The 72,089-nt window shown below is 26.1% G+C and overlaps 1 protein-coding gene and 1 long non-coding RNA gene across 2 annotated transcripts; both read right to left on the minus strand.

The window, feature by feature from the left end:
* Positions 1 to 47,477: 47,477 nt before the first annotated feature.
* On the minus strand, positions 47,478 to 48,069 carry LOC124918898. The gene is made up of 3 exons (XR_007097537.1): positions 48,007 to 48,069; positions 47,819 to 47,935; positions 47,478 to 47,738 (listed from the first exon to the last, which is right to left on the minus strand). It is a non-coding gene; the product is annotated as an uncharacterized LOC124918898 (long non-coding RNA).
* A 232-nt stretch (positions 48,070 to 48,301) lies between these two features.
* On the minus strand, positions 48,302 to 53,286 carry LOC124929035. The gene is made up of 5 exons (XM_047469298.1): positions 53,215 to 53,286; positions 50,487 to 50,548; positions 49,245 to 49,393; positions 49,061 to 49,169; positions 48,302 to 48,405 (listed from the first exon to the last, which is right to left on the minus strand). Exons 1-5 carry the CDS (start codon positions 53,284 to 53,286, stop codon positions 48,327 to 48,329), a joined length of 471 nt encoding a protein of 156 aa, XP_047325254.1. The 3' UTR covers positions 48,302 to 48,326.
* Positions 53,287 to 72,089: the final 18,803 nt, after the last annotated feature.

Here is a 72,089-nt window from a genome sequence, read left to right on the forward strand (position 1 = left end):
ATATTTTATATAAATTGAGATGAAATAAAAAAAAAAATTCTTTTTTAGCTATATTGTAAATGTAAATTTTATATTGATAATGTAAAATTTTATAAAAAAAATTATTTATTTAATCCTATGTTTAAAATATTTATGAAAATATTTTTTTTCATTATATTGAGTAAAAATTGTTTTGATTGGACATGGTTATAAGAGTTGTTTAAAAACTTAAAAAATTAATAATAAATTTGTGACAAAATTTAATTTGATGAAAATACTGTTTTTAAAAAATTATATATATAAATGCTAATGAAAAATTGTTTATTTAGTTTATAGATTAAACTTGGGTAGGTTAGATTCAATTTATACTTATAGCTTATTTATTTTTTATATTTATAATATTATTTAATAATTAATATTATATATATAATATTATATATTTATTTATTTAATTTTAAATATTAATAAATGATTTAAATTAAAAAATAATATATTTGAAAATTTTTATATTAATATATTAATTTTTATAATTTTTTATTAATATATAATTTTAAATAATAATAAATGACTTAAATTAAATAATAATATAATTTAAAATAAATAATATGAATATATTAATTTTTATAAACATATAATTTTAAATATATTTAATATAAATATGATTACTCCCTCTTATTTTAAATTCTCCTTTATCTCTATTTTATTTTTATTTTTAATTTTTTCAAAAAATATTTAAATGATTCATTCGTGTATATACATATTATATTATTTGATGGTCATATCTAGGTGGATCATAATCAATAAAAAAAATACTTTATTATTATTAGTTATCTTTTCACATTTTCACACTCTCGTAATTTAATTTTTCAATTGTTAATTATTTTTTTTTATGAATTTAAAAAAATAATTGACAATTACAAAATTAAATATTCCTTATAAACAAGTTAGCAAAAAACCGAATATTCCTTATAAACACTCGAATATTCTTTTCTATTACGAATTAATTTCTCTCGCTCTACATCTATAAATCAATTAATTTATCTATCTTTTTCTCGCTACTTAATTTATTTCTCTTTACCAATTAATTTGTTTTTTTATTAATTAATTTCTCTATTTCTCAATATAACTAATTAGTTTATCTTCTCTAACTAATTAATTAATTTATCTTTCATATTATTTAATTATTTCTTTTCTTTATTATTAATTAATTTAGCTCTCTGATTAATAAATTAAATTTTGTATCTTTTTTCTTTTCTATTACTCATCTCTAGAGCCGTCAATTTAGGTTAAGCCTGTTGGGTTGGCGTCAAACAATTTAGATGGGTTGGGTTGAAATATTAGCAACCCATTTGAAAGTGGGCCTACATGGGTCAGCCCGCTTGGGTAACGGGCCTAGGCGGGTTGGAGTAGGGTTGGCCCGCGAGTTGGCAAAAAGAAATCTAATTTGATTTATAGCCTTATAGGCATATGCCGCATAGCCTTAATATTTTTCTCTTCCAAACAGCACTTCAATAGTCAATACTCAATACTTCGTCCATCGGTCGCCGGCTACTTATTTGTTCTGTATTTCATCTCCTCATTATCGCTTTCAAGGGTTCGTGGACTCTTGAACTCTTGTTTTCTAAAACTATTAATGATTTTTATTTATTTTTATTTGTAGTGAGATAACCCGCTGGCTGGCCTACCTAACCCGTAACCCACCTTGGGTTGGATTGGGTTGAGGATTTTCAATCCGCCGGAATGATGGGCCGACCCGCCGTCTACCCGTTAAACGATGGGTTTTGATGGATAGGCCCGCCACGCCATGAGTTGGCCCGTCCCTCCATGGGTTGGCCCGTATGACCGCTCTAGTCATCTCTCTTTCCAATAAAATCAACTCAAAAATTAAAAATAATATTAAAATAATATTTTTTTAAATAAAAAATAATGTGATGTAATAAAATTACTAGTAATCTAATATAAGAATAACAAAAGTATGATGGATGAATGTTATCCTTTCACACTATTTGACCACCAATAAGTGTTCATACCTACAATCATCAATTAAAAAAAATACATAAATAAGTTAATTGTGAAATAAATTATTTCAAGCAAATATAATATATTAGGTAAAATAAAATAAATCAAACATTTTTTCGAGCCTACCACAATTCTTCTTACAATTTTTTCAATCACAGATTGTTTTCTCTTTGTGGGTAGACGTCTTCGAGCTTGTACCTTTAATGGAGAGTGTATTGTTTTTATACCGAATGTAGACACATCTTTCAACTCTTCATCATTTTGAGGTATTAGCGGTAAATTGCAATTATTTCCAGCCATTGAATACTCAAGATTAATAGCAATTACTTTGTCCCTCATGTTTTCAAAACTTCAACCAATAAAGAACAACATTCGTCAAATTTTTCTGCAAGTTGTTGAGCCTTATTCATTAATGGAGTGAGAGTTTTGTGCCGATGTCTTCCCTCAAAAAACTATGATCATCATAATTGTTAGTGATGCTTTGATACCCAATATGTTTCACATTTTTCTGTCATTGATCAATAATATAATTTTGAGAAACCTCAGTCACCCTATTCATTATCAACACAAATATCGCATGTCAAAATAAAATATCCTGAAACTCAAACATTCGGCAAAGACAACTAACTTGGCAATCTAACATAGTATAACACGTACACTACAAAACAAACTTTTTGTAGTGGTTCTTTATTCGTTGCCAAAATAGTCTCGACTATTTCAAATATCACAGTTTTCTCTTCTTCCTTCACTAATGAGGCATTGCAAAACATCAAATCTCTTAATTCATATTGGAACAATTTAAATATTTTTTTTAGTATACGCATTTTAAAATTGTCTCTTAATAGGATAACCAATTATTACGGGGATCACAAAATTGAAAGAAGTAAAATATAAAACTTTTTCATTTTCAATCTCTCTTTATAAAATGATCATACTGCTCACCAAATTGTTTCGATGAAGTTTTAGAATGCACATACTCATCAAAAAAACATTCATACTTTCACTTCTTTGAGATGTAGACATACCTGCCCAAAATTTATTTTTGACATATACAGGCATCCATTTATTACGTTATTCATTCAAAGACTTTAACCATACATTATTCTCTAAGTTAAACTCTTCAATCATACTCTGTCAATTATCATCACACTCATCAACCGTAAGTGAGTTATATACAATGTTCTTCATTTGTTTCTTTATCACTTTATATTGCGCAAGAACACCTAATTTAGCTGGATATTTTTCATTATATGCCAAAGACATAAACGATGATGAGAATTTAGAAATACCTCTGCAATTGCAATTGTCATTTAATGACATTGATATGTGACTAATCCTTTGGAGCACGTCCAAACATACATACCAACAAAGTTTTGAACAATCATTTGAATGATTACATATCTTCATTGGATAATAGTCCACATCCAAGTAAAATAGATTAACCATGATTATTCACTCCAACAAATAGAGTGAAAGACATGTCATAACTATTAGTCAAATAGGTTGTGTCAAAAGTAATAGCATCGGAAAAATAATCATATGCAACTCTTGATCTTGCATCTGCCCAAAAAATATTTCTAATCCGAGATTCACTATCTAAATCAAGCGCGTAGAAAAAAATTGATTTCTTACTTTGCATGCGACAATAATAGGCACTCAAACCTCCAGCATCTCCATTCCCTTATCTCAACCTTCTAACATCTGAAGTATAATTTTACAGCTTATTTCATCGTATGACAAATTACATAGTCTTCCGCATCTACTACAAATTATTGAAATTTTTTATTTAATATTATTTCAATTTTATTATTTAGTTTCAATCTTCTCTTTGTAGTTAAATCAAATACTTTATTAGATCTAAAATATCGTGATTTTTCTATGCTCAATATATGGTTATGTTCAAGGTGCACACCATTTATTACAAAGTTTGTATTATCTTGAATAACTACATTAATCTCAGTTTTAAAATTTATCTTAATCCAAGGTCTATGATTTAATACATTTTTTGACCTACATACTTTGTTATGACACTTAGCGCATCCAATAGAAAAATATTTTTGTTTTCCATCGACTCTATTTTTACCACTTAATTTAGGAATACCGAAACCAATATTTTCCGAATAAGATTTATAAAAATCACGCACTTCATCTTTGGATGAAAATGTCATTAATTCTGATTTCATGAGAATTTACCTCTTTTAAAATTGTCGACCCTTATAAATTTGGTGATGAGTCTTGACGTGCATTGTTGTTATTCTGAATCACCTCATTTGAATCATTTTTTCTCTTTTACATAATAGCTATTTTTTAAAATAGAATGCAATTATTAAAAAAAAAATACATGCAATTATTAACCATATTATTGACCAAAAAAAACAACACACTACCAATATGGAATAGAAATATTAGATAAACATTTATAAATAGTTAAAACTAAAATAAATATTAATAAGTAAAAAAATAAAAAAAAAGAGGAAAAACATAAATGAAAAATGTTTAATAAATAAAGTAATTGAAAAGTCATAAAAATATAAAAAATAAAATAGTTTAATTCATAATTCAACTAAACTAAGTGTAAGAGAGATATTAATTAGTTGAAGTGAAAAACAAAAATTAATTTTTTATTTAAACATATTATTAAAATATTTAATGTGAGAAATTGTTTGTAAAATTTTGAATTATTTTACAAGTTAGATAAGAGATAATAAATATTAAATAAAAAAAGAAAAATGAATGAAAAAAATTCATTTATTAATAATTAGTTATAAGGGAGAGAAATTAATTAATCGTGGTAAAGAGAATAGTGATAAATTAATTAGTTAGAAGGAGAAATTAATTAGTGGGAGGAAGAATAATCGGTGTTTAAAGAAATGTTCTAGATTTTTCGCGGATTTTCAAAGCCCAGCATTCCCTATCCTTATTCATAAAAATATTAGAAATAGATAAAATAAATAAAATAATTAGAGAAACATTAAATAAATGAGAGAATGAATAAAATGATTAGAAATGAATAAAATATATGAGAAAAAATGTATAAAAAAATATTTAGAAGTAAGAAATAAAAAACATTTAGATTATAAACTTAAATACTAAGCATGGAGGTAAATGAAAAAATTAGTTTAAATGTAAAAATGTGGTTGATTATAATTTTTTTGAATTTATTACGCAAAATTATTGTACCAGCTACGCAAACGCCCAAACGCAGCATTTATACTCTGAATAAAATGATACCTACATATAACACTATTAATTTAGAAAAAATGAATGCATATAAATATCACCTACAAAGTTTAAATTAAAATATTTTAATATTATATTTATCTGGAATATTAAATATAAATTACATGAAAACGATACAGAACTTATGAGAAATGATTTGAGTATTAAATTTGAAAGAGTGAATAGGAGAAAGAACGAAAGAAAATATACTTTGTTATGTTTAAAGATGATGTATAAATATAAAACCTATCTTAAACACATTTTTTTTTATTAAAGATGATGTCATACTTTGTTATGTTTAATCATTTTTTTTATTGATATATGGGACATTTTTTTAAATAAAAATAAATAAAACTTGGCTAAATTTTATATTTTGGGTATATCTACTTTAAATTATAATTTAAAAATATATATATTATTAGTTTATTATATATATTATTTATATGTATATATATATTGTGACAAAGTTTAATTATGTTTTTAAAAAAATAATTATTTTTAAATATTAATATAAGAATTTATACAATTATATTAAATTATACTTCTCATCCTCAAAATAAAACTAAATTTGAGAATACAAATATTTTGAATTTTCAAAACTTATTATTATATATATTTTGTTCGTTCTTATTTTAATAAATGTTTATCATAAAAAAAATATCTTATTAAACAACTCATCCATCCATTATTAAGGTCTTCAAGTTGTATATTGAATAAGATAATATTTTGCACAAATATCTGATTTTAAATAAAAAAATAAGTTATAATTATAAAGCAAATAATAATAATAATATTTTATACAAATAATATTTAAAATACATTTATAACTTAGACATAGAAAGCATTTTAATTTTTAAACATTATAGAAAACCACAAGATAAATGAATATTCATTAAATAATAACCTCCTTTAATGAATATTTTTTTTTTTTAATAATATTGCTTAATGCATTAACATAAATACAAATGAAATCTTTATAAATCATATGTAAATATAAATGAATAATCACTATATTTTAAATAATATATTTATTATTTATATAATATATCTTGAATACACGTTACTCTCCTTGTCTATTAAAGTAACTAGCATGATTTCCGTGCGATGCAAACGAACAAATTTATAAAAAAATCAAAATTTCTATATTAAAATAATTTAATCACACAATATACTATATTAACGGTTTTCATATTGTGTATATATATTCTTTCACATTTCAATTTTTATTAATATTTTGTGAAGTTATCTAATCTCAAATTTATTATAATTTTTCTTTATAGATTTTTTTTTAAAAAAATACAACTAAAATAAAATAATACAAATATGATCATTTATTCAAAAATTTAGTTTTTTAGTTTTATTAATTTAATTAAAAAAAATTTAACGTGAATTATCACACTATCTTAAATTGGCGAAAATAATATTTGAGGAAAATATGTTTGTATTTTTTTTTCTCTTGTACATAATTATTTCAGCTTCATTATATTCTCTCAAAAATTTCGAAAACGGTTTATTATACATTAAAAGTCAAAATATTAAATAAATATATGTGAAATGTCTATTAAAAAATAATATATTAAAAAATAATATTGAACCATCTTTTTTATATGTCAAAACCATAAAACTCTTGTTTCAAAACTATATATATATATATATATATATATATATATATATATATATATATATATATATATATATATATATTATTATATATATAATTTTATTTTGGTTAAACAATATCATTAATTATTATTTTTTTTTTAAAAATAATTCAATTTTATATTATTTTGTATAAAATATATATATTTATAATAATATTATAAATTAAATTAAATAATATTTATCAATTATTTAAAACATATCAAAATATAGAGTTAAATATATTTTGTATTATTTATATATATATATATATAATATATTTATTATATTTTTTTATTATATATATATAAATAATTAAAATATTAATATTATTCATTAAAATACAATTTTATTTATAATTTTCTTATAAAATATCTTATTAGGTTTGGTTATAGAAAAAAACTAATAATAAAAAAAAATCTAAATCTTTGGAGAAAGAGAATTATCAGGTTCCTTTTGATTTCAAATTATCGTCTTCTTTTGCTTCCCATTTTTCTTCAAATCAAGATCGAATTTTTTCTTCTAGGTCTCTCTTACGTCGTCGTCGCCCTCCTTCGTCGCGTCGTCGTTGCCCACCTCCACTTCTCGTGCTACTTATACTTAAGGAGAAATGAGAGTCAATTTAAGAAATACATAGACCTAAGAAGAAATGAGAGACGAATTTGATGAGAAATTCATATAAAATGTGTAAAAATAAAAAAAATAATTATTTTCTTTTCTAAATCTACGGAGACAAAGAATACTCGTCTTCTTCTTGATTTCGAATCTTCGTCTTCATTCGCTTCTCATTTTTTCAAATCAAGATCGAATATTTTCCTCTATGTCTCTCTTGCGTCATCGTCGCCCTCCTCCGTTGCATCATCGTTGCTATTCTCCATCACGTCGGCGTCGCCCTCCTCCTCTTCTCATGCTACATATACCCAAAGAGAAAGGAGTGTCGATTTAAGAAAGACTTAAACCTAAGGAGAAAGGAAAGACAAATGTAACGCGAAAATTTGATAAACCGTGAGAATTTGATTAGAAAATCATATAAAATGTGTAAAAATAAAAATTTAATTAATTTTAATTTTTTTTTTAAAAAAAATTCAGAATCCACGGAGGTAGAGAAATTCTCGATTTCCTTTTAATTTTGAATCCTCGTATTCATTCGCTTCCCATTTTTTTTTTCAAATCAAGATCGAATATTTTTCTTTGGTCTTTCTTCCGTTGTCGACACCCACCTCCTAAGGAGAAAAGAGAGATAATTGTACTGCGAGAATTTGATGAGAAATTCATATAAAATGTGTAAAATTTTGGTAAATATCACCCTAAATTTCTCAAACATGCCATCTTACCCTTACTTTTGGTCTTCTTCATCAATCACAAATTCACATACGCATTTACATAGGGACTCACACATGCCATCTTACCCTTACTTATGGCCTTCCTCATTAATCACAAATTCACATACGCATTTACGTAGGGACTCACACATGCCATCCACATCGACCACAAATTCACCCACTCATACCCACTACGTAGGAACTCACATATGCCATCCACATCGACCACAAATTCACCCACTCATACCCACTACGTAGGAACTCACACATGCCATCCACATCGACCACAAATTCACCCACTCATACCCACTACGTAGGGACTCACACATGCCATCCACATCGACCACAAATTCACCCACCCATACCCACATGCACAATCATTTATAAATTCGTGTAAATTGAGACTCGAACTCTGGTCTCTAATATAAAATGTGAACACTTTAACCATTAGACCATTTGTGTTTTTTGAATTTAATTTAAAATTTTATGTATGTATAAATATTTAATCTTAGTTAATTAATAATAGATAAAATATATAATGAATAAAGGAAAATTAATTAATTAATTATATAAATAATAAATATGTGAACACTTTAACCATTACCACTTGTATTATTTAAATTGAATTTTAAATTTTATGTATGTATAAATATTTAATCCTTATTAATTAATAATCGATAAAATATATAATGAATAAAAGAAAATTAATTAATTAAGTATATAAATAATAAATATGCATAGAAGGATAATAGGAAGAAAAAAAAATATTTATATAAAATTAATGATAAAATATACTATATATAGATTTTAGGAGAGAGAAACGCTTAATATTAATTTTTTAATAAATTAAAATTTTTATTTTATGAAAACAATTATAAAAATGATGTGTAAGAAAATATGAAATATATATATATATATATATATATATATATATATATATATATATATATATATAAATGAGGGAAAAAATAAAAAATAAATTAATTATTAGTGTTACAAAACAGAAATTAATTAGGAAGGTATATTATGAATATGAGAGTGAAATAAATATAAAAGTAAAATTTATAATTTTATTTTAAGTTTAATAAATTAATTAAACGTTATTATATATTATATAGTATTATTATGTATATTATAAATATATATATATATAATATTAAATATAAGTTTATATAAAATTAATGAAGAAAAATAATATGTATAATTAGGAAAGAAAAATTAATAAAATAAAATAAAAATTAATTAGAAAAGATAAATTAATAATTATGGTATTAAAGATAAATTAGTAATTATGAATATGTAATTATGATGAGAGAGAAACCGTTATAAAATATAATAAGCCTATTTGATATGTGGTGAGAGCGTGAATATCACCCTACATTTTATTTCTTAAGCATCATTATATATATATAGATTTTTGCTATTGATTTTGTCTGCTCATTAGAATCACAATGTGAGAATTTAGAATTACATGAGATATTGAGTAAACATCTTAACTCTAACTATTATGCATGTACACGTTACAATATTCTCAATTAGGGGCAGAGCCAGGATGAAAAATTACTTGGGGCGGACTCATTTGCCCGGTTTATTCACTTAATTTGTCTCATTTTTTTTTTAAATTTAGGTGGGGCGGAACCCATCCTAACCAAAGGGCGAATCTAGGTTTTTCACTGGACAATAAGATTTTTGGTATTATACTATTACGTGTATTAATACATGAACATATTAATCGAATTTTTCTACAAATACCCCTACTAAATAGATTTTCGGCCAACCTTTCCTAAAATAAAATAAATAAAGGAAATTTTAAGAGTGATTAGAATACTCGATTTAAAAAACAAAATTATACATGTTAAAGAAAAATTCAGTTAAGAAAACGTAAAAAATTAATTTAATGGATTTTCGCATATTTCGTAAGAATATAAAAAAAATGAAAAAAATGATTATAAAATATTAATGTAAACTGTTTTGAAAAAATAAATAATATATAAATTTATTTATTTATGTATTATTATATAATAAAGAAACTAACAAAATTAATTAAGTGGGAGGCAGGATTTGATCACCTGATCGTCCTTAGTAAGATTAAATTCAAAGGCATCAAGACAAATGAATACATGTTTAAACTTAATATACATATATTTTAAATTTTACCTTCGGCTACAACCCAAACAATTTTTAATTTAGGTGGGGCTGGAACCCACCCAACCCCAGGCGTGGCTCCCCTGTTCTCAATACATGGTACTGTATACTTCATCTACTTTATGAATATATGAATACATGTACACCTAATCTAGAACTCTATTAAATATATATATATATATAATGATATAATTTTTTTTAAAAAAAATCTTAAAATATCATCTAAATTAATTATTATTCATTTATCGATAAATAAATATTATATTCATTAATCGATAAATAAATAATCTCGCTAAATAAATATATTTTTTTATTCCAAAGGTATTTATTTAGAAATGTTTTAATGTAATATTATCACTAATGAAAAAATACCAACTTAATTAATAAAATATCAAAATAAAAATCTAAAAATGGACTATAATAAACTGTTCGCCACAACAATCGAGATTCAAGCTAAGATCTTCATATTATTCAAATATAAATAATCCCTATAATTTCTTCAAATTTATTTACATTATTTAAAATTCAAAAATTCAGTTTTAATCGTAAATTGTTTAATTACATTTCAAATTTAGGTACGATTATATTAATAATTACAAAATTATGTTATTGAAACTTTATTTTGCATACTTTTCTAACATCAAGTAAGACATCTAAAACAAGAAAAAAATTAAAAAGTATTTGGGCAACTCATTTTAAGTCCCATTTTAAGTTATTGATGGTGTATTTAAGTGGATATTAAATTTCATTTTTAGTTATCAAAAACATTCAAATTCTAATTAAAAATGATAAAATGTGAGATGAAACATATTTATAATGTGATCATAAAAAATGTAGGATTAGTTTCCTTTAGTTTATTTGATTGATGAGTATTCTTATTTAAGTTGTTTATTTTATATTTGTAATGACATTTAATAATAATAATATATATATATATATATATATATATTATGCTATAAGTATTTAGATATATTGTTTATTTTCAAATATTAATCAATTTAATTTATGTAATAATTTTTTATTTATAAATTATGAATAATAAATAATAAATAACTCACTATTCAATTCTATATTTATAATTTTAATTTTTTACTCAAAATAATTTAAATTTATTATTAACTTAATTTTTAATATTAATAAATTTTTAAAATAAAAATAATAATTTATTTTAAAATAAATTATATTAATAGATCAGTTTCTATAAATTTTATTAATATTTAATTTTAAAATATATATATATATATATAATTAGATAATTAATCAAAAATATAATTAAAGAAACATCATTTATTAGTAAAAGAATTTGATATATAGATGTTCATATTTTATTATTTTCTTAAAAAAGTTACATTTATATATTTATTATCAGCTTGTAGATACATATATTTATATTAAAATATAAATCTATATTATTGTAATAATTTTATATAATTTACTAATATATATAATTGATAATTTAAATAAATTATATGAATGAGAAAAGATATAGAGAAATGAAAAAAATTATAAGGAAAGTTAACAGAGACACATACTGAAAATTATAAATTTAGAAGTTGAAGGTTCTCTTATATAATATTGATATGTGACTTTTAATTAATAATTTGTCATGTATTTTATTTATTCAGTTTGATATTTTTATTTAAAAACTTATCATGTTTAGTTGGAATATATATATTTTTTAATTTAATATAATGCACATCAATAATGAATAATGCATATCATCCGTAACAATTTGATTATGATGCCTTTTTAAGATTTTTTTAAGATATATATTGAAGTTAGAGGAGGAACTAATAGTATTTCTTGAATATTTATATAAATAATATATTTTAATATTTTTATTGATAATTTAAATATATTATTAATGAAATAATATATAATTGAATATAGAGTTATTATTAATAATAATTTGTAAAAAGTTATAATAATTCATATATAATATATATATATATTAATAAAAAAAATTAATTTAAATAATTTGTATGAAAATAAGCTGGTTTAATTGTCATGAAAACAATGGTTTTTTTTCTACTAGCAGCTTTAATTGTCATGAAACCGTTTTTTAGATTGTTTGTTATACATAATTTTTTTCGAATTTGTTTTTAATTTATCTATTAAATCATTATGATTATAATTATTAAATCACTTATTTATTAATTAAAATATTTTAATTTATTTATATTAAATTTTAATAATTAAATTTTTTAATTTGTTTATATTAAATTTTAATAATTTATCTATATAAAATTCGGAATAGTTTATTGTTCGGCTCTTGCCTTGGGTTTGTTTGATGTGGGTTATTTTGTATTAATAGTATTTTTTTAATGTTTTTATTGTTAATATTTTTTAAATGTTAAGTTATAAACTTTATATTTTAATTTAATTTGAAATTTTGATTAGAGAATAATTTAGGAAAATATGAGATATTAATTTATTTGCATTACATACTAATCAAGTACATCAAACAAAACTTGCTTAAATATATTTTTTGATCAATCTTTATCAATCTTTGAGTTTTTTTATTCCATATGATGTTTAGATATTTTCAGGCTAAGATGTTTGAAATTATTCAAAACATTTGGTTTAAAAATTATTTAATTGTATATAAATATATTATTAACATTTTTATAACCCATTTAAAAAAAAAAAAAGTGTTTAAGAGAAATGAAGTCAGGACAGACCATATAGGTCCCTTTTGTGAAGACCTGGTTAGTGGTCGTAGGCCTATTAATTTTCTTTGATTTAGTTTATCAAATTTTACACATTTATTTTTATTTAGTAGATATATGTTTCTTTCTTTGTGGGTAAATATTCAACTCTTATCTATATATATATAATGATGCTTAATAAATAAAATTTAAATAAAATTTAGGGTGATATTCATACTCTCACTACATCTCACATAGGCTTATTATATTTTACTAGGAAGATCCTCGTGCAATGCGCGCATACGGATAACAATATATTGTTACAACGTCCCGCGTTCATCAAATTTGGTATTGAATTTTAATTATAAAATGTTATTAGCCCAGTTAGTTAAAGAGTTGTACTTATTTTGTTAGGTTGCGAGTTCGAAACATACCTATAACATTTTTAATTTTATTTTTAACCGTTTTAAGTTTATGAGCGGGTCAACCCATAATCCAACCCAAGTATCCATTTACTCTTACATATATATCCAAATTAACCACAGCTCTCGACCCGGCAATCCAAACACTTTCAAAATTAAGCATCATTATATATATATGGATAACAGCTTTTCTCTCTTGTCATAATTACTAATTTATCTCTTATACCATAATTATTAAATTTATATTTTCTAATTAATTTATATTTTATTTTAATAATTTTTCTTTCTTAATTATATATATTATTTTCTTCATTAATTTTATATAAACATATATTTAATATTATATATATATATATATATATATTTATAATATACATAATAATACTATATATAATATATAATAACGTTTAAATAATTTATTAAACTTAAAATAAAATTACAAATTTCTCTTTTATATTCCTTCCTCTCTCATATTTATAATATATCTTTCCTAATTAATTTTTGTTTTGTAACACTAATAATTAATTTATTTTTTATTTTCTTTTTCCTCATTTATATATATATATATATATATATATATATATATTTCAAATTTTCTTACACATAATTTTTATATTTTTTTTAATAAAATAAAAATTATAAATATTTTAATTTATTTAAAAATTAATATTAAGCGTTTTTCTCTCCTAAAATCTATATATAGTATATTTTATCATTAATTTTATATAAATATATATTTTTCTTCATATTATCCTTCTATGCATATTTATTATTTATATTATTAATTAATTAATTTTCTTTTATTCATTATATATTTTTATCTATTATTAATTAACAATGATTAAATATTTATACATACATAAAATTTTTAATTAAATTCAAAAAACACAAGTGATCTAATGGTTAAAGTGTTCACATTAGATATTAGAGACCAGAGTTCGAATCTCAATTTATGCGAATTTGTGATTGATGGGGAAGGCCAAAAAGTAAAAGTAAGGGTAATATTATATGTACAAATTACTCGAACGGAAATAATATATATAATGATGTTTAAAATTAAAAATTTAGGGTGGTATCTACCAAATTTTTACTCTCATTTCTCCTTAGGTATAGTTAACACGAGAATAGGAGGTGGGCGTCGACAACAGAAGAGAGACCAGAGGAAAATATTCGATCTTGATTTGAAGAAAAACGGGAAGCAAATGAATACGAGGATTCAAAATTAAAAGGAAGCCAAGGATTTTCTATATCCGTGGATTCTGAAAAGTTTTTTTTTAAATTTAAAATTAATTTTTTTTGTATTTTTACAAATTTTATATGAATTTCTAATCAAATTCTCACGGTTTATCAAATTTTTGCGTTACATTTGTCTTTCATTTCTCCTTAGATTTAGGTCTTTCTTAAATCGACACTCCTTTCTCTTTAGGTATAGGTAGCACGAGAAGAGAAGAAGGGCGACGCCGATGTGATGGAGAAGGACGACGATGACGCAACGGAGGAGGGCGACGATGACGCAATAGAGACATAAAGTAAAATATTTGATCTTGATTTGGAAAAAAAATTGGAAGCGAATGAAGACGGGGATTCGAAATCAAGAGGAAGACGAGTATTCTCTGTCTCCGTAGATTTAGAAAAGAAAATAATTATTTTTTTATTTTTACACATTTTATATGAATTTCTCAACAAATTCGTCTCTCCTTTCTTCTTAGGTCTATGTCTTTCTTAAATTGACTTTCATTTCTCCTTAGGTATAATTAGCACGAGAAGAGGAGGTGGGCAACGACGACGCGACAAAGGAGGGCGACGACGACGTAAGAGAGACATAGAGGAAAAAAATTGATCTTGATTTGAAGAAAAATGTGAAACAAAAGAAGACGGGGGATTTGAAATTAAGAGAAACCCGATAATTCTCTATCTCCAAGGATTTAAAAAAAAAAATTATTATTTTTTTTCTATAACAAAACCTTATAAGATATTTTTATAATAAAATTATAAATAAAATTATATTTTAATGAATAATATTAATATTTTAATTATATATATATATATATATAATACAAAATATAATAAATAGATTATATATATAAATAATACAAAATATATTTAACTCTATATTTTGATATGTTTTAAATAATTGATAAATATTTATTAATTTAATTTATAATATTATTATATATATATTTATTTATTTATTTATACAAAATATTATAAAATTGAATTATTTTTTTAATAAAAATAATAATTAATGTTATTGTTTAACCAAAATAAAATTATTTATATAATAACATTTAAGTATAAATATATATTTCAAAATTTTTATGATGTCCACATAAAAAAGATGGTTCGATATTATTTTTTAATAGATATTTCATATATATTTTAATTAATATTTTGACTTTTAATTTATAATAAACTGTTTTTAAAATTTTTGAAAGGATATAATAAAAGCTGAAATAATTATGTACAAAAGAGAAAAAAAAACAAACATATTTTTCTCAAATATTATTTTCGTCAATTTAAAATAGTGTGATAATTCATGTTAAAAAAAAGAAAATTTAAATTAAATTAATAGAACGAAAACTAAAATTTTGAATAAAGGACTATATTTGTATTATTTTAGTTGTATTTTAAAAAAATTTCTATAAAGAAAAATTATAATAAATTTGAGATTGAATAATTTCACAAAATATTAATAAAAATAAAAATATGAAAGAATATATACACAATATGAAACCGTTATTTTTTTTTATTAATTTGTTGATCGGAAATCATGGTAGTAGATAATAAAATCAAAACAGAATTGTAAGTTGACTAATTATTTTTAGTGTACTATTTCTAAAATTAGTTGTTTTAGTCCATAGGTTTGCTTGCTTACTTATGGTTGATACGAAAATAAATGTGGTCCACATAAAAATCATTTTCTTAAGGATATTATTTGTGTAAATAAATTAATTTTAATAAAGAAAGTTAAAAAATCGGATTTTTAAAATGTAAATATTTAAATAATATTATATATATAAAAATAAATATTTTAAAATATATTAAATATTTTAATTGATATATTAAATGATATGATTAATAAATCAATGAGTCTTTTTATAATTTAATTAAATAAACCCTATCAAACAAGGCTATGTCTAGTTTTTCTATTCTCTTAAGTCACTTTTCTATCCTTTAAAAGGCGTGCCTTAATTAAGTTCGGCAAACTCTCGGACTAAGACAACTCATTTTCGGGACAACAAATTTAATAAAATATATAAAATATTTGGACTAAGACAACTCATTTTCGGGACAACAAATTTAATAAAATATATAAAATATTTAAACAAATTTATAAATTTATGAGTATTTTGAATATAATAGGTTATAGTTTAGTTATTAAAGATAAGAATTTAAAATTTTCATTTAATTATGAGTTAAATCTTAAAAAAAAATAAAATATTTTTGTAAGAATATATTTGAGTAAACAATCTTAAAGAAAGTAATATATAATTATAAAGTAAAAAATATAAAATATTTTAATATTTTAGTTAATAAATTTAATAATATAATGAGAGAATAGAAGGGAATTATGTTTTTTTAGATTTGAGATATAAAATCTAATCAAACCTAACTAAAAAAAGATAAAAAAGTATTATCAATGAATAATTTTAAAATTCTTAGAATTAGGTCTAAGGTAAGGATGTTGGAATTATTTAAATAATTTAAACCTAAATAAACATTATCTTACTCTCTTTTATTTTTAATTTATTAATTAAAATATAAAAATATTTTTTATTTTAATTTATTAATTTTATTTTATTACTATATATTTACACCCTTAAATTTTTTAACAAAAAAATTCATCTACTCGAAATCACCTGATCATAACTTTATAACTAACTCACTATGACAAGACAATGATTTTGATTTTTATTAGTTTTGTTGGGATTTTGTTTAAAATAATATTGTTTGATAAAAAAAATATATTACTTGGAATTTTATAGATTTAATTACTAAAATATATATTTTTATTTAAAATTTAAATTTAATAAAATAAAATAAGAATATTTTAATGTTTTAATTGATAAAATAATTATATTAATGGTTAAAATGACAATAATATAATAAATGAAAGAGTTTATAAAAAAAATAAATGATAAAATCTACAAACAACTAAAAAAACCTAGATCAAACAAGCTCCACATGGTGTATCAAGCAGCTTAAAATACATATAATATAATAAATTTTAAAACAAGGATATGTTAAATTAATTAAATTATTTTGATAATAAATAATATAAAATATTTTAACATGTAATCATAAATAAAATAACAAGTATTATATGTTACTAACATAATTAAATTCAAATAATAAATTAAACATTTTTATAATATTATAATAAAAGTAATTAATCATAAAATATTTTACTATGATTGTTAGCATGCATATATCTTTAAAAAAAATATATATATAACATGCAATCATATAATTATAGATATTCAAATATTTAAATATTTAAAACTGTCACCGCCCTACATTTTGAATTCATAAAATTCCACTCACTAATAGAAATCCAATTCATCAAATCCCATCCTCCAATTTCACTTCAATTTTAGGATGATCTGTTTTTTTATGATATATATGGAATTTTGTCAAAAAAAAAAAAAATCTTCTTTAATAAAAAAATTGATTATTTGAAATTTGCTTAAAAACAATTATTAAAATATTCTTTCATATTTAAAATTTAAATTAATTTAATAAAATATAAAGAAAAATATTTTGATATTTTATTTGATAAATAAGTAATTTAATATTTAAAATGATATTGATTTAATAAAGATATTTTTTTTTAAAAACTCAAACAAAAAAATATTAAAAAACCAAACAAATCCTAATAGCTCTGATTCATCAAATTACACGTCTTTGCTACCAATTATTTCTCAATTGACCTTATTTTTTAAAATATTATAAATAACCCTATATCATTATTTGATATGATCGCCACATTTTGGTGATATTAGTATTTTATATTATATTATTTACGTATTTTAATATTGTAATGTATTTTAATAATTTATAATTATTATAAACAACCCTCGACAATTATTTGAGGTTTGATCACGATAACTTTTGAAAGGTTAGTTTTTATCATCACATTATTAACTTATTTTAACATTATAATACACATGTATCATTAAAATTATATTATTTTCTAACTTAAATTTGTAATCATATACATTTCAACTAGATGTTTATTTTAAAATATTTTACACACCTCTAGAACCTGTTTAATATATGATTGCCACATATTTCTTTTTGTCATTATTGTTGGTTATTCAAAATAGTCTAATATTTATTAAAATATTAGTTAATATAAAACAATTAAAATCTTGAATAAACTCTTAATAATCTCTCCCGATTGTACATTATACCATTTTAAAATGATGTAATTTTAAATGTTTATAGATTATTTTGATTTCATAATTTTAAATAAAATTTATTTTATTTTAAAATTAGTTATGATTTATTAAAACATATTAAGGTTACTTATCAAATATTACTTTTAAAATCAAGTTACTTGAATAATTAACCATGATTATTCAAACTAGCATTTAGCCCGTGTATTTGCACGAGTAATAATATAAAAAAACGTAAAACAATTACGGATAACATTTTTAATTTTATTTTAACCGTTTTAAGTTTATGGGTGGGTCAATCCACAATCCGACCCAAGTATCCATTTACTCAATATCATTATATATTAGTTAGTTAAAAAATTGAATTTATATTAATGTTAAAACGTCCCGCGTTCATCAAATTTGGTGTCGAATTTAAAATATAAAGTCTTAGTAGCCTAGTTGGTAAAAAGTTGTACTTATTTTTGTTAGATTGCAAGTTCGAAACATACCTCTAACATTTTTAATTTTATTTTTAACCGTTTTAAATTTAAAAATGGGTCAACCCACAATCCGACCCAAGTATCCAAATTAACCACAACTCTCGACCCGGCAATCCGGACACTTTAAAAATTAAGCATCATTATATATATATATATATATATATATATATATATATTAGTTAGTTAAAAAGTTGAACTTATATTAATATTAAAACGTTCCGCGTTTATCAAATTTGGTGTTGAATTTAAAATATAAAGTCTTAGTAGCCTAGTTAGTTAAAGAGTTGTACTTGTTTTGTTAGGTTGCAGGTTCGAAACATACCTCTCGCATTTTTAATTTTATTTTTAATCGTTTTAAATTTAAAGGCGGGTCAACCCACAATCCGACCTAAGTATCCAAATTAACCACAGCTCTCGACCCGGCAATCCGGACACTTTAAAAATTAAGCATCATTATATATATAGATTAGTTAGTTAAAAAATTGAATTTATATTAATGTTAAAACGTCCCGCGTTCATCAAATTTGGTGTCGAATTTAAAATATAAAGTCTTAGTAGCCTAATTGGTAAAATGTTGTACTTGTTTTTGTTAGGTTGCAAGTTCGAAACATACCTCTAATATTTTTGATTTTTTTTAATCGTTTTAAATTAAAAAACGGGTCAACCCACAATCCGACCCAAGTATCCAAATTAACCACAGTTCTCGACCCGACAATCGGACACTTTAAAAATTAAGCATCGTTATATATATATATATATATAGATTAGAGAAATATGATATTTTATTTTATAATTTTAAAATACATATTTTTAATTTTAAATTAATGATCAAGATTACATCTTTAAAATTATTTAATAAATATCTAATTAAATTGATAAATATTATATGGTAAAACAAAAAAAAAATCACAAAATTTGAGGGAAATAATCTAATCCACATGAAATGATACTAAAACAGAGATACATTAATACATATACATAAAAAAAAAAAAAAATTATTAGTCAGTTGAACAAATTAAGCCACAATCAAAGTTTAAATTTTTTTAGAAAAATATTTTATCTCGTGTTAATCATGTTTCTAGTTGTCATCTTTAAATTATCTGATTGAATATTTGTAAAAAAATAATAGAGAAATATTGGTAAGTTTTGACCAGTCAAATTAATCTGAATATTGATCAAATGTGAGTATTTAATTTCTATCACAAAAACACACTAATTATAGTTGAATTTAATCGATGTTAAATAATTTATTATTTACTTCATATAAAACATATTATGTCTTACAAAATGACATCATCTATCACTATAAAAATTATATCTAGGTTATATTTAACATACATTTTTAGTTTATTGGTTAGATTATTATGTTAATAATTTAAATATCCTTAATTTGAGACTTTTATTGTAGTTTTTTTTAAAATTTTAAATTTAAATGACCCGCTTCAAATTTGGTGGACGAAAAATTCCCAAATTAACAACCGTTTATACTTGCCTAACGAATTGTACGTTGTGCAGCTGGAATGCGGTGATTTGTAGTAAATTGTTATATATATATAACTTTGTTTAATTTTTATTTGAGAAACAAATTAAATTGTTTAAATAAAAATATTTAAAGAAAATAAATATAAAAAAATATATTTTTTTGTAAAATAAAAATTATTTTGATTGATTATTTTAATGATATAATAATAACTGAAACATGAAATTGTGGGTTTTATTCTTTATTTTTTTAGTTGTTACTAAACAATTAATTGATTGAATTGCCAACTTAGAAAAAGACAAAGAGAAAAAGTAGAAGAAGACAAAAGAGGACAGTTTCCTGGGAAGCTTCCTAAACAATAATAATGCATACACAAAATCTATTAAAATAAATATAAAAAAAATGCCGAGACAAATTAAAATATCGTACTTCGCTGGGGACCCATTTTATTTTTATTTTCATTTTGCAATAAAGCAGTCAAAGAAGTATTGAGCCTTATTTTTTTACATGGTTAAAAAATCAATATAAAATTTATTTGTCAAAAATTTCTATAGAAATATCAGTGATTTAAAATTTTCTAAAAAATAAAATTATATTTTTGTTCACTTTTCATGCAAGTTACATTTTGTATACCAAGAATAAAAACTTTTATAAAACAGTTTTACTCATTAAATGATTAGTGTTTTTATCTCATTTTTTATTCTTAATTATTTAAATAAATTGATTAAAATATTTTAAATATATGAAAATTACATTTTTACTCATTAAATGGCTAGGGTAAAAACTAACTAGTGTGCCCCCCTTCAATTTTTGTTTATTTGAGGATGTCATCAAAATGGAAAATGAGTATTTATTTATTTATTTATTTATTTTTGGTTTGAAACCTAACCTGCAATCATAATTCGTTATATTTAATCTCTTAACAAAATATTATTAGATGATTTTTTTAGTTGTTTCTAAATTCATTAATATTTCCCATGAGCTTTAATTCCTATATACAAAATCATTCAATTTGATCTAAAAAACCATTAACCAAGAAAGACAAGGGTGGTTTTAAACGTTGACATATCATAACCCAACCCAATACATATATAATAAGATAATTAAAAAAATGTGCTAATGCAATATGATATAATTGAAAATATTTAATAAAAAATGTTAAATATAAAGAAATATTTTCATGAGTAAATACTTTTGGATTTGGGTTTGATTCAGATTTAAATTAAAAAAATTATCTATACATTTTAATTTATGGTTAACTAAATTTTGTTATTAAATATTTATTTATTTGGATCCATGTACAAATGAATTTAATTTTGAATAAATGTTTTTAGAGAAATTTATTAACAACTTTTTATTTAGATTCAAATTTTAATTTTCTAGACTAATCTATCACCCAAAATGTATTTTCAAATGACACAATATTAAATATACAAAGGAACCACAAGATTTTGTCAAAAAGGGCCATGAGTTTTTTATTTTATTTTGTTTTAGTAGTGCGTTCTAATCATGTATGTATTTATCTTCCACACATAGTTTGAGTTTAGTGGTATTTCAAATTATTCATCAAATTACAATGGAATAGTGATTTCCAATCAGTCTTCTTGAAATTAAATCATACATGAAGGGTTTGAAATATAGAACTATCCCTAAAAATCAAATGATCACATTAACAATACTCAAAATCAAAAAAATCAAAAAAATTAAAAAACATAAAAAATTAAAATAAAAAAGCATAAAAAATTTATCCCCTTTTATAGCATTGCGACAATAAGAGTTGGATATCCTCCGTCTCCTTGTGAGGTTCTAAGTTCGAGCCCGTCAGACGGTAAATTCTGCGCCTAGTTAAATGATTTAGTGTGTTTACGGGTTATGTGCTTAACCCTTGTAACCACATTTTTTTCAAAAAAAAAAAAAAAAATTGACATCATTAAACTTTATTATCTACAATATATATTTTGAAAAGTATTATATTTATGTGATTGTAGCAAAGTTGAATTAGTATTACATCTAGAAGCTAATTTGTTTAAGATTTGCTTATTTAAAAAAAAGAAGTTTAAAGATTTGCCAACTCTTCTTTGCATTATTATATGATTGCAATCCAGTTAGGTGCATGGTATTGGTACTCCAAATCAAGAATAGTACTACTTTAGTTAGATAGAAGCATGATTAGTACTTTTATTTATTTATGTTAGAATAAAGATAAAAATAATAACTTAATAAGGTAGTTACTTTAAGGCCTCATTTGATGATCAAAGAGATTTTGGGATAAAATTCAGATTTTATCTTAAAACTTAAACATCTTATCAATCATCAAATGAAATAATTATCCTTTAAATTTATCCTCTCTCTAAACCATCGTTCTCTCACCTACACCATATCCTCTAAAGTCAAAAGGTAAATTAGTCTTCTAATTTTAAAAACCATTTTTTTCTTAATTTTTATCAAACAAAGATAAAACTCAGGTAAAATCCAGAAAACCCTTTTCTCAAACAAGCCATAAATCAATAGTGATTCTTAAGAGATCAAATTTTATTATTCAATTTTCACTTAAAACGTCGTAAGATAAAGTTGATGTTATGATTTTGGGGTTATGCTAACGTTCTAAATAAAAAAAAATTATATTAAAAATTATATAGAATTACAAGTTATATGTTTAATATATATATTATGTTAAGTTTATATGAAAAATAATATGATAAAATTATCACATTATCAACATTATAATAATGTGATAATAACTCACAAATATATTATTATATAAACACTAACGAATTGTACTTAATAGGGGTCAAAATTGAAGATTGTTAAACTTCAATTTTAAGAAAACAACTCCACTGAAATTGAGCCCAAGAGGCTTAATCCTTATCAATAAGGTCTCAGATAAAGGTCCTGGCTCTAGGTGAAGACAAGAACAAAGCTGTGATTTTTGGCAATTTCTTTCTTCCAATTAAAGTGATACTGCTTTATGTGATCTAAATAATAAATTTTGGTTATTCATCACATCCATCATCCAACTCCTCTAAATGACATAATTTTTATTCAGTTCAATACTAAAAGCATCCCATTTCCAGTTTTTATATCTCACACCATTTTACCCCAACAAAGATTTGCAAGGAATTTTATTTTTTCGAATCATTTTCACTTAGCGTAACACCAATCAAAGTATATGTTTTCTTGAATTTGAAATACCAAATTATGACCAAAATGGACAATAAGCTTCAACGCAAAATCGGGAAAACACAATTCAAATAGACCAAACAAAGTAAAACAAAATCAAAGATCAACCAAATTTTACAAAATAAAGAAACGAAACTTTTGATGGTACAACCAAATATTTATATGTGTTTTATATTCTATTACAACTATTAAGTTTTTTTTATTATCTTTCTATGTAAAAATGCTTCATAAGTCTCTTTTAATTATCTATTATTCTATTTGTTGAGAATAAAAATAGTAGATCAACAAATCTAGATATATCAACTGAATTTCTAGAAACCACAAACAAATCCATAAATTTTGAAAAAACCCAATGAATATAATAAATGATATCGTTTAAGCATAATAATATCAAAGGCATAACAAGAAAATAAAATAACAGAAAATAGTTACAAAAATCAAAACCTAAAAAAAAAAAAAAAAAAAAAAAAACGCAATCAAAATGCAAGGTAAAGTCCCAACTTATTGTTAGAATAAGATTTCTAAATGAAACAAAATAGAAATCAAATCAAATCAAATATGAAATACAATTTTATAATAGAAGAAAATTAAGAGGCATAATGAAAACTTTTGTCACATAGATTGACGATGTATTTGCGTGTGTAGAAGCTTGTGTGATGAGGTCTATAGATGTCAATTGTGGTTCCTCCTTTGAACATTGATTGGGAAAGGCTTAGAGGACAATGGGTTGCGCTCTTCTATGTCATATGGATTTTATATATAGTTGGATGATTGATTTTGAATGATTTGAAAAATGAGTTCATTTCAATTTTCCAAACTAATGAGATGCTGATACCTATGCATGTAGGAGAACAAGTCATGAGTTGATGGTGATGGTATGAGGTTAATCTCTTTGAGATCCTGGAGCAATACATAAACCATTGTTTGAAGATATCATTTGACAAGTTGATGATTGTTTCGTGGTGAAGAAAACCAAATTGTTTGTGCAAAGTGATAGTGAAAAAATATGTGGAAAATTATTTCATCATGGCTTTTGCAGAAATAACAAGGTCCAAATGTGTCACAGTTTGATGTAAGGGAGTAATCAATTGTAAGTATTAATCATATTGGCTTGGCTGAACCTCAAAGAAGTATAATCCTCATGTTGGATAGATGCAACATTTTGAAAAAGGGATACTTTAATTTAGCCATGTGAAAATGTTTTTCGGAATCAATTAAGATTTGTTGTGAATTCGGGTTAATCGATTAGATTGTGAGAGGATGTTTGATAATGAAGTTTAATTTTACTAGTGTCTTTGTAGACACCCATTTCGTACAACCAATTTATAATATTGAATAATTTTGAACCAACAAATTATTTAAAAAATATTTATATACGTGTTCATTACATGAGATTAAAATAAATAATTAGTTTAAAATTAAGACATATAAATTTAATTTTAAATTAATTAAATTTCAGACAATTTAAAAAATAAATAAATGAATATACTAAATAATAATTTGTTTTTTTTTTTTAATGTTGGAAGTTAGCATTATCCACACAATTATGACCTCTAACTTAACTTAAGACATTTTAAGTAAGAGTCGAATTCACGACTTTTAGTCATTTAAAAATAACTTTTATCACTTAAACTACTTTAGTGGGTTAAATAAATTGAATAAATTTACAAAAAAAACTGAGGTCAATGTGGTATGGATCAACGACGTCAAAATAGTCAACAAACAACACGAAACACACTATCATGGCATAACCGGCACGGAACGCAAAACTGCGACACAAATGACACAAACTTACGTTATTTTGTAATTAACTCAAGTAAAAGAAACGAGTAAAGTAACGATGAATAAACACTTTTTAAATTAAAATCTTACAAAATCTTCAACCTCACTCACAAGTTTAAATAGAGAAATAATTCTACCATCCAAAGTGATCCAAATATATTTATTATTAATTTTTATTTTTATTTTGTAAAAGAGATAATTTAGAGGCTATTTTTTCTTTTTAACCCTTTCTATCTTAATAAAAAAATATTTCTCATATAATGTCACCGAGACTTGTATATCAGTGTTAGAGCACATCAACTATTGTCCTCAAGATTATGAGTTTGAATTTTCACTACGGACTAAATAAAAAAAAAATAGTAAAAAAGGATTTGGGAAATATCTTGGCTTTCTTAAATGTATTTGACATATATGAAGTTTTTTTTCTTTCGAATCTACTATCTATTTTGTTAATCTATGTTTGATTCAAAATTTTCTATATATATGAAGTAATTTATGCATAAAAGAAGTGAAAATGAGTTGATTGATGATCTTAGGAATTTATATGGAGTTGAATGAGATGTTATTGCTAAATTCATGCACACTATGTGTTTGAAGAAATACTTAAATGAAAAGTTACTGAAAAATTATGATTTCATCATAATACGATGATCCAAACATCCTGAAATTTTAATAAGTTATTTTTCTTTATATTGTCATGGAATGTGTAAACTCGATTTTAATGAATTGTTTAATTTTGAGTCGTTGTGATCATACCATAAAGTATGGCAAGTTTCTGAAATTTCAGATTTCAGAATTTGTCACACAATTTTTAATAAATCATTTCTAGCATGGTTTGGATGAACATATGATCTGAAATTTTGTTAAATATTAAACAATTAATGGATCTACAAAATTGTTTGGTATCTTTGTTAAAATTGGAAGCCTAAGTAGAGCCTTTAAGACCCCCACAACAAGTTTATTTAAAACTGATAATATTAAAGATCATATTGTTAGGTTTTATTTAGTAATTGACGGTGAACTAACCATAACTCCAACTGGCCTAATATTTTTTCAAAATAGTAATCCAAGCCCTAGTCTACAAGTTGTATTCACAATGTTTCCCAGATTTGAAATCTAAATGGGACTTTTGGATGTTACAAAATCAGGAAAAAAAACTATAAGAAAAAAATTGATCTGTTTCATAATGAGGTGTTCTTTTGAGATTTTTATTTTGCTAATAGGACCATTCTTCTATCCCTATATTTTACTTTACTAAATTAATTATGGTACCTTACCGCATGACTAGATACATGTACGCACGATACCTCTCTTGTGATCTAAAACTTAGAAAATAAAAATTGAACATCAAATTTTCTAAATGAACACGAGGACAATGCCTCGAGACTCTTTCAAAAATGTATTTAAGCACCGTACCAAATCATAATTATTATACGCGTCTTTGGAGAAAATTGGGTGGTAACTGTACAAATTTCAAAGTTGATCTAATTTTGTCACACTCTAATTTTTGGTTTCTCATCTATTTTCGAAATTTGAGATTTGACAAAGATAATTGTTTTTATCCTACTCTAGTTTGTACCTTTCATTTAGCTCACCGTTTTGAATTTTCTAAATCATTCACGCCTCTTTTTATGAGAATCAAGGGTAAAGTGAGTTATGGGTATTGACTATCAAGTCAAAATTATTTTTTAAATGTTAATTTTTAGACGTTCTAATCTTCTTTAAACCAGTCACTAATGCAGTCACTAACGCAGTCACGATCAATGAATGTGTCCTCTTTCCAGTTATCCTATCAGATATAGGACGACTCATTATTGGAGAAAGTTCCTCCCATACTATGTTGGTGAATCTGGTGAGTAACAAAGATGTTAACCTATATGTATGTTGGTGAACCTGGTTAGTAGCAAAGATGTTTACCTATATGTTTGTGATTATATGAGATATAGGATCGATCTAGACATTAAATTGTGATTATATGAGATCTAGGATATAAAAGTCTTTTATGTTGATACTTACTCAATTTTTAAAAGGTGAATGTAATATGATATAAATGAGAGTGGTTAAGTATAAGGACAAAAACAATACAAAACACGAAAGTTCACTTTGTCACCAAGCACAAAGAAATCAACCACATGGGGGATCAGCAATAGGGCCGGCCCTGAGAATTTGGGGCCAATACAAATTTAAACTTTGAAGCCCCTAAAATAGTAAAAAAAAATTAATAATATAAAATGAGAGATAAATGATTAATATATTATAATATGGAAATAAGAGTTAAAAAAGGAGATAAAAAATTTATATATATTGAATAATATGTATTTAATATGAAAGAGAAAAAAGGAAAAAATAAGACTAATAATATAATATATAATTAATAATACTATTAAATATTAAAAAATGGGACCCTATAAAGGTGGGGCCTATGCAACTGCATAAGTTGCCTTAAGGCCGGCCATAGGGAGCAAGAATGGAAACAAAAGCCAAAAATGCTCATCTATGAACAAACTTAATATCAAAACAAGTTTTAACGAGCTCAGAGTTTTTCAAGAAAATCAATGAGTTCACCGACCGCTTTCACCTGTTTTCTAGAAGAGATCTTCCTAATCGTTATTTAAAATGGGCATTGACTATTGAGTCAAAGTTATTTTTAAAAGGTCGATTTTTAGACGTTGTAGTCTTCTTTAAACTAGTTGGAGTTTACAAGACGATCAATGAAATGTTCGATCCTCTTTCCAACTATTTTATTAGTCGTATCAGATATATGACAACTCATTATTGAAAAAAGGTCCTCCCATACTATGTTGGTGAACCTGAGTTAGTTCGATGTTATTAGTACAAATAGTGTCTGTATCCACTAGGAAAACGTCATATTTAAAAGAGAAAAAAATCAACAAATGAGGGAGGTGATGCTTCATTTCATTTTGCTTCATTTCATTTTTGTGTATATATATCATTTTATGAGTGAGATACATGTACTGTACTGATAACATCAAATTAACCTTGAACCTGATAAGTAGAAAATACATTAACCTATATGTTTGTGATTATATGAAATATAACACCTAGACATTAAATTGTGATTATATGAGATCTAGGATTTAGAAGTCTTTCATGTTGATAATTATTCTTTTTTTTAAAAGTCTATGCAATACGATATAAATGATAGTAATTAAGAATAACAATAAAAACACGTGCATACGATATAAATGATAGTAATTAAGAATAACAATAAAAACAATAAAAACACGAGTATTCATCTTGTCACCAAACACAACGAGATCAACCATGAGGAGGAACAATGAAAACAAAAGTAAAAAATGCTCACTAACAAACAACCTAACATAAAATCAAGTTTTAACGAGCTCGGAGATTTCAATAAGATCAACGAGTTCACCGACCGCCCTCACATTTTTTTCTATAAAAAATCTCTCCAATCGTCCTACTAGTAGCGTTGTGGAAAGGTGATGTTCATAATTCAAAAATAATCTAGAAAATATATTTTTTGGTTTATTAAGACGAAATCCCATCTATATTTGAAATCGTCAAATTCGAAATCCCATGGTTTTTGTGGAATGGTGATGTTCACGGACTACTATATATCCATCTTCAGTAAAGTTTATCATTTGTGAAGTCTGATGTAATAGAGATGGTAAGTATTAAAGTGGTCAGGCCGGATGAGAAGAGTGATTAGGAAGCTTAAGTGTCCCTTTCATTTATTAAACTTAGGAGTCACTAGTAACTGAGTGTCTGGAAGTAAATTGCAATTTGGCTCGACAAGGGTTGGGACATTAACCTACATACCATATTCTAAAACATATTTTGGAACATGCAAAAATACCAAAAGCATGTGGCTCGGCTCCACATAATTTTTTAAATTAAAACATTCTCATGTTATCTTAATTTTCTCTCTATAAACAATACAATTACATATTTTATCCATAAAGGATGTTTCTACATTCAATCCAACTTTTCAGATATTATTCCCAATGGATTAGATCTACTTGAGTAGTCTAACAAAACTGGTGGCAATAGAAAGAGCTCATATGAGGAGAGAGAATTAATATATTAGTATTTAATTTACTCAATCTTTAGGTCATATGTAGTAGTTGTTTGAACCTTCGCACGATCCAACTTTTATTTTATTTTTAATCTTTCTTGTATTATTTAAAAATAATTACATATATAATATATTAATATTAAAATATTTAAAAATTATTTAGTTTAGATGTTTAATTATCTATTTTAGATGGTTATATATTGAGGTCAAACTTTAAGATAAATATTCTTTTATTATGTTTGTTAGTATAAACCACAATTGTAATTTAATTACTAATATGAAGTATGAACGACATATGCAAATTTGTTTCATTAATAAAATAGATTGGGAGTTGTAGATGATCTTAGTAATTTTATATACACCTAGATGTTATTTTGTTTGACCTCATTTTTTTTTTCTTAAACTTATGCGACAAAATGACAATTTTTCAAAATTATAATCTTGTTTCAAGTTAACTTTCCAAACCAATTTATTTTTATTCAATCTTTCACAAATTAACTTAATTACTATTCAAACTCACTTATTCTATTTTTTTTTATATTTTAATAATACCTTATTATTAAATAAATTCTGAATTAATTTTTTTATATTTTTATATATTTTAATATAATATAATAAATGTTATCATCACATAATATTTTTTAAAAAACTTATTTAATATATTTTAATAAATATAATACAATAACTTAATAATGAATATCATCTTATTTTTAAGTTATTAGATTATTGACTATCTTGTTACCTACCTTTTTGACTTTCTTGACAACATATCTAACAAATTAAGATTCTTTCTAATTATTTATCTTAGTTTGAATAAATTGGTTTGACAAGTTTATTTATTTTTAATTATTTTTATATGTACTATTATTTATTAACAGTATATTTGATAATGTAAAATTTTATTAATTTATAATATGAATATAACTTAATATAACATTTAAAATGTAAAATATTATACATTCAAAAATTTCACAAATATAAAAAATATAAAAAATATAAAAGATGAGAAATAATTATAGTATATATATCCTATTATATAAAATAATAATTCAATTGTGTAAATATACATATAAAAAATAATAAATATATATATATATATGGGTGTCAATTTTAGCTTTTTTATATTAAAAATAAATTTATAATATTATTAAAATATAAGAAAATTAAGTAACTTAATTTAAATAGTAAATTAAATTAGTTTTAAAAAAATCCAATTTGAAAAGTTTTTTTCATTAAGTTGTTTGATGTTTGATTATTGGGATAAAACCCAATTTTTATTCCAAACTCCAAACATTATATCAACAATCTAATCAATAATTTTATCTATTTAAATACTAAAATTACCCTATAATTTTATTATCTCTCTAAGTCACTATTCTCTCACTTAAATCATATCCTCTAAATTCAAAAAATAAAATAGTTTTAAATTTTAAAAACTATTTTTTCCTAATTTCTATTAAAACAATAATTTAAAAAAAAAAAACTTAGATAAAACCTAAAAAAAACTCTCTCCTCAAACAATTCCCAAATTACCTAGGTGCAGTTGAGCCCACGACCGATACCCGTGATCGGCTGCTCCAACCTACGCCTTGACCCGTTTTTATCTTAAGTGCTGTTTGTTTTGTTTTTTATTTTTTTTATAAATATGTTGGTACACTTTTAACTATTTTCTAAAAATCTAAAAAAAATAACTAAAAATATTATCTTTAACAAAAATTCAAAAAATATTTTGGCAAGGTTCCATTTGACAAAATTTACTTATTTTCCTTTTAATATAACTTTTATTAAAATATTTAAAGTTATAAAACTGATTTTTGTTGCATCCATAAGATTATTTGTAAATTATGAAATATATTTTTTCTATTTTTCGAACCATTTGACTTTTCTCATGCATGTTTTCTTGGACACTTTTTATTCTTGATGATGCATGCTTATGGTTGCTTTGACAATTTTAATCTTGATAAAACATGGTGTCTTTGACACTTGTTATTCTTTATGATGCTTGCTTGCCTTTACTTCTTGATGATGCACTTTTACTTATAAAATTTAAATAGTGTCCGTGGCACTTTTACTTATAAAATTTAAACAGTGTTCGTGAGAAATTATAATGGCAGAGACCTTCTAACTAGACGGACGTGTGGGATATAGGACCGAGGCCTTTTTTTCACACTAACAAATACCGAACCCACTTTACAGAACCTCTAATTCTTGGTGTCTTTATACCAAAAATATGTTTCCTAATTTTGAGAGAAAAAATAGGTTCTCTTTGTCTTGAGATTTTAAATAGAAAAAGATAAAAATAAAAATAAAAAGCCTTGAAGTATATTATCATTTTATTCTCAATCTCGACTGGAAATGGGCGGGAATATAAGTTATGTGTAATTTGTTATTTTACAAAGATTTTCGATTTCGATATATTTTCAAAAAATAATTCTTTAAGTGACACCGTCCATAAAAGTTAAACGGTTGAAATCATGTAAAATATAACATACGATGAATGTTCCTTTATTCTTTCTATTTCATCTAGTTCTATAGAAGAAGGTTAAGTCTTAAATTTAGGGTGCACTTTTCATGTGACACAAGGAGTGAATCCAAGGTTATGAGAGAAACAATTATGGTGATGTGCTAATGGGAAACACAATGACATGTAGGATTGAATGTAATTGTTTTGTAAGAATTAGGATGGGTGATGGCTCAATCGTAAGGTAATAAGAAATTAGGCACATTCCAAAGTTGAAGAAAAGTCTCATATCCTTACAAAATATTGAATAATCAAGATATGGGATTAACATCAAGAAAGGGGTAATTAATATCACTAAACAAAGTTTGCTACATGTATTCAAGGTAATGAAAAGTGAGGCAAGGCTTTCAAGTTTGGATAGATTACCTAAGGTTTGCCGTACTAGAAATTTCATAAAAGATTCTCCCTGGTTATGACATTGGAGAATGGAGCATTTGGGTGCAAGTGAGCTATTGGATCTTGGGAGGTAGAGAATTTTGGAAATTTCTTGGTTGGAGGAGATATTAAAGTTTGAAAGTGTTTTGAAAATGAAAAGACTGTGTCAATTAGTCTTTAGAGTTTATCATTGTCTAACCTTGAGTATGCCTTTGTTGATATATAGGGCATGTCCAAAGATTGACCCATGGAAGTTCCAAGTAATTGATCTTGCCATGGATGACACTCAAAGATGAGTTTGGTGTATCCAATAAAGGAAAAGAGTGAAGCCGGTTCAAAAAATGAAAGAAGTTAGTTGAGGATGAGTTGGAGAAAAAAGACCAAGAACTTGAGGGATGGTTGTTGACTTGAGTTTGCAAGCTAAGAGTTCTTTAAGGTGTGTAAAAGTTAGAACATTGCCCAAGATTTGAAAGAAATCAAAATCACTACAAGATTATGCTCTAATATAGAACATGATGAAAACTCTTGTTTATAAGGTTAGAACTATGTTTTCCTATTCATATTTGTTTATCAAATTTTATGGTGAGGCAATGACTACTTGTTTTTTTTTTTTTTTTTTAATGAATAGGTCTCCATCTATTGATCTTGGCCTTATAACTCCGAGGTGTGGAGTTCTTTCAATTAGGCTTATGCTATATAATAATGAATAAGATTTTGAAAATAAATTTACAATATTATAAATATGGTATATTCATGATACATAATCTTGGTACAAGAAAAGGATATATTCAACAAAAGGAAACTATATGTTTTAGTGTATAATCTTGGTATTAGAAAATAAGATTATCACAAAAAAAAATTAGATATTTTTTTATGGAAATAAAATTAAAAAATATGGTAAAAATATTTTGAAAACTCTTTGAGAGTTTTGGACAAAATATTGATATTGAATTAAATGAGCTTATTTAAATGTGCAGTTGGACACTTTAGAAAGTCAAGTCTTTGCCTTGATAGCATTGCTTCCTTTTAGTTTTGTGTGAGCTCTCATTATGAGAGAATCATTGTAATACTTTTATAACAATTTTGATAATAAAGTTGAGAGCCTATTGTGCTTCGAAATTGATGTAGGCATGATTTTGCCGAACCACTATAAATCTTATGTTTACGTTTTTTAGTTGCTTAATTTTGTTTCCGCAATTGTTCGGTGATGTTATTGTTCTTGCATTAAGGGATACTCATCTCTTGTTATCTCAAAAAGTTGTATTAAAGCGAGGTTGTTCGAGAGGAGAGGAAGCTGAAGAGCTTGGATGATCCTTCGAGTGTTCTTGACAAGTTTTAGGGATGTTTCCAAAAGATGTCCACGTTTTAGTTTTTGTTAGTATGAATGCCTTCCAAGTTTGAGGTGAAAGAAGTACGAGTTACTTGATGTATAGGGAATAGACCAAGAGGGCAGATTGTAGACAATAAGACAATGGGAAAGACATATTTGTAAGAGATAAACAACATCATGAGAAAGAAGGCAAAACAGTCAGATTTCTAAGTCTATGTTGAAGACTAAAGAAAAGGTGAAGTGCTTTCGGTGTTAAGAGAAATGACACTTCATAAGAGACTGCCTAAAACTAAAGAAGCATACTCGAAAAGGTTAAACTTGGAAGGCAAGAGATTGATCATTGTTGGTGAGCAAGTTATCTCCGAGGTCACTCAATATACATCAAAGTTCTGGCATCTGAGGCTTGATTTCAAAGATTTGAAAGAATTTTTTTAGAAAGGAGTTCTTGGTACAAGAATTTTAACTCATGGTAATGCAAGGGAAGCTAGATCTAAAGTTAAAGAAAATATTCCTTATTGGATTTTTCATAGAATGTCAAAGGGTATAGAGTTTGGCTGAAATAAATTGGAGATAATATTATGCTAAGTCGAGATGTGAAGTTTGACAAAGATGGAGCATACACAATGATGACAAAAGTAATGATTTAAGAGGAATCACAACTCGATGTGGATATATGTCATCAAAAAGAAACACTATCAAGGGAGAATTGTCATAGGACCATTGAGATTTATTCTAATGTTGGGGGAAGAAAATGACCTTGATGAAGAGGTATCATTGGTCATTGATGAAGGAAAGAATGGTACACAACAAATCTTATCAAAAATGCATTTATTGATGAAAACATTGTCGACATGTTGAAAAGGCAATCCTTTGGGCCAAATTAGAATATTGCATTGAGTTGGCGGGTGATTAAAGTTTGACATATTGCTAGTTAACACACAATATGAATGAAAGACCAAAAAGAGTAAGACTAATAGAAGACACTTATAAATTTAGGCGGAGACATCATGAAGCAACTCTCAAACGAACCAAGAAGAAATCATTGGATTATCTTTCAATGTGAAAAGATGAATAAGACCTTGAGTGATATTCCTAGTCATGAAAATGGGCTAGATGGGAAGCTCGGTCAATTCAAACTTGATGATTTAGATACTTCTTTTATTCTATCTTAATTGTCTATGCATTGTTGATCATAGTTAAGATTAATGAGATGATTAATTTTTCATCTTACTGAGAAGAAGATTGAGACATTGAATGAGATTTCTAGTCATGAAAAATTGGCTAGATGAGAGACTCGATCAATTTGAAGACGAATGAGATCATTGAATTATCATCTAATGTGAGAAGATGAATGAGACATTGAATGTGATTCCTAGTCATGAAAAACAGGATAAATGATAGGCTCGGTCAATTCAAATGGAAGGACATTCACGATTTCTTTTGAAGAAACTATGAAGCATAGTGAAAATAATTGAAGATAGTTAGTTAATCTTGAAAGAATATTCTTAAATTTCTAGTTGTTTTGACATTATTAAAAAACTAGTATATTGCAAGTTAATTTGTTCAATGAGAATATGCGCTTCAAGTTAGTTGAGTGTGCAAAGTTCAAGTCAAAATGGGTAACAAATGTTTTGCTAGATCTTGAGCTTGAGTAAAGAGATGTCAATGGATACCTAATCATTTGTTACGAAGTAGATGATGAAAGTTTCATCTTGGGTCTTCTCGGGTTTGATCGGTATTTAACTTTGAGGAAGTAGACGATGGATGTTTGTTTGGGGTGTCCTCGGTTTCGACAGATATCATATTTTGAAAAAGTAGACGATACAAGTTTGTTTTGGATCTTCTCGGCTTCGATCAATATCTTAATTTGAGGACGTAGATGATGTATGTTCGTCTTGAGTCCTCGGTTTCGATATATATATCTGATTTTGCAAAATTTATTTTTATATAATTTAAAATTATTTTAACCCCTTGTTTGATGTTTAGTTATTTATGATTTTTTATAGAATTTATTTTTTTTTTAATTTTTTTTTTGATAGAATTAGGTTATTTGGGTTTAAATAATATATTAAATTATTATAATTTATTTTTTATATTTAAATTTTATAAAAAAAATAAAAATATTTTAATATTTTTTAATTAAATAAAAAAATATAATAATGACTTTTTATAAATCAATGGAATATTAAACTAACTTTTGTGGTGTTTGTTTTTTTTTTAAAATTTTTTTATCCTTAGTTTTATAACTGATAGCTACTTATATAAAAAAATAATAGAAAATAATAATAGAATCCAATGTCTGAAATTTAATAAAGGCCTTGATATTTTGATAGTGATTCATCCTTGTTTAATTTCAAAAAATATATTATTTGTTGTAAAAGTACATTATTTTAGATAAATAATCAAAATACTGTGTGTATTTTAATTAATATTTTTAAATATTATAAAATTAGTAATTATATTATAATAATTTGGTTGATAATTTGAATAATAAATATTTAAATGAAGGCTAATTTAAAGTTTTACCCAATAAACTAGTTTATTTTTGTAAAACCAATCGTTTTTAAATAATAAAAAAAAATATTAGGCTAATAAATGAAAGATAATCTGATATTTTAATAGATTAAAATATTTTTTATTTAATATTTAAATATTTAAAGGTCAAGTAATAGTATTTAATATCTTTAGATGTTAAAAATATTTAATAAAATTAAAATTTTAGTAATAAATTATATAGGTAAAATGTTGATATTAAATATTTAAAATAAAGTAATAATATCATGGTATTTATTAAAGTTCGTTATATAATTTTTTATTTTATTTTTTAAATAAAATTTTATATTAAAATATTATTTATGACAATATATTGAAAATATATTTAATAATAAATTTGAATTAATATAATATTTAAATAATATACTGATTTTAAACAGTTTTAAACCTTCTTATAAATTTAAAACTATATATAAATCAGTTTATACAATTATTTCTTTAATTTCAATGTTATATATATTTAATTAAGCTTAAATTTGATTATTTAATTTTTATCTGTAAAATATTTAATAATTAATATTATATATAATGTTATAATTATTTAAATATTGTATTTATTTTTAAATATTACTACTTTAATTTTTTTTCTTTTACTATTTTTATAAATTATTAATAATAAATAATTTATTATTCAATTATATATTTATAACTTTAATATTTTTTTCACAAAATAATCTAAACTTTTTTTAAACTTGTAAATATGAATAAATTGATTTTATTTTTTATTATAAATTATTTATAATTTAATTAAAATAAAAAAAGATAATTATATATACAAAAATAAACAAAAGAAAAAACCTTACTTATTATAAATATAACTGATAATTGATTTGAAAGGATTCTATGGATAAATAATTTGGATTGATATGCAATTTTTCTTAGATAATCTTCTCTTTATTTTAAAATTAAACTAGTTTTAATCTAAATATTTTTTTGTTTAAAAAAACATATATTATATATATCCACTATAATAATACATACATATATTTATATTACAAATAAATATTATTATTATAATTTTATATAATTAATTAATAATTAAATAAAATATATGAAAAAGAAAATGAAGAAAAAAATAATAATGAATAAATAAAAGAGAAATGATTAGGTGAGGGAATTTGGTGAGGGAATGACGTGCCATAATCTTATTCGCTGAAAAAATCAAATAATATTTTTTATAAAATAAAATTATATAAAATAATATTTTTATATAATTTACATTATAATTTATATTTAATTTATATTATTATAAAAAAATAAATTTAAAACTCTTATAAAATAAATATATTTTTGTAATATTATACATCTAATTATGTTTATTAATATTTGGGGACAACAATACTATTGATATCCATCCCTTGTCAAATTGAAAATAAAAATAAAAATAAAAAAATAAAAATAAAAATAAAAATAAACTTAAGCATAACAAAATATATATATATATATATATATATATATATATATATATATATATATATATATATATATATATATATATAATAATGCTTAAAATCAATTACTTATAACTTATTTAATCTATGTCATTAGGTATTTTCTCTCTCATTTCTTCTCTCTCCTCTCTTCTCTCTTCTCTCTTCTCTCTTCTCTCTTATCTCTTATCTCTTATCTCTCCTAGGTGATTTGTAGGTTGAAATTAGTGGTTGGTTTGACGAATATTTGAAAGGTGTGAGATCACAAGATGAATGTCGAGTGAAGTGCTAGTTAGACCATCTCTAACCGAAAAACCCATTTTCAAATTTATTTTGGTGTAATTGTCACATCAAACAGTAATTCTACTCCAACCGAAAAACTCATTCTCAAACCCAAACAAATATTCTTATAATATTCTTTCTTACATCAACTTTTATAACTTTTTAATATCACTCATATCTTTTACAAACTTATAAATTACACCACAATATTATAATATCATTCAAATATTTTAAACTTAAATATAAATTAATTATAAAAATTTATTAAAAATTCAAAAATTACCATACACGAACACAGAAAAATACATATGAGATTGAAATAAAAAATTATTCGTACAAATAAAAAGGAGAATAAAAATATTGTAATGTATTTGGTAATTTTATAATTATATTTAATATAATATATATATATATATATTAAAGTAATTTTTTTAATATTATTATATTTTTTTAATAACTATTATAAATTTATGTTCTTAAAAAAATATTATATAAATTAATTTAATAATTATATAAATAAGCTCAATGTAAAATATAGAATAAAAATAAAAATATTAACAAATAAAACATATAAATAAATAAAATATATACACAAATTAAAATATAAATAAATTATATAAGTAAGTTTAATATATAAAATTAATTAAGTAAAAGTTAAAGGGCTAAAATGTAAAAAAAAAATAAAAATATATGCGATTTTGGTAGCAACGCATATTTGCGTTTTTTGAAGAGAGAAAATGAGAAATCTCATTTTGGGTTTGGTTTTGCAGTCCAGTTGGAGGAGAAAACCCATTTTAGGTATGAGTTTCCAGTATTATTGGAGTTGCTCTTAGTGGTTGGTTTGACGTTGAATGTCTGTGATCAATTGAGATTCATTGTTAATTTGTTGAAGTGGGTGTAAAAGACATGTTGATTAAGATTGGTGAGTGAATTGTCGAAAATAGATGCATATGAAAAAGTGTGAGTCATAAGACTATGGTAAGTGAGTGGTTTGCCTAGGTGATAAAGTGGCATATGAAAAAGTTTTAGTGACAGGATAAGAAAGTTATTGGTTGAGTTTGACGAGATATAAGAGGTGTGTCATCAATTGAGGTCGACTAAGATTGATGAGTGGTTGTTGAAAGAATAAATAAAATGTTAATATTAAGTTTAAGATTAAACTTAATTTTATCTAAAATATTTATAAATAAATAATATTTTATATATATTCTTTTTAGTTCAGGATTCATGCTAATTAAACTTTTAATGACTCAATTGAAATCATATAAAATTAATACACACGAATTATAACACTACATAAAATTGATGATAGGAAAGTTGCTAAGAAATTATCTTTAATAGACCTTACATTTAGGGTTAGTTTGATTCAGTGTTTATAAATAGCTTATGGACGTCTGCGTATTCGGCGTTTATAAGTAGCTTATGGGCGTCTGCGTAATAAGCTGCTACAGTAACTTTGCGTAATAAGTTCACTAAAAAAATTATAATCAAACACACTTTTGCTTTTAAACTCAATTTTCTTTCTACATCCTTCCTCATTGTTTAAGATTATAATCTCAGCTTTTTTCTCTCTCATTATTTTTAAATATTTTTTTATTCACTCTCTCTCATCCATTTCATCCATTTCTAATCATTTTATTCATTCTCTCTAGTCTATTTAAAATCTATCTAATCATTTTATTCATTATTTCTCATCTATTTCATATATTTTTATATATTTTTATAAAATTATTATAATAAAAAAACATATATTTAAATATATTTTTATTTATTATTTATAATATATGTTTCTTAATATATAAAATAATTTTTTATTTGTAATTAAACATACTCAAACTTAATTATTAAATAAGCTAAAATCATATCAAATGTACTAGAAAATAAGCTGGATAAGCTAGCGTCAATATGCCAAAAATAAACTGAATGAAACTAGCTCTTAATCTATTAATGTGTTATATGTGTGCTCAAAGTTTGATCTTATTCCTTCTTGTTTTAAAGAAAAAAATATTATTTAAAGGTACGTACTTATATAACTAATTCATTCAGATTTATATACTAATAAAAATTAATTTAAATATATGAATTATCAAAAATTGACTCATTTAATTTTTTTTAGTAAAATTAATTTTTATTTTTTAATTTATATATTTTTTAATTAAATATTAATATATTTTCTCTCTCTCATTGTTTTTCATGAATAAATGAACTCTCCATTTATATATATATATATATATATGAGCATTTATCATTAATTATTTTAACTTTATATATTTTTTTAATAATTTTCTTTATATTAAAATTAATTATTAATTATTTTAAAGTTGTTTGGTCCCAAATATATTAATTGATTTATACTTTTAACAATAAAAAATTTTCAACACAAAAATAAACAAATTAATATTTGGATAATAATAGCAATTTATTCATCAAAAACCAAAAGTCTAATAATCAAATATTAGACAAAACTATATTAGTTACCATTACTATAAGTCATGAATAAAAATTAAATAAAAAATTATTAATTTTATTTTTGTTCATATTAAATTAAATAAGAAAGAAATTATTTAAAAAATATTACATTAAAACATAAAATTTATAAATAAGTTGTTAATTTTTTAAAAAAATATGAATTTAAAAATTATAAAAAATAAAAATTGAAATATAAAATAAAAAATAAAAAATAAAAAATATTATAAAAATAATAAAAAAAATTAAGAATAAAATAAATTACCAGATTTAATTAATGTAAAAGAAAGAGAAAAAATATATTAATATTTATTTAATAAATATATAAATTTAAAAATAAAAATTAACTATGGTTAATTAAAAGAGTTAAATGATCCAATTTTTGATAGTAAATATATTTAAACGACCTTTTTATTAGTCTATACGTCTAAGTAAGTTTTTTTTAATATAAATTTTAATATATTATAATATAAATATTATATTAATTTATAATTATGATAATAATATTAACCTAATTAAATTGTGAAAGCCCACTAAAACTCAAAAACATCACATATCTAACTTTTAGAAGGAGCTTGTTTGAACTTGGGTTTTGGGTATAAATTTATATAATTAAATACATTTTGAATTATTTAAAAATATTTATTTAAAAAAATTAATTTTATAAAATAAAAATAATTTTAAAAAATTAATATATTTGAATATGTTAGAGATATGGGTGATCAATGCATTGATTATTTATTGGGGAGATAATTTCTTGTACTTGTGGTGAGTCGCGGGACCAAATAAGTGTGAGGGCCCACATGTCTGAGAAATTCACGTGTGTGGTCAGCAAAAACTGATTTACGTGCATTGTCAGTTCAGCAGTACTAAACTAATTATGACCCATTTGGCCCCCACCTTGTACCTCTCTCTCTTAGCAAGTTGTTATGTTGACCATTGGGGTCCACACCATTATCCCGTGATCATATAACTTATGCAATGTTATTTACATATTTTTATTTTTATCTTTACCAAATTAATTTTATAAACTTATCACTCCTCAAAGATTATTTCACTTATTGTATTAATTAAAATATTAATACATATTTAAAATTATAACTCATCATTAATTTTTCTTTCTCTTAATTTTTAAAAAACTCATAACCGAATAAAACTTAAAATGCACATTTAAAACACAAAATTTTAAAACTTTCTAAATGAGTTATTTTAATAATTAAAAATAATAAAGATAACAGAAAAATTTGGAAGTTAAAATATTTTGATAAAATAACATTATTGATATATAATAATAAAATAATAATTTAAATAAATAATATTTTAATATTTTGAATAAAAAATTAAGTGATGTGATTTACTATTTAAATGATATTGGAGTATTTTAATTAAAATTTTATTTTTTATTATTTAAAAATATTAATTTATTAATAATTTTTATTTTTTATAAAAAAATATTAATATATAATAATAATAATAATAAATTGATTAATTAATTAATAAAAAAAATAATATTTGAATATTTTGAAAATTTGATGGAAACAAAAATTAGATAAGATGTGTCATTCAAAAACATTAAAATCTTTCCATTAACCTCCTATATAAGAAAATTGAAATACATAACATAATGATGTAATTTTTCTAATAATTAGAAAAAAAACTATAATATTTAAAAATATTATATATATATATATATATATATATATAATTCTATAATATTTTAAGACATGTCCCCATAATCTCAATATATAAAAAATTATTATTGTATATTAAAAAAAATCTTACTTTAAGCATGATTGAACTTTAAAATACCACATTCTATTCTATTTTCTCATTATAACTTTTTTTTTTTTTTAAGAATGTTAAGGTTTTGATTTATCAATCAATCACTTCTCATTCATCGCATCACTCATTTTATTAACTAAAATACTTTTTATTTTTGATAAAATATTAAACAAATGAGATAAATTATTGATTTATTTTCTATTAATTAGACTAAATAATAATAACTAATTCTAAGTTTTCTCATATTAGTTATATTTTCTATTACTATTATAAAAAGATAAATTATTGTAATATTATTCATTCAATTAATAATATTATTTCAAATTTTCTCTAACTCAATCAAATAGTTCGTATATATATTATCAATTTTAAAAATCAACTTGGTATTAGGGAAAACTCTCTAAAACAATTTTAATGAAAGAACAATAGCACTTCTCAGTTCTACCATAATTCTTGGAAGCGTAAAACTTGATAAACACAACTATATCTATTGAAAATCACAAATTACCACTAGTAAAATAGGTCTTTTACCGAAAATATAAACTCTCGGTAAAAGCCCTATATCTGTCGGTAAAGGTCTCTTCCCGACAACCTATCAGACTGTCGGCATCTGTCGGTATTTCTTGTCGGTAAAGGTGTGGAGACCTAAGCCGACATATTTCATATCTTTCGGTATATCCTTTTCCGAAAATTTTAGTGAAATATTTCTATTGGCTTAAGATTTTTAATGTTTAAACTGATTTTGATAATTTAGTTTAAATAATTAAAAAGGGAGAAATTGTTGGGTTAAGTGTTTTAATTGATTTAAAATAACTTAATAATTTTGATTTGATGATTGATGAAATGATTTTTGATAATAAATGGATAAAATTAAGTTCAATAACTCTTAGTCATATCAAATATATAAATATATATTTGAATATCAACATCTTAAGTGGTAAATATCAACATCTTAAATATATATTTGTCCACCTGTCATACAGGTGACCTGAGTTCGAATCTTACCAGGTGCATAATTAATAACTAGAGTTTTGTTAATTTGCAGGAACAACTCAAAGTCAACACACTTAGTTAGACGTCTAACATGCACGAAGTTAAACATGTAGTCTAACTCTATTAGACATGGTGTCTAATGGAATGTAAAGTCTAACTTCTTCAGATTAGTTTGAAGTGATGTAAAGTTAGACTTGGTCTAATGGGATATAAAGTTAGACTATCTCCATTAGACTTGGTGGTCTAATGGGATGTAAAGTTAGACTTGCAGTCTAACTCCATTAGACTTGGCATCTAATGGGATGTAAAATTAGACGTGTGCCGTCTAACTTATGAGAGTTAGACGTGTGTAGTCTAACTCCTTCAGATTAATCTGAAAGGATACGTAGTTAGACGTGTGTCGTCTAACAGATGAAAGTTAGACGTGTGGCGTCTAACTCCTTCAGAGTTCAGACTCAGATACGTAGTTAGACGAGTGGCGTCTAACTCTATTAGACCTGGAGGTCTAATGAATCCGTCTATTAGACGGAGGACGTCTAACTTCATTAGACTTGACAGTCTAATGAAATACTCTAATGACTTGCTTCAGTAGTTGCTTGAAGTTAGCATCCGTCTACCCACAATCAACTAGTTGTCTACTAATCTCTCTCCTGTGTAGTCTGACAGCCAGCTAACTGCATCCAATGAATGAATGTCACATAAATAAAATATTCTTTCCACTATTTGTTCTGTACAGAAAAATTACAGAAGAATATTTGGCACACTACCGTTCAGTACAGCCACGTTCCAGAAGCACAAAGTCTGTTGTACTCTGTCCTTTAGGCGGTCTTCCAATGGACGCTTGCCACGTGTCCAAAAGGAGGATTCGACCGTTGAAGCTTTTCAAGAATATATTACTGTCTAAAGACAACGGATGGAAAGTAGCAGAAATTACAAGACAGAAGCTGAAGCTCTCTCTCTCATTGAATCAACATATTTCTAGAAGCTTGATTTCTTGAATCAACTTACTCTCTCTCTAGATATTTTATTATTCTCAAGTGTATTTTGTAAATCACTACGTAAAGTTGATAGATAAGTTACTGGACTATTTGATAGTCATTAACAGTGTGTTGTAAGTTAAACAAAGACTATTCTGTTCAATAGAGTGTTAGTTAGCCAGTAAACTGTATTTTATTCGAAAGTATAGTGAATCCTTCTGGTGGTTGGAAGAAGGGGTGACATAGGAGAATTTTGCTCCGAACATCCATAAACAAACTGTTGTGTCTTATTATTTCTGTCATTTATTCTTTCGTTGGTTCTTAGCTTCAAACCTAAGCAAACGTTTCCGCACTTGAATCGCTTCAAGAGTTTGCAAGGGTTTGTGAAATATAGAAAGTGATATTAATCCCTAACATGATTTCTATCAACTCGTTTATCCGAAGCCGTCATCAATAGCCAGACCCCCGTCTCCATCGATTACGCCGATCCTATAATTGGTTGAGTTAAGAGTTTTAATTGATTTAAAATAACTTAACAATTTTGATTTGATGATTGATGAAATGGTTTTTGATAATAAATGGATAAAATTAAGTTCAATAACTGTTAGTCATATCAAATATATAAATATATATTTAAATATCAACATTTTAAGTGGTGTAGTGGTAAACATGCCTGTTTGTCATACAGGTGACCTGAGTTCGAATTTCACAAGGTGTAGAATTAATAATTAGAGTTTTGTTAATTTGCAGGCACAACTCAAAGTTAATGCACGTAGTTTGACGTGCAGTCTAACATGCATGAAGTTAGACGTGCAATTTAACTCCATTAGACTTGGTGTCTAACGGAATGTAACGTTAGAATTGGCAGTCTAACTCATTCAGATTAGTCTGAAGTGATATAAAGTTAGACTTGGTAGTCTAACTCCATTAGACTTGGTGGTCTAATGGGATGTAAAGTTAGACTTGACAGTCTAACTCCATTAGACTTGGTGGTCTAATGGGATGTAAAATTAGACTTGGTAGTATAACTCCATTAGACTTGGTGGTGTAATGAGATGTAAAGTTAGACGTGTAGTCTAACTCCATTAGACTTGGTGTCTAATGGGATATAAAGTTAGACTTGGCAGTCTAACTCCATTAGACTTGGTGGTCTAATGGGATGTAAAGTTAGACTTGACAGTTTAACTCCATTAGACTTGGCGTCTAATGGGATGTAAAGTTAGACGTGTGTCGTCTAACTTATGAGAGTTAGACGTGTGCAGTCTAACTCCTTCAGATTAGTCTTAAGGGATACATAGTTAGACATGTGTCGTCTAACAAATGAAAGTTAGACGTGTGACGTCTAACTCCTTTAGACAAGTCTGAAGTGATACGTAGTTAGACGTGTGGCGTCTAACTCTATTAGACCTGACGGTCTAATGAATCCATCTATTAGACGGAGGGCGTCTAACTTCATTAGACTTGACAGTCTAATGAAATACGTTTAATGCCTTGCTTCAACAGTTGCTTGAAGTTAGCATCCGTCTACCCACAATCAACTAACTGTCTGCTACTCTCTCTCTTGTGCAGTCTGACAGTCAGCTAACTGCATCCAATCAATGAATGCCACGTAAGTAAAAATATTTTTCCCACTACTTGTTCTGTGCAGGACAATTATAGAAGAATATTTGGCGCACTACCGTTCAGTACAGCCACGTTCCAGAAGCACAAAGTTTGTTGTACTCTGTCCTTTAGGTGACCTTTCAATGGACGCTTGCCACGTCCAAAAGGAGAATTCGACCGTTGAAGCTTTTCAAGAATATATTGCTGACTAAAGACAACGGATGGAAAGTAGCAGAAATTACAAGATAGAAGCTGAAGCTCTTTCTCATTGAATCAATAGATTTCCAGAAGCTTGATTTCTTGAATCAACTTACTCTCTCTCTAGATATTTTATTCTCAAGTGTATTTTGTAAATCACTACGTGAAGTTGAGAGATAAGTTACTGGACTATTTGATAGTCATTAATAGTGTGTTGTAAGTTGAACAGAGGCGGTTCTTTTCAATAGAGTGTTAGCTAACCATCAAGCTGTATTTGATTCGAAAGTATAGTGAATCCTTCCGGTGGTTGGAAGAAGGGGTGATATAGGAGAGTTTTGCTCCGAACATCCATAAACAAAATGCTTTGTCTTCTTCTTTTTGTCCTTTATTCTTTCGTTAGTTTTTAGCTTCAAACATAAGCAAACGTTTCCGTACTTGAATTGTTTCAAAAGTTTGCAAGGGTTTGTGAAGAATAGAAAGTGATATTAATCCCTAACAGAATTTTTATCAACTCATTTATCCGAAGCCGTCATCAATAGTCAGACCCCCGTCTCTATCGATTACATCGATCCTATCACTTTTAGAAATTCTTTTACTACGTTTATCGAAAGATTTATTGAAATCTGTCAGAAATACTTTACTTTCTTTCCCGAAAGATTTATGCATATCTTTCGGCTTTTCTTTATTTTCTTTCGGCTCTACTTTACTTCCTTTACCGAAAGATATATGTATAACTTTCGGTTTTTGCTTTATTGTTTTTACCGCATATTTTTCGGTTTTGTAATATTGCTTTTACCGAAAGATATATGTATATATTTCGGTTTTGTTTTATTGCTTTTATCGAAAGATATATGCATATCTTTCGGTTTTGCTTTACTGTTTTTACCGAAAGATATATGCATATCTTTCGGTATTTTCTCTTAACAGATTTTGAATATTTTATTTGTTTTTTACATAACCTTAACCTGTTTAATTATCAGTCAAACAAAATAAATACAATAATAAAAAAAATCATTACATTTTCTAAAATTCTAAATCAATACGTATTACAAACACGTTTTACAAACACACGTGTACTAATCCAAAAATATAATCCAACATATTTGTTCCAAACACGATAACATTATCCAAAAACTACATAATAAAGTACTAACTCGGTGGTTGATTCGATAACCTTGCTAATATTTATGCAATCTGTTGTTGCGTTCTTTCGTTATTACTTTGAACTATCTCTTCCAATTCATTGACCCGCGCCCGAAGTTGTTGGTTCTCTTCTCTTAATGACGACCCTCATGTTGAGAATTGCCGCTCCTCCACCAATCACCGTGAAAGCGCAATGGCCGGACGCCTGACTCCATACCCATCACCTATTCGTGTCGTTGGGGCCCTAAGGCTTTCTCGGTCACCTCAAAGTCGGAGATATCGGGTTTTTCACTAATTATTTGCTCCATCTCCGCCTGCACATTTTAAAGTTTCATTGTATAACATGTATATATAGTTCTGTTAAATTTTCAATTAAACTTATTTATTAACTTACGATCTTCTCTTGTTATAATGGGTTCAACGTCGGGATCGGGTTGTCTTTGGTGGGTCTCGGAGTTTGAGTCTTTCTGAACCTCTCTATGATAGTTGGTGGACGTCCGAATTCAACCGTCTGTACAAATAATTTAGTTAGTGTTCATCAGTAAATTATTTATAATAAGTATAACTGAATAATGTACATACCAATTTTTCTTCAACGCGCGAAAATTGTTTATTGCCTGTATGGTGCAGAAACTTCACATATTTTCTGTTGCCAATATTGATAGAGCTTTTTTTCTGCATTTAAAATAAAAAAAGAAGTTAAAACTAGTGTCGTTAGTACATATTTCAATTCTGAAATTATACGTACCTTCAAATTCTCGGTGAAGAAGTGGTGTCTGCAGAGGAACTCTCAATCTGAAAGTCGTAAAGATATATGAAATCACTCGTAAATAAATCAACATTATATGTGAAAGTCGAAAATGGTACCTAGAGGCTCGCTGGACACGGAAATCAGGGCCGAATTACTGAGTTGATTGGTGAGTTATGAGGACCGTGAGGTTGAGTCGTGCTACGGTGCTACCGACTGTCGAAGTTGAAGAGCTGAAGAAGAAGAAGAGTAGGGCTAAGAAAAGAAAGAAAAGAACCTTTAATCAGTTCTCTTGTAAATAAAAATGTAAGTACATAGGATAATTTATAGGCATAATCTAATCACAAGTCTTTCACACACTTTATTATTCTAAAAAATGCAATAAACATCTAGAAAGTAGAAACTACAAAAAGAAGTTATCTCTAAGTTCAACAAAGCACTAATTCTAACAAATATATCTAGAAGGTTAATGAAAAAACTTGGTATAAATAATACACAATCATTAAGCAACACCTAAAGTTAGAAAGACTATTCCGAAATTAAAAGATAACAAGTTAAATTAAAAGATTGTTTTGATCCAAGTAAGATCGTCAATTGATAAATAAATGTCATATACGATGACAATGTATGAAAACAACTAACCATTATGAAATTGTGCTTATATGAGTTTTTGTAACTGATTGTTGGCTGGAAACGAAGTTCAGAACCCTAGCTAATCAAGGTCATATGAAATTCAAAATAATTGAGACTTTTTTATGAAAATCAATCAATCTAATTACTTACAAAATATTATGAAAAGAATCAATAATATACATAAAATATCATGATCAAGATCAATGACAAATCTGTATGTATTGATTCTGAGACAGAAAGAGGAAAGAAGCTAACCAGAACTTAAACTCCAGAAGGCGGCAAACAAAGGGACGAAATTCGTCTAAGCCGAGTGTAGGGAGGTTGGGGCCGTCGGAGTCGGGGCCGACCTGAGGTGAGAGAAATCCTATGAGGAGGCTAAGGATTATAAATCATATGAAACTACATAAAAACCCTCCAGAAAGAAAACTCATAAATCTACCTATGAACGGGATCGGCAGAAAGAGAGTGGCGACGTCGGAGAGAGAGTGGCGACGTCGGAGAGACAACGGCGACGTCGGATTCGCGATGTAAGGAGGGCGGCGTCGGAGGGTTTCGGTAGAGAGGCGAAGAGAGAGAAGGAAATGATTTCTACCCGATTAGATATAAAGAGGCAATACCGAAAGATATGCCTAAATCTTTTAGGATTGCTACTAATTTATTGTGCGACAGTTTCATCTAAATCTTTCGGCTTTGGGAGTGACAAAACCGATAGATATGCCTAAATCTTTCGGTTTTTCCTTAAATAAACAAAAAAATAAAGTGCTGGAAATAGAGAAAAGCCGAAAGATTCATATAAATCTTTCGGATTTGACCTTTCAATTATTATTATTTTCACTTGATTTAACCATTGTTATATTTTATCCTTCAAACCTAAACACAATCCTACATTATAAATAGAACACAAATCCATACACATACAAATATAAGAACATATTCACTCATTCTAAGTATATAATAATCAAACACAAAACTTGTATAGATTTTATATAATCAAAGAACACAAACCCTATACTTGTAACTAATTAAATCACAATCCATCTATTTGGAATATTGACTCACAATTGATTTGTTTGGACATTTAAACAAAATTCATGTACTTAGAAACCAATTGGAAGAGGGGTAAGAAATTTGTAAAGGACCAAAACCGAAAGATTTACCCTAAATCTTTCGGTATTCTTTGGCAAAACCAAAAGATATGTGTACATCTTTCGGCTTTGACCTTTAAAACCAAAAAAAAAAGTTCTGAAAATATAGAAAAGCCGAAAGATTTATATAGATCTTTCGGTTTTACCCTTCAAACCTGAAAGATTTCTCCTATATCTTTCGGTATTTGACCTTTAAATTATTATTATTTTCACTTGATTTAACCATTGTTATATTTTATCCTTAAAACCTAAACACAATTCTATACATATAAATCAAACACAAATTCTTACACATACAAATATAAGAACATATTCACTCATTCTAAGTATATAATGATCAAACACAAAACTTGTATACATTTTATATAATCAAACAACACAAACCCTATACTTGTAACTAATTCAATCACAATCCATCTACTTGGAATATTGACTCACAATTAATTTGTTTGGACATTTAAACAAGATTCATGTACTTAGACACCAATTGTAAGAGGGGTAAGAAATTTGTAAAGGACCAAAACCGAAAAATTTACCCTAAATCTTTCAGTATTCTTTGGCAAAACCGAAATATATGTGTACATCTTTCGGCTTTGACCTTTAAAACCAATAAAAACAAAGTTCTGAAAATATAGAAATGCCGAAAGATTTAGCTTATATCTTTCGGTATATCCATTGTAGAAAACTCCACACTTAACTGTTTTTTTGATTTTTTTTGAGAGGGATCAAAACCGAAAGATATAGTATATATCTTTCGGTATATCCATTGTAGAAAACTCCAAACTTAGCCGTTTTTCTGATTTTTTTAGAGTGATTAAAACTAAAAGATATAGTATATATCTTTCGGTATTCACTCTTCAAAAAAAGATTATTTTTTGGAAGTGCTCAAAGTCGAAAGATATACACTATATCTTTCAGTATTTTGTTCTATTACCGAAAGATATATAGTGACTGTCGGCCTTGTTTCTCATTTACAACAAATTTCTTCCTTTCGGCACCTCTACCGACAGATATATAAATTTGTCAGGAAGTTCTTTCGGTAAAACCCCCTTTATTATTAGTGTACTCTCATCATGATAGGTTATAGTTTTATGGATATAGTAGAAGGGAATCTTGAAGCTCATCCCAAATTTCTTCAACAAACAGATGATTAAAATAATATAATTCAAATCAATAATCCAAAATTTAAACAATGACGTATCCAAGATCAAAGGGTATTTGCATGATTTTTTCAACATTGATCGACGAGATTCGTCAACAAGTCTTAAAATCATCTTCAGCGCAAGAACTTTGGGAAACCCTATAGAAGATCTATGTTTCTCAATTAAAGAGCTCACTATTTCAGTTATAGAGTCAACTCCTATGCGCACACAAAGGTAGTGACTTTCTTCTTAACTTCATTCAACATATCAGAAATCTGTCATATGCATTTATTGCTGCTGGACAATATGTTTCTAATCAAGATTTACAACTAACTCTACTCAACGTGCTTGGAAACGAGTTCGAGTCAATGATATGTGCTCTAACTTCTAGACAAGATCTATCATTTAATGAGATGACAAACATCCTTCTAAATCATGAACAACGACTCATATTCAAGAAAAGAAAATTCCATTATGAAAATATTTCGCCCTCAAATGTTTCGGCGAATGTTGCTTATATTTATGGGCATGGAGGTAGAAAGAATCAAAGACAATATCGAGACAATAATCATCCGCAATGTAATTTTTGTTATAAAATTTGTCATTGCTCCGAAAGTTATTTTTAAAATCCATCTTGTCAAATATGTAATGTACAAGGACATAGTGCTCTCGAGTGCCCTCATTTTAATCCTTCTACAAATCATACGACAAATATTTACATCGTCTACTGTTGTAGATCCCACTTGGTGTTCAGATTCAGGTGCTACCGACCATATTACTTATGATCTTAATAATCTACACGAACATGCTCCTTATATAGGTACTTAAACTATTAAGTTGGAAACGGTATGCCTCTGAATATTTATAATATTAATACCACTAAAATTTTAAATCAACAAAAATCTCTCTACTTACGTAATATCTTATATGTTTCGGATATTACTAAAAATCTGACGAGTGTCGCGAAATTTTCATCAGATAATAATGTATTTTTTGAATCCACCTAAATGTTTGTCTTATTAAAGACGAAGATACGAAGATAGTGATTCTTAAGGGATTACTTAAGGACGGACTTTATTGCATTGATCCTATTGAAAGTTCGTTTTCAACATGTTCTAATAAACAAGTGTTTATTGGTATTCGATCTCCAACTTAAATTTTGGCATTCACGACTTGAACATCCTTCAAGCGTTACTACATCTTTAGTTATATCACACTTTAAATTACTAGTTTCAAGTAGTAATACATTTCTTTTTGTGGATCATGTCAATATAGGAAAGCACATAAACTACCTTTTTCGGCTTTAAAATTTACATTTATGGCTCATTTAGACCTAATTCATTCGGATGTTTAGGGACCCGTTCCTGAATTTTCGTCTACTTGTTGTCGTTATTTTGTACATTTTGTGGATGATTTCAACAAATTTACATAGATATATCCACTAAAGAAAAAGTCGGATGTTTTGAATATGTTTATCAATTTTTTTTCGACCGATTGAAAATTTATTTAGTCGTAAAATCAAAATATTGCAAACTGATTGGGGAGGAGAATATAGAAATTTCAAAACATTAATAGATAATCATGATATTTTACATCGTTTATGTTTCCCACGTACTAGTGAGCAAAACGGTATTTCTGAACGAAAAATTTGTCATACTACGGAAACTGGTCTCACTTTATTGGCTAATGCATTTATGTCACTACATTATTGGAGTGAAGCTTTTGAAACGGTCACATATCTTATCAATTATCTTCCTACTTCAATATTACATCAATGTTCACCATTCAAGATTATATTTAACTATTCTCTTGACTATGATTTTTTGAAAACATTTGGGTGTTATTGCTATCCACTTACACGACCGTACAATCAACACAAACTCGATTTTCATATTATTGAATTCCGTTTCTTTCGTTACAGCTAATCTCATAAAGGTTATAAGTGTCTTCACATTCCGTCTGGATGAATATTTATCTCTCGATATCTCACTTTTGATGAACTCACTTTTCCTTTCAAAAGTAAAGACCTTGTGCACTTATCTAAACCACCAGAAGATAATGAGACATCTCTTCCAACCGCTATACTTAATTCATCAATACCACCTCTATTATCTCATATCACCTCATCGTCTCCACCATCACCCTCTTCGACCTCCACAACATCACCAAACATTGTATCATCTTCTTCTACCATTATTATTGTTCCTTCAATAAAACCAATTAATGCACCTAAATTTTCTACTCATCAGTGATCACACGCAATAAAGCACGATCTATGTCATCATTAGCTCTCACTACTACTTCCTCCGCTACTACACCTACATGTTTTACCAAAGCTAATAAGGATCCACAATGCCGTCTTGCCATGAAAATGAATATAATACTCTTATTCAGAATAAAACATGGTATCTTATTCCTCGTACACCATTTCATAATCTTTTTGGATGTAAATGGGTTTTCAAACTAAAGCATAAAGTTGATGAGTCTATTGATCGACATAAAGCGTGTCTTGTGGCTAAAGGATTCCATCAACAACAAGATATTAATTATGAAGAGACATTTAGTCTTGTGGAAAAACCCACTACTACTCGTGTTATTCTGTCTTTGACAATATCTTATCAATGGTTCATTCATCAACTTGATATTAGTAATTCATTTCTTCACGGGTCTCTACAAGAAGAAGTTTACATGGCACAACAACCCGGTTTTGTCCATCCAGATTTTCCCAATCATATATGCAAACTTCATAAATCAATATACGGTCTTAAACAGTCTCATTGTGCTTGGTATGCTACTATTTGGACTGTTTTACTATCTCTTGATTTCATAGAATCGAAATCGGACACGACTATCTTCACGTATCATGCACCTCAAATAACCACATACATTTTAGTATACGTGGGCGATATTATTCTCACAAGCAAATCTAAATTGTTTTAAACAAAAATTATATTTCAATTAAATAAACTATTCCCTATTAAAGATTTAGGTCAATTACATTACTTTCTTGGAATGGAAGTCACTCGTACCAAAGATGGCTTATTTCTTTGTCAATCCAAGTATATTGACGGTATTCTCACTCAAGATGATATGCTTCAAACAAATCTATTACACACTCCCATCTCTACTGGCTCCTCTCTTTCTAAACATGATGGTGATCTTTTATCCGATTTGTTTCTCTATAGGAGTATAGTAGGGGTTATACAATATCTTACACTCACTCGTCCTGAGTTAGCCTTTGTTGTCAATCGATCTTGTCAATTCATGCAAACTCCCACATCTTCTCATTGGGAAGCGATTAAATGTATTCTTCGATAGCTTCGTCATACTCCTCGTCATGGGATCTTTCTTCATCATATTTCACAATTCACTCTTGCTACCTATTTAGATACTAATTGGGCAGGATGTCTTGATGATCGTTGTTCAACAACTAAATTTTGTATTTTGTAAGTGACAATCTCATTTTTTGGAATTTTAAGAAACAACAAGTAGTTGCTCGCTCTAGTACTAAATCTGAATATCGCGCTCTTGCCTATACAACTGCTGATCTTTTTTGGATTCAATCTCTACTTAGTGAACTTCGAGTTTCAATTTCTTCTTCCCTAGTTCTATGGTGTGATAATATTGATGCCGCATTCTTATCAGCAAATCCGGTATTTCATGCTCGCCCAAATTATATTGAAATCGATTTTCACTTTTTCGAAAAAAAGTTGCTCGTAAACAACTACTCATTTAGTACATTTCTACTCAATATCAAGTGGCTGCTATCTTCACCAAATGTCTTGCTTTTCATCGATTTGCTCTTTTACGTAGCAAAGTCACTATTTGTGCATCACCTTTTCGCTTGAAGGGGGTGATAAAATATTAAACAAATGAGATAAATTATTGATTTATTTCGTATTAATTAGGCTAAATAATATTAATTAATTCCTAAGTTTTCTCATATTAGTTATATTTTTTTATTATTATTATAAATAAATAAATTATTATAATATTATTCATTCAATCAATAATATTAATTTAATCTCACTTTTTTAAAACTAAATTGATAGTTAGTTTTTGTTTATATTATTAGTTCTAAAATTCAAATTATTTTAAATTATTAATTTTTATTTTATTTATATATTAATATTCTTTAATTTTTTTTTACTAAAAATAGTTTCTCAAAATCATCTACTATTAATATTATTTTTTTCCTCTATATTATTCAAATAACTCCTTTCAAACAAATCCTTAGTTATTATTGAATACAAAGATTTGATTCAATTAAAAGACAAAATAATACACAATAATAATTGTGGTGATTGAGGAACCTGTATTTTTTTGGATAATCTTTTTAATTGGTTGTCCTATGATCATTACTATTTTGTTATATATATATATATATATTCGATAAATTGAGTTTTTTTATATTAAATGAATTTAATAACTTTTTAGATTTTTATATTCTAAGATCAAACTAACTTTAAATGGTTAATTAAAGGATATGAAATAAAATGACATTAAAATAATAGTTTGAAATAATGTTTTTAAGTTATATGAATGTGATAATAAATAGAAAATGACTAACAGAATAAAATTTAAATTAAAAATAATAATTTAAGTACATAGCAAGTGTAGTAAGCCTGAAAGAAAAATAATTTTTTTACACATATAATATTTGGAGTTGGTTTACATTGAGAAAAAATAATTCCAACATTAATTATTTTGAATACAATTATTTTTATAATAAATATAATGAATTATTTTGCTTAGAACGAATATCGACCTTTATACATCCATTTATATTTTATCAAAATCTATATATATATATAATTATATATATATATATATATAATGATGCTTAATTTTTTAAGTGTCCGAATTGTCGGGTCGAGAGTTGTGGTTAATTTGAATATATGTAAGAGTAATTGATACTTGGGTCGGATTGTGGGTTTACCCGCCCATAAACTTAAAACGATTAAAAATAAAATTAAAAATGCTATAAGTATGGTTCGAACTTGCAACCTAACAAAACAAGTATAACCTTTTAACTAACTAGGCTAATAACACTTTATATTTTAAATTTAACCCAAAATTTGATAAACGCGTGACATTTTAACAATATAAGTTCAACTTTTTAACTAACTAATCTATATATATATATAATGATGCTTAATTTTTAAAGTTTCCAGATTGCCAGGTCGAGAGCTGTGGTTAATTTAGATATATGTGAGAGTAAATGGATACTTGAGTCGGATTAGGGGTTCACCCGCCCATAAAATTTTTACCGTAATATTTTTTCACGATTTTTTTATATTATTACTCGTGCATTTGCACAAGATACATGCTAGTTATAGTAGATTCATCCAAGTATTTGTCCATTTGATTAAGGTTTGATAACATTCATCCTTGGATTAATAATTTTAATCAGCCTATCTAACTGTTAAATATTTTAATTATAGTGTAAAATCATCATTTAAAACTTTATTGAGGGGTGATAGGAGAGAGTAACGAGGAATGACGTGACATGTCTCATTGTTTGGAAAATAAAAAAAGTGCGAGGAAATAGATAAGAGAGAAAAATTATTATATTTTTTAGTCAATCAGATTGAGCCACATTATTCTATCTATTTTCTTACCCAAATTTCTCCCTTAATCATTTCTCTTTTCTTAATTATTATTCAAAACTTTCTGATACATCTTTGTTCTTTTATTTCAAATTCTATAATTATTTTCTTTTTGGCCTTGGTCAGATTGAGTTTTTTTTTTTAAACCTAGATGGAAAAGAAATAATAATTGTTGATGATTTTGAGAATGTGATGATTTTTTTTGGTAAAAAACTTAAAGGGTATTAATATATGTAAATAAAATAATAATTTAAAATAAAAGATATTTTAATATTTTGGTTAATGAGATGAATGATGTGATTATTGAAAATTGATTGATTGAAAAATTGATTTTGTTTGAATTATTTAAAAACTCAAACAGAACCAGTCTTTTTTAAAAAGAATAGAAAGAATCGAACATTTTTTAACTCAGATTTTGGTTATTATTATACTTGAATTATTTAAAAATAATGATTTGTGATAATTTTGAGAAGATATAAAATATTTTTTGTTTTTAAATCTAAAGAGTATTAATATATAATAATAAAAATAAATAAAAATAAAAATTTTAATATTTGTTAATGAATTTAGTAATGTAATGAAAAAAATGAAGAGTGAAAAGGTAGTTTTTGAATTTGAATTAATTTTTTTTTATTACAGATTCAAAGATATTTTATATTTCTTTTACTTTAAAAAGTAAAATAAAAAATACTCTTTAATAAAAACTTCATAACTAACACACATCGCCATCAACGGAGGTAGCATCAAGTACACCAAAGCGGACCCCCTAATTATATTCTACCCTAGTGAGTATATATATATATATATGATCCAATATGTACATTGAGTTTTATTGATCAATTTAACTTTTTTATAAGTATATTTTACTTTAAATATTAATCAAATCAAATCAAACCAACAACAAATTGATGTTTCAAATGTTATTATTATACATCCTACTTAATTTGTAGGTATTTGTTAATTTAGTGATAAATTAGTTGTTGCAATGTTATACATTGTTATATTATTAGTCTACTAATTTCTTTTTGTTCATTATGTATGTGTATAATGACTATATAATTAAGAACGTGTACTTTATAAATTGATATATGCATATATATTAATTTAGGTACGATTTTTATCATTAAACTATTTACTGCGTTATAATGAATATTGATATTTTACAATAAACTTACCAAGAAAAATTTTAATAGTCAGATAGAGGAGTAAGATTTGAGTGAAGTTTTCATTTTGATTAGTTAATGTTTAACTTAATAATGTATTGGGCTAATGAAATAACAATCCTTATTAAAAAAAATGAATATATGACCATATGTTTAATATTGGGCAAGTGAAATACCAATCCTTATCATGAATCAGTCCATATAGATATTGATATTTCACCCAGGCTCAGACATAAATATTTTACTCAAAATAAATAATGATAGTTCACAGCTATTTATTTTTTTTGGGAGAATGAAATATTAAACACATAGACCCATTATTGAAAAATAAATAGAAAACCCAGTATGGCCTTAACCTTAATATAACTAATAAATAGACTTAGGAGTTCTGGGCATTTGATATGAGTTTATTGGGCCTAGGAAATATATGAATTTTGTAAATTTTAAATACTAAAGTCTAATCAATTTAATGAATGACCCTTAGCCCTCTTATAAATTACTCTAAATATCTCAGTTTATTATCTTGAGTCCTTGACCTTCTTTTCATTTTAATAATATTATATATAGTCACTGGGTGGGAGGATATGTGTGATGTATGGTCGACAATATAAATACAGTTCAACAAAAATGTTAACAAAATTTTTAAATTTGTTATTCATAGGGTTAATAATTTTTAATTTCTCTAATAATTTTTTTATTTTTCCTTATTCACTCTTTCAAATCAGTTTTTTAACATTTGTAATTACATAAGTCATACTCCACCAAATAACTTATTGATTGTCTTTCTTCATCTTGAAAGATCCATAATTATAGTGCATCTTCATTTTGACCATGTGCTTAGTTCCATATATAGATTTTTGATGATCGTTCTTGAATGTTTTTGAATGAATGGTTTGATAATTCACTTTCATTGTTGAAGTTAGGTTTACAACTTCTTTCAATTCGTCGAGCAAGTCGATGGAGAAGAATGAGTTGTTTTCTTTTGAACCTTTATCATTGATCATATTGCTATAATACCGTATTAAATATGAATGCGGAAGATTCAATCTAAATGAGATAAATAAATTACCAACAAGATTAAAAGAGATTAAAAAAAGAAGTTGTTTTATTATTAGGATATTGAGAATTAATTACCTAAGGCCTTGTTTGGTATGAGTTTATTATAATAAACTCCTATTATTGGAATAATGTTGAGTGATGTTGATTTTGAGGAGACGTATATTTTTTGGATGAAAAAAAACCTAAAGAGTATCTATATATATATAATGATGCTTAATTTTTAAAGTGTCCAGAGTGTCGGGTCGAGAGCTGTAGTTAATTTGGATATATCTATGAGAGTAAATAGATACTTGGTCGGATTGTGGGTTGACCCGCCCATAAACTTAAAACGGTTAAAAATAAAATTAAAAATGTTATAAATATGGTTCGAATTTGCAACCTAACAAAACAAGTATAATCTTTTAACCAACTAGACTAATAACACTTTATATTTTAAATTAAACACCAAATTTGATTAACACGAGACATTTTAACAATATAAGTTCAACTTTTTAACTAACTAATATATATATATATATATATATATATATATATATATATATATATATATATAATGATGCTTAATTTTTAAAGTGTTCGGATTGCCGGGTCGAGAGCTGTGGTTAATTTGGATATATATATATATATATGTGAGAGTAAATGTATATTTGGGTCGGATTGTGGGTTGACCCGCTCATAAATTTAAAACGGTTAATAATAAAATTAAAAATGCAATAGGTATGGTCCGAATTTACAACCTAATAAAACAAATATAATCCTTTAACCAACTAGACTAATAACACTTTATATTTTGAATTCAACACTAAATTTAATGAACGCAGAACATTTTATCAAAATAAGTTCAACTTTTTAACTAATTAATATATATATATATATATATATATATATATATATATATATATATATATATATATATATATATATATATATATATATATATATATATATAATGATGCTTAATTTTTAAAATGTCTGGATTACGGGGTCGAGAGTTGTGATTAATTTGGATATATATGTGAGAGTCAATGGATATTTGGGTCGGATTGTGGGTTGACCCGCCCATCAATTTAAAACTATTAAAAATAAAATTAAAAATACTATAGGGATGTTTCGAACTTGCAACATAGTAAAACAAGTACAATCATTTAACAAACTGAACTAATAAGAATTTATATTTTAAATTCTACACCACATTTGATAAACGCGAGACGTTTTAACAATATAAGTTCAACTTTTTATCTAACTAATATATATATATATATATATATATATATATATAATGATGCTTAATTTTCAAAGTGTCTGGATTGTCGGGCTGAGAGCTGTGATTAATTTGGATATATATGTGAGAGTAAATGGATACTTGGGTCGGATTGTGGGTTGACCCGCCCATAAACTTAAAACGGTTAAAAATAAAATTAAAAAAACTATAAGTATGGTTTGAACTTGCAATCTAACAAAACAAATACAAATTTTTAACAAACTAGGTTAATAACACTTTATATTTTAAATTCAACACCAAATTTGATGAACACGTACGGGACATTTTAACAATATAAGTTTATATATATATATATATATATATATATAATGATATTTAATTTTTAAAGTGTCCGGATTGTCGGGTCGAGAGCTGTGGTTAATTTGGATATATATGTGAGAGTAAATGAATATTTGGGTCGGATTGTGAGTTGACCCGCCCATAAACTTAAAACGGTTAAAAACAAAATTAAAATTGCTATAAGTATGGTTCAAACTTACAACATAACAAAATAAGTACAACTCTAACAATTTATATTTTGAATTCAACACAAATCTGATGAACGAAGAATATTTTAACAATATAAGTTCAACTTTTTAACTAACTAATATATATATATATATATATATATATATATAATGATGCTTAATTTTTAAAGTGTCCGGATTTTCGGGTCGAGAGTTGTGGTTAATTTGGATATATGTGAGAGAATAGATATTTGCGTCGGATTGTGAGTTGACCCACCCATAAACATTTTTACCGTAATATTTTTTCACAGTTTTTTATATTATTACTCGTGCAAATGCACGTGATACATTCTAGTTAATATACAATGATAAAATATAACGATAACAAAATGTGAATATCCCCCAGCTTGCTTGAGATATCCTGAGTTCAAGTCCGTCAACCGACAAGTTCTGTGCTTGGTTAAATGGTTAAGTGTGTTTGCGGGTTATGTGTGTAACACCCTTGTGTCTACATTTTATATAATGATAAAATAAATTATATTTTGTTTTAAATAAAAGACATTTTAGTATTTTGATTAATAAATTGAATAGTATGATTAATAAAAGATAAGATAAAATGAAATGATATTTGATTATGGTTGAATTTTTATACAATAAAAAACAATTGAACAAGCTCATAGAGTTAAATGTACATCATCTTTATAAGTAAAATGAAGGGTTATGTAGAAAGTTTTTGTGAGTAGTCTAGATTCATTGTAGAGATTGATTTTCGATTAGATTTTTGGACGACATTTAGTGTAGTGTCAAAATTTTAGCTACGATGTATCATGAGCTTGCTTTCATTATTATATGTAGAAATATCACAGTCAAAAACATGCTTGATTCTTGGTCTAGTGATTTTGTTAGCCGAATTAAATATAAAATGTTAAACATTATAGATACTTCGTCTCATAATAGAGTTTTATTTTTGGTAGGACGCAAGTAAGTGTTTTCCGTCTGAACAAGACATTATGCGTTGACAAGATATTGATTGTTTCCATGTGGGCATTGCTACAAATTGTTCGCTAAGATGATACCATATAATTGTTTTTGAAAAAAACTTTGAGAGTCAAAGATTTTATCTAAAATCTCGTTTTTTGAATAGAGTATTATTCACCGTGAAATTCAATTTTTCTATCACCAGACAATCCTCTAGCCTATACTCTCACACCATATGCAAAACCATTGACCATCAAGTCAGTTCGGAACAAATCATTCCTAATGTAGTTTCTAAATAAATAAAATCTTACTAACCTTCCATTCCTAATGTAGTTTCTAGATAAAAAAATAAACTTCATAACCTCCCTCAACATTTTCAAACCTCCTCTTTTCAAAGGAGAAACAAGAAAGAAAATAGTTGTAAACAAAAATTCAAACTCTACTTTTAGGAGAAATAAAAAGGTTTTCCATTTTTATGCAACTAATTGACCCATTTACAAGTGGAACTGGTAGAACAAGAAAATAATTATGACTCCCATGACTGAGAGGGCAGGAAGGAAGGGAGGACAGATTGCTAAAGATTTTTATATAGATTATTTTGAAAAAAAAAGCATTACTTAAAAAAGACAGTAGCAAAATTAATAAAAAAAATGATAATACGTCTAAAGTAGGAAATGAAATGAAATCAAAACAAAGAAAAACATAGTTGTAAACAAAAATTCAAGGAGCTCTAATTAGCTCTTGAAAGAATCCAACAATCCCCCAATTGAGAAAAAAATGAATCTCTTGTCCTAACCTACACCAAGGTCAGAAAATGGAGTTCAAAACTAGCCACCATCAAAATATTTTATGTTCCTTTTGATTAATTTGGAAATCATTTTTTTTTATCCATTTGTAATACAGATAAAAGATTCCTCTAATATCCTCTAAAGAACTCATACATGACTCAATTCATGTTCAACGATATTCAGATGAAACCTTTCAAGATACTAAATACAAAAGAACAACCTACTAACAATGGTGACTTATTTCATTATAATCATCGTGAATTAAATATATTAATCAATAAAACATATTTACATAAGCACCAAGCACACTCTAGACCTATTTACAATATTTATAACAAATCATATTTTACACATATTATGTAAAGTCAGAAAGCCATAGATAATAACATACATCTCATCACATAACACAATTTAATAAAATGGTTTCATCCTTTCAAAAAAATGATTATGGCATAAGAATGTCAATTGGGAATGGTATAAATTGAAAATTCCCTAAAAAAATCTGGGGTTGGATTATACATTAAAAAAAAATTCTAGTCTAAAATTGGCGGGAAGATAGAGTTCTGAACAAACATCCACTAACATGTAATTTGTTTTTGTAAGAAAACATGTAAATAAGTATTTATTTTTGTCACCCTCGTGTAACTGAAAAGTTACTGATGATCATAAGTGGTAAATCCCATAACATTGCTTTTCAAACAAAGCATGCTACCCTTGTGGAAAAACAAACTGAAAAAGTTACCATGGGTTCTGAAAAGGGTTTAAATACATCATGAAAAGCAGTTATGATGATCCTGAATATGTTCACCAGAGATATTATTACTCCAGAGAGAGAGAGAGAGCACATGATGTTTGACAAGATAGAGAACAAACAAAGAACAAAGCCATTATACTAAAGTGGGCTCTGTAAAGAGTTTACTAAACACTAGTAAATTATATTAAAATTATTTTTATTTAACTTTTTCAGACATTTAAAATATTTATTATTATTTTTGGAAAAGATGTTTGAAATTAAAAATGGCACAACAAAAGATAGTGATCCAAGGTGATTACAAAGTAATAGATCAAACAATAATCAAAAATAATTGAGAAGCTTTATGACTACAATATTAGACAATCATCCCTGAATAACAAATTGTTGGATCAAAGTATAAACATCACTCTTGCCTAGCTGAATAAAGGTTGTTTGAGATCTGCAAAGAAATTTAACTTTCTCTTCAAAGATTTTGATTTCATTCAAGGCAATGCTCACAAAGCACATTGACCAAGATGACCACTGTGTTTATTCTTTCTTAGAGGTAGTTTGATCTTTTTTTTCTTTTTTTTCCCAATAATTTTCTATTATATCATATCATTCATTTAATTTATTAATTAAAATAAACTAATGTAGCCACTCCACTAAACAACTATCTTTTAATATCGAAAACCGAGATACATAAACAACTTCATTAATGATCAAAGTACATAGAACATATACAAAAACAAGTAGTTTATTTATTACATTCTTTATTCTTCTCTTCTCTATTCCATTTTCCTTCTCTTCACTTTTTTCCATATAATTCTAGCACACATATATATATATACATATATATATATATATATATATATATATATATATATATATATATATATATATATATATATATATATATATAAAAGTTGTACTATGTCTATAGGTTAACGTATATGTCACGAAAATGTTAAATTTGTAATTTCTTTATTTTTGTATTGTCGATGGGTGACTAGTATTTGGAATTTTTTATGGAGTATTACTGAAATTCATTGAGTGATGCCCGAATTTTTTGGTAGTTGATGAGATGTTTGGATTAATGCGGATGATATGACAGACCTACATATTTGGGTTACCATCTCAATTATTTTTAGTGGACTATCTGGTTTGAGAGAAATCGTCGAACTTTCAATTATCGTAGTCGTTTGATGCGCATCATTCATAATATTATTATATATAATGTTTTCTGAGATTCGTGTAGGAAAATTAGTAGACTCAATCAAGGAGTTAATCGTTCTTCTCGAGAATTTACGAGCTCGATAACTTATTAACTATCATTTTTTCATTTCATTTCATGTTTTGTCGTTTTTCTTAAATGATTTTTTCTTTCATTTTTAATATAATAGACAATTAAAAAAAATGCCTAAAAAACTTAATCACGAGATAAAAGTGATTAAAATTTTACGCTAAATATATATTTGGAACGTCTTATTTCCCTTAAAGTAATGGTACACTTACATATACATCTTCATTTTCTTAGTTTATGGTTTAAAATTAAAAGTATGTGATGACTCTTAAAAACTGAATTGGACGTTAGTAACCTACCTTTGATTGTTAATCTCTAAAACTCATTATCGATTATTGATCTATATGTTATTCTACACATGAGTTTGACCAATATAGATACTTAATGCCCAAAGTTTACTATACATACAACATAATCCTATTGTAGATTTGTGAGGAATCTCTATCCCGTGAATCCTTTCTTCATGTCTAAAAATACACATGGATTTGGAGAATTTTTTCTTGACTCATAATTGAAACATATTAATTATTGGATTCTTAAACCTTTTTGCATCGTGCCTACTTATGTGGACTATGAAAGACCCAACAACTTCCTTGAAGTTGAACTAGCCTATAGATTCTTATACCTTTGACAAAGGTAGCTTCCTTAATTAAAAGTCATTCATAGAGAACTTATGGGATAAGCAATGTTTACAGACTTTAATTAATAGTGATTTATCATTTTCTTTATTATTAATGTCATCATATAACATGATAAAGACAGAAAGACTCCTATTGACCTTCCCATATACACAAGTTCATATGATTTTTGAATAAAATCAGCCTATGATAGCTTTATCAAACTGAATATTCCAAGTCATGGAACCCTGCTTTCTATCCAATTCTATGATCATAATAAACAGCTATAGCAAGGAGACAAGGACTATCCTTTAAACATGAATATGATGGGTACCCTACCTTCCAAGTAGTGAAGTACTCATCTCTGAACCCGATTATCTGATCCCGACCCCGATGAATATTTCTCTTCATATCCCCATCCCCGATTCGTTGGGTACCCGATCCCCGACGGGTACCCCATTATCATATTAAATTTTTATAAAATTATATAAGTTGAAAAAAAAGAAACATAACTTTATTAAATAATAAATAATTTAAAATTAATAAATCGAAATGTTGAAAAAAATTGAAAACATTATTTACCTTAACTACATATTTATGTTGTAAATGTTGATGAAGATAACAACTTTTATAAAGTTGAATATAACAGAATAAAAGAAAAAACAAACGAAAGAACTTCAGTATCGACTCAAACGCGAAAGATGTTTATAAATCTAAACAATGTTTAGATTTGATTTTCCCATGTCTTTCATCTCGAACTCTTTACCCAATTGAGCCTTCAATTTATCAATTTCATATTGCCTCTTTGATGCTATCAACATATCATCAACGTATAAGAGTAGATAGATATGAGACTCATCTTGTTGTTTACGCAAATACACACATGAATTGAATCTTCTTGTGTACTTGTGCTCCATAATAAAATTTTCAAGTCGCTTGTACCATTGTCTCGATGATTGATTCAACCCGTACAATGATTTGTTCAACTTGCAAACCCAATTTTCTTAGTTAGCAACTTTGAATCCATCTGGTTGATAAATGTAGATTTCCTCCTTCAAATGACCATGTATGTCTGCGGTCTTCACATCTAGTTGAACTAACTCCAAACTCGAATGCGCTGTCAAGGCCAACAAAATTCTAATGGAAGAGTGATTAACAACAAGAGAAAATAACTCATTATAATTGACTACTTCCTTCTGAGCGTAACCTTTAACTACCAATCTTGCCTTATAGTGAACATCAGTTTTATCAGGAAATCCTTTTTTCTTTGCAAAGATCCATTTATAACCAATAGTCTTCTTCCCTTTTGATAAATGCGTCAACTTCCATGTCTCATTCTTCAGAAGAGAATGCATCTCATCTTCCATAACACCTTTCCATTTTCTATTTTCAGTACTTCGAATGGCATCTGAAAAAGTTGATGGAATATTATCTTTGACTGGAAGTGCATAGGTCGCCATGTCAACAAACTGAGATGGTTTTTAAGTAACTCATCTTGGTCTGTTCACAACAATTGATTCACATTGTTGTGAAGGTTCATGGGTCATAACCTCTTCCTCATCTAACTCTTCGTCTATCATCGGAGAGTCATTTAGTTGGGCTTATCTTTATCTTCTCAAACTCCACCTACTGTGGAGTACAATCATTCTTGTCTGGTGTTACTTTATTCAACATTGAAGATTCATCAAAAGTAACATCTCTACTTATAATGGTTTTCTTTACATCCAAACACTAGAGGCGTTAACCTAGTATTAAATCCTATAAATAGAGCCTTCTTTGCTCGTGGATCTAACTTTGATTTAACTACATGATAATATGTTATAGAACCAAAAATATACAAAGAATCATAATCAGTAGTAGGTTTTCCAAATCATACCTCTAATGGAGTCTTGCCACCAAGTGCAAATGATGGTAGCCGATTTACAAAATGTTGAGCGTATGACACAACTTCTGCCCAAAATTTCCTATTTAACCCAACATTATATAACATACAACAAATTTTATCCACCAATGTTTTGTTCATACGTTCCGATACTCCATTCTACTATGGTGTTTTTCTGACTATGAAGTCTCGAACTATGCCACATTCTTGGCATAACTTATACAAAGATCATTTTTATAATCTCCACCGTTATTAATTTGGAGAATTTTGATCTTTCTTCTTGTCTGGTTTCAACTTGAGTCTTCCATTTAAGAAAAATCTCAAATACTTCATCTTTGTTCTTCAAAGTAAACACTCATACTCTTTTGGAAAAATCATCAACAAAAGTAACAAAGTAATATCTACCTCCAAGAGATGGGGTCTTAGCAGATCCCAGAAATCTGAGTGCACATAGTCCAAAATACCCTTGGTGCTATGAATAATAGTGCCAAATTTTACTCGCATTTGTTTTCACATAATATAATGTGCATAAAAATCTAATTTACAAACTTTTGTACATTTCAGCATGTCCCAATGTGCATAAAAATCTTTGCTTGACAAGAGTTTGCATAGATTTCTCACCAGCATGTCCCAATTTCATATGCCATAGCTTTGTTGCCTCCGATTCCTTACTTCTGCCCGAAGTTGATACAGTGCTCTAGAGATTACTTTAAGAATTCTATTTCCATTCTCAAATGTAGGCATTTTAACTCCAAAACCTTAATGAAATGAGATTCCTTTTTATATTCGGTATGTACCGAATATCTCTGACAATTATGGTGTATCCATCATCATTTCTCAACTTGATTGAACCTATCCCTTTTATTTTACATGTATGATCATTTCCCATGTAAATAACTCCACCATCTAGTTCTTTGAAGTTAAACAACCACTATCGAACTGGTGTCATATGATAAGTGCAATCTGAGTCCAATATCCACGCATCAGGATGTGATGTTGTGTGTGACATCGTCAAAGAGAAGTCTAAATTTACATCGCTTTTGTTTTCTACAATATTTGCATCTTCAGAATCATTCCCTTTCTTCTTCAACTTTGGACAATTTTTCTTCCAATGTCCTTTCTCACGAAAGAAAGCACATTCATCTTTGGCAACTCTGTTTTTGGATCTTCCACCTCTCCATTTTGATTTGTTTTGCTGACGGCCCCTAACCATCAATGCTTCATCTACTGTAGTTATTTTGTTTTTCCTTTTGTTATTATTTCTCAATTCATGACTATAAAGAGCTGAAATTATAGTATCAAGAGATACATTTCCCTTCCCTTGAAGTAATGTTGTTTCTAAGTTTTCAAATTCATCAGGAAGGAATGGTAGCAACATTAAAGCCAAATCTTCATTCTCAAACTTCACATTAATATTTAATAGATCTGCAACTAATTGATTAAACTTAGTGATATGTTCATTCATAGTAGTACCTGACTGGTAATCAAACCGGAACAATTGCTTCTTAATAAGGAGCTTATTATGACCACTCTTCTTCAGAAATTTTTCCTCCAATGCTTGCCATAGGTTTTGTGCAGAATATTCGTTCTTCACGGCATACTTTTGTTCTTTAGACAAACACGATCGAATTTTTTATACGCCAATCGATTCATGATACTCCATTCTTTGTCCTCCAATGTTTTTCATAATTTTTGTGCAAAAGTTTTGTTCTTCACGGCATACTTCTTCTCTCTAGACAGGCACGATCGAATTGTTCCGCACGTCAATCGATTCATGATACTCCATTATTTTTCTTATATACCATATGGCTTTTCGACCTCAATAGCAACATCTAGACCCTACTGAAAAAGACAATCTAGAACCTCACCTTGACACATGCCGAAATGCCTAGTTCCATTAAAGATTTCCACCACAAACTTCAAATTTGACATCGGGGTCCTCATCCAAGATAACAAAGGAGTTGATTCCCCTTTAGAAGACTCAACCGCCATGCCAAGTACGAACCTTTGGTTCTAATACAACTTGTTGGGAAAAATCTGACAGAATAAAAGAAGAAACAAACAATAGAACACACTAACATAATTTAATAACGGAGTTCAGCCAAAATGTTGCCTACGCCTCCGAGCACTAAGACTATCAATTAATAAGGAAGAAAGATACAAGTATTGAGTGTAATAAACCAAAGAGAGGAGAGTTTCTTTTATACACTAAGAAACTTCCCCTACTCTCATCATCTTCCGATGTGGGATTTTATTCTAATTGTGAAGAGAGTTTCTTTAATATACTAAGAAACTTCTTTCAGTCCCATCATCTTTCGATGTGGGATTTTAATTGTGCCAAAAACAACAGAATGAACATTTTAGAATGAATTTTGTAAAAACAAGTTAAAGAAATGAAAAGGAAGAAGATGGAGAGAAATAACATTTTGTTATTTAAAAAAAAGTTATAGATGAATAATTGAAGAGTAATGAAGAGAATAATAACTTTTGGGGAATATTAAAAAATAAAGCTGAAGTGAAGTGTGCATAAGAATAAAATAAATGATGTAAATGTCACAATAACTCTTAATAAAAAAATATTTTAATTTTATTATTAATATAAACGGGTATCGGGTTTGAGTTTCGCACGCTACTCATCCCCGAACCTGAACCCAATCGGGTACTTTTTTCCCTCTCCATGCTCGACCCCGACCCCGAACCCAATTTAAATTACCCGAATTCGATCATCGAGTATTCACATATATTGAGTACACGAGTACCCATCGTCATTTCTAGATACTAGTGAAGAGGAAGACTTGCCATTAAATGGTTTGGTTGTTTTATTTTTCAAATATTCAACCATAATCAAATATTATTTCATTCATATTAGTAACCTTAATTTTTTTTACTAAAAATACTCCCTCCTCAACATTAATGCCCATCAACAATTTTTTAAATAAACCAGATTTATTTAAATAAACCCCCTAATAAACAAGCTCATAGTCAATAACTTATTTTTGACAAATATCTTCTGACTATCAATCTTTTTTTAGCTGGTCTTCTTCTTAACAATATTGGTTGAGTTTCATATAATCCATCTCTGACTTCACTTTAAGCCATTCATTTCACTCTGAAAATTTTCAGTACTTCTTGTAGTTGGTAGGTTCAACATCTTCCATGACTAGTACCCATATTCATCTAATTAAGAACTCATATTTTATAGAGTATTTGGACCTCTTACATATTTTAAGAGAAACTTGTATACTTGGAAGTTTAAATATCATTTCATTATTATGTATAAGTGGCTAAGGTTGGACTACCCTCAAACCTTAGTAATTTCTATTCCTTTCACATTTTCTTCCTTTTGAATAATTTTTTTCCGAAAAGAATACATATTGGAGACATACACATTTTGCTCCTTTGGGTTTCTAAAACCTATATGACTAACTTTCTTAGGCATGTCCTCAAAACAAACATTTCATCTTAGTTTAATATGATATCATCCACTTCTTGATTATTAAAATGTTTTAAATAATCTTTACAATTTGAAAACTAATAAAAGAATTAAAGAAGCACTAGAAACTTTGACTAAGTTATTAAACAAGTCTATAATCTAGGAAACCATTAAATAAAAAATAAGCATGCCAAATTGGACGAAGTCTAAAATCATTATAAATTTTATTTATTCTTTAAAAAACAAAAACTCTATATTAAATTGTATAGCATTCTTTGGTTTACTTCACAGTTAATTCTTTGTCAAGTCTTATCCATATTTTTAAAATTATTCAGCTTCAAACTCTTTTTATCATATTTAATTATACTAGTATTAAATTTGCACGGATAAAATCTATACAAAATATTATTTATTTATTAATTTTAGATAAAATTAATATTATTTAAATTTAATTAATTTAAAATTGGTTTTAGTTGGTAAAAATTAAATTTATTCTAAACTTAATGTTCACATATATTTTATTTACTCAATTAATCCTCAATTGACTCTCATCTTGTGACTCACACTTGGTTAAAGGGTTATACTTGTTTTTGTTAGGTTGCAAGTTCAAAACATACATATAACATTTTTAATTTTATTTTTAACCGTTTAAAGTTTATGGACGGGTCACCCCACAATCTGACCCAAAAATTCATTTACTCTCACATATATATCCAAATTAACCACAGTTCTCGACCCGACAATCTAGATACTTTGAAAATTAAGTATCATTAATTATATATTTATATATATATATATTTCATCTTTCACATATCAAACATTAAAAACTTTTTCATTAATTATTGATTTCTTAAAGATACCAATTTACATCATATTTTTTCATTAATTATTGATTTCTTAAAGATACCAATTTACATCATATGTTGTATTGCTGCCAACCAGTGATGATTACAAGCTGACTCTTCAAATATTACCGAATTAGAAGTAATACATAGATCATACTAGTGTTAGAAATCTTGTTTTAAAAACGATATCACCGAATAAAATGTTGATTCAAGGCATGTGCTTAGCACATTTCCCTTAAAACAGTTTCACCGTCTCCCCTTTTGCATAAGTTTATCGCATATTGCTGTCTCCCAAGGTATATCGAATCTAATAGTGATTCAACACTGAAATCACTACGCAACGAACTTGACAAAGTACCTGAATTAATCACCGGGTTTCAACGGAAATATGACAAGTCGAAAAATCGATGAATATTCAACTAAGTGAAGAACTCGAAGAACATTCAAGAAAACAAAGAAAAAACTTTTCGAATTCTAAAGAGATAATAAAATGAGTGAAGAAGAGATATGAGATATATGAAGAGTTCCAACATGAGTGGATATTTATAGCTGGAAATTAAACCATCATAATAAATTCATTTATCAATCCAACGACTGTCATTCCTAGACTCTTGACATTTCAAGACTCTTGGTATTCGATCTTATACATTTGCATTCGATCTTATTCACTGACATTAAATTTCACCAAAAATTCACATTTAAATTTGGTATGAATTTATAATTATTTGTATTAAATTATATTTAATTTATTTATCCAAATTCACATTTCCATTTAATTAATGGAATTAGTTTAAAATTTCAACAATCTCCCACATTAATGGAAATTGAAAGATTAACCCGATAAAAGGTTCAACAGTTG

The sequence above is a fragment of the Impatiens glandulifera genome, chromosome 1 (assembly GCF_907164915.1).
Source record: "Impatiens glandulifera chromosome 1, dImpGla2.1, whole genome shotgun sequence".
In the NCBI taxonomy this organism is placed as follows: Eukaryota; Viridiplantae; Streptophyta; class Magnoliopsida; order Ericales; family Balsaminaceae; genus Impatiens; species Impatiens glandulifera.

What these genes read in the sequence shown, in the direction of transcription:
- LOC124929035 (XM_047469298.1), bottom strand. Translation starts at nt 53,286, where the DNA reads ATGGTAGAAGAAGATGATACAATGTTTGGTGATGTTGTGGAGGTCGAA. An exon ending in AGAATACTGAAAGATTTAGG is followed by an intron (nt 49,394 to 50,486) that starts GTAAATTTTTCG and finishes CTAATCGGGTAG; the next exon opens with AAATCATTTCCTTCTCTCTC. An exon ending in CTTCTGGAGTTTAAGTTCTG is followed by an intron (nt 48,406 to 49,060) that starts GTTAGCTTCTTT and finishes CTTCTTCTTCAG; the next exon opens with CTCTTCAACTTCGACAGTCG.